We start from the raw sequence: 72089 nt of genomic DNA on the forward strand, positions 1-72089 counted from the left end.
GGTTTTATAGTGGTCATCACTTATGCTAATCATGTAATCAATCATTCTGTCAACAATCACTTCCACATTGGAGGACTTGGTCATTTTGTATAACAGTTCGAAAGTTTTCCGTTTCAGACTATCATCAGGGTCCTGCATAACATCATATTTAATCAGAATTCCAATTCAAGCATGATCATCAGGAACTATGCACAGGGATATAACTATGTAAACAGCCGAGAGCATTGTGGTTTTATGTGATAAACATAATCAGGGTACTTTCAGCGAAATCTGATAGGTTTCATACATCAATGAACAAAAATATTAGAATATACCCCTTCACAATCATGACCAGTAACAGGTTAGTAAATGTTAAATAATTATATTTATTTTTACATCATTGTGTCTTGTAATGGGTCAGTTTTTCTGTCTTTTTCTGCTGTAGCATTTTCGGCAGGTGCAACAGTCTGGTGTTATCACAGTGTACCTTTTCTTACTGTTGTTACACACACACATATATGTTAAAGATGAGTGAAAAACTCAAGTTTTTCTCTCCAAACTTCATATTTAAGTTGTTATAAGAGCAGGTTCCAATCCCACTCTGCCATTCCAGTCCCTGGCCACCATCTGCCACTGGCAAATTCTCTGGTGTACCACAGGTCAATTCACCTCATCAAACAAAACTCATTTTAGCTTGTTCCAGAAGCAAAAACTGTTTCACATTCCTTCTCTTCTCTGTTTGATAAGTGAGTCTAAGTTCCCCTTCTTCGTTGGCTTGATTTTCTCTATGCTCCAGCAACATGGCTCATTGTGGTCCTGTTTTCTCCATTTCTAGAACTTCAACCATAACCTCTAAGAAACTCTTGATGGCAAAACAATCTATCTAGGTCAACTTCAATGATCTATGGTTCCTTGCTCAGGAATATCATGTTCATTCAGAGAAAGATATTGAAGTGTTGTCAGACAGTCACCACCAGTAGAAAAAGCTTGATTTCCAAACTTTGAGCTTTGTTGTGGCAATTTGTAGGGCCCAACATTTGAGGAAACTTGAGGACTTTCAAAACAAATTACTCCTTTCGGAGAAAGGTTCGAAATATCTTTGCCAACGATATTCAACACTTATATGATTCTGCTGAAAAATTGGCATCTTTCCAGCAATTTGATCATGACAAATCTCTTTAATTGCTCAAGCTCAATCTACAGTTGAAGAATTGAAATTTCTGGAAGCAAATTTTGTAGGTGAAATGAAGAAACTTGAAAAGTTGGGCATGATGTTGGTCTTGCATGCCATGAATTCAGATTTTAATCATATTTGTCAACAAATTTTGACAGGCCATGAAATTCCTTCAAAAGAAAACTTGACAACACGTCTTTTTCGTGTTCCAACCTTGAAAAATAGTGGGAGTTCATCTAAAACTATTGAATTTTCAACAATGGTATCTACTTGGGAAAGAAGAGGTTGTGGAATTCGATGAAGACGAGGTGGCAGAACCCACTGCTCACATTGAAAAAAGGATAGGACATATTCAAGAAATATTTTATTCTTTGCACGACAATCCTAACCAGGCAGCACCTTTGTCCAAATCTGAAACATTTTTTTACGAGGAGTACCAGAAATATCTTAGAATAAAATTCAGCAACCAACATCTTTGGTGTCAAACCAAGCCCAACCATCATCAGTGTCAAGTGTCTCCACATTCTATATTTCTCAATCCGTGGGAGGGTCAAGGTTCATGGATTGTTGATTCAAAAATTTTGACCATAATTTTGGTAATAATTCCTTGTTTTCATCTATTTCTTAACCTAAATTCCCTCACCTTGTTACCCTAGCTAATAGGCCTAAAGTTTCATCTCTAGAAGTCGGTCAAGTTCCTCTTTCTCCTCAAATTTAAACTTCATTTTTTATATTCCTAATTGTCCCTAAAATTGTATCACTATAAATCACACTTGCACCTTAAATTGCTCAAAAACATAACATTTGGTTCAAAATCCTGTCATATATGAACACGGTAATAGTCGTTTGACAAGCGTAGGCATGAATGCCTTTGCTATTAGAAACCACCCCCTCTCTGAAGTCTTGTTGCTTCACCACCAAAGCTTTTTGCATGATCATTTGGGTAATCTAGATCATGTAACATCTTTCAGTTTCAGATATTTTGCAACATTAATTGATAAATATTCTCAATGCACTTGGGTATATTTAATGAAAATTTGGTCTAACCTTTTGTCTATTTTCTGTCTTTCTTCAATGAGATCAAGAACCATTTCGGAAGAATAATTGAAATTCTTAGAAGTGATAGTGTCAGAATATTTCTCTACTAAACTTTCACATTTTTATCCTCTAAAGGCATTTATTTTGCCTCAATCCACATGTTCTCACACACCAATAAAATGGAATAGCAAAAAGAATAAAGCAACATTTTGTTGAAACTACACACACCTTAATGTTTAATATAAATGTTCCAATATATCATTGGGGTGATGCAATTCTCACTACTTGTTCTCTAATAAATAGGACACACTCTTCCTCCTTAAAAATAAGTTTCCTATTCAATCATTTCTCCAATGAAGCATTGCATCATGCCTCTCCTCAGGTCTTTGGTTGCACATGTTTTGTAAATGATGACTCTTTAGTCTAGACAAACTTTTTCAAGAGCTATTAAATGTCACTTTCTTCAATATTCTAGTTCTTGAATCCATTCACACCTCTACCTCAAGGCAAGGACATGATCAACCTCATTCTCCAACTCACAATCTAGTTGAAATTGTTTCACCTCCTCTCATTACATACCAACAAAGGACATAGAAAGCTAGACCTACCTTGCCTGAAGACTCTCCTGATCCTTTTCCTTCTTTGTCAACTTCCCATACAAAAAATCCTACCTTACAAAAGGAATTTAATCTACTCAAAATTTTCATCTTATGTATAATTTTCAGTTATTATTATCTTCATCATACTTTTCTTTATTTCTTCCTTATCCTCTCTTACTATTTCAAAAATGTACATGAAGCACTTAGTCACCCTAAATGGCTGCAAGTCATGATTGTTAAAATATAGGCTCTTGAACATAGGTGAGAGTTGGGTTCCTTTTCCACCTAGGAAGAAGGTGGTTGATTGTGAATGGGTATATGCTACTTATTTCAGTCCTAACGGTGAGTTTATTGTTTTATGGCCCAATTAGTAGCAAAATCCTACACTAAGTTATATGGTCTTTGATTATGAGATACATTTTCCCCTTTAGCTAAGATTAATATTGTTCACCTCTTCCTTGATATGGTTGTTTTGACCTCTTCATCAACTAGACACTAAAAGTGTCTTTCTTCACAATGAGTTGGACAATGAGATTTAGATGGAGCAAATTCTTAAATTCATTGCTCAAGGGGAGTTTGGTTTAGTTTACAAACTTCATGATCTCTCTATAGGCTTAAACAATGAGCTTGCTTTGAAAATTTAGCCATGTTGTGTAGAATTTTGGAATGAAAGGTAGTGAAGCATGTTGCTCTATTTTTTATGGCACACTTCTCATGGAAAATGTGTTTACCTTATTGTTGATGATAAAGTCATCAAGAAATGATGCTGCTAGAATCTCCCAATTGAGACAACATTTATTCAGTCTCTCTCATACCAAATATATTTGCTATCTAAAATACTTTCTCAGGATAGAGGTGGCTCGATCCAAGGAAAACATTGAGAAAGTATGCCTTTGATATCCTAGAAAAAACAAGCTTAATGGATTGTAAGCTCATTGACAGCCCCAAGGGTCCAAATCAAAAGTTAGCAAAGCAAGGTGAGACATTCAAATCCTAAAAAGTATTGGGGAACAATTGGAAAACTCATTTGTTTTAACAATTACCAAATATTACCAACAATTACCAAACTCATTCTGTTCAACGATTAGATCATACTATTTATATGCTCCAGCTTGAGAAGTGTCAAATAAATATATAAATTTTATATTATTGTGTCTAGTAATGGACCAGTCTTTCTTTTTCTCTTCATTTTGTGGTCGTTTCATGTTAAAATTCAGATTTAAGTGTAAATACTGGGTGAGAACCTTAACAGATTTGTATGTGATATTATAGAATCATGCAAACCAGCATTGATGGGAGAAAAAGTTCAGACTTGCTTGAAGAGGAAACTCAAACTAAAACTGAATCGTGAAACCATACTTTAAAAGTCCACAGTACATGTTACTGTCTCTGTAACATCTGGTGTAACAGTGACAATAGTCTTATGGTCTAATTCATTTTTCTCGTGCACTGACAAACCTGCTACTGTCTCTATAACAACTGGTGTAACATTGACAAGCCTTATGGTCTAATTCATTTTTCTCGTGCACTGACAAACCTTAGTTTACCCTCTAGCTATAATTTGTCAGCAACTCTTCACAAGGAATTTCTACAGCATGACAATCTTAGTCAACGGTCTAGACCAGCATGAAAATAACAGAAATTCATCAACACTGATCATCATTTGGTTTGCACTTGCATACTGGATATGAAAACATGAAGTAAAACAAGCATCGAATGATCTACAACACATAAGCTAAATGATTCCAATTTTATCAAAAAACACAATAAACTCATCTTTATGAGGAACATTCCTCACCTCTAAGCAGTCAATGACGGCCAGTTGATGTTGTTCTGCAATATGTGGACTTAACTTTATCAACCGACCAAGGGCATCAATGCCCATGTACTTGAGATTATGACTGTCACTCTGCCAAAATGACAACATATACGTAACACACAGTAGTTAAAATCCACCAATACAATCACATTGCATGCAAACTTAAAACACATTGCACCAAAAATATAAAAAGCAAACCTTTAAAAATTTAGCTATCACATCCGCTGCAGCCTCTAATAACTTAGAGTTGGGATATATAGAAGCAACACAGCATATGCACTCATAGAGAACAGCATTCCCTATGTTGGTCATAGAATCACTCTTCCTAATTATATCACCAAGCACGGTGTACATGTGTCCACTAGCCTGCTTGTCACCACTTCCCAACAATGCCAGAATTTTCAGCATCTTAATCTAAACACTCAAACACAACAAGTAGCAAGTTTAAGCAAGAGGATCGAGTAAGTAACATGCAAAAACAAAATAGTCTTAAATGGATAAGTTTCTCCATAAACCTATCTTCCTAGTTTAGTTTAATTTTAAGGTCAAAATTAATCATTTTTAGTTTCTTGTTTTTTCTTCTCGGGGGAGAAAATTATCCAAAAGTTAGCTAGAATTTAACCTGAATGAAGGGTGCAGGCATTTGGTGATAATCATAAGTCTTGGGCAACCGGTGTTCTGCGACCTGTTTAAGAATGTTGACGAAACTAACGACGAGATCCTTGTAAGAATTAGCATCGTCGGAGACGAGATTAAAGAGAGGGCAAAGAGAAGCGCCCATGACTCCAGGATCGTTATCGCACAAGCGCTTGCGAAAATTGGACAACAGGTGGGAGACGGAGGAGGGAGATTTCTGGTAGAAGCGATGGAGCGCCATAACGGCCTTCTTCCGGACGGCGTCCTTGGAGTGGTTAAGGAGGTCGACGACGCGGGGGAGGACGGCGGGGATGGTCTCCTCGTTGATGAGGCGGCAGACGGCGTTAAGGGCGGCGCAGACGACGAGGTAGTTATCGGAGGCGAGATCCTTCTGGATGGTGTTAACGATGAGGATGATGAGGTCGTGATCGTCGCTGAGGAAGAGCGTGACGGCGAGGTAGCCGGTGCGCTTGAGGAGGAGAGCGTCGTCGTGTGTCATCTTGACGGCGTGAATGTAGCCGAAGGAGGCGTCGTGGCCTAGCATCTCGACGTAGAGGAGGCGGATGATGTACTCCTTCATCTTGCGCTTGGGCGTGTCGGCGTCGTTGATGCGTCGCTTAAGGGTTTCGATCTCGCGGAGGACGATGCGGTCCTCCTCGGCCTTGGATCGGGCCTCGCCGATGGACTTGATGAGGTCCAGAAACTCCTTCGACTGCCCGTGCGACCCCATTGCAAGTTCTCTACCAAGCGTCTTCAGCTGCTCCATCTGAGAATTATAAACCAAGAAGAAGAGAGATTCAAGAATAAGAAGAAGAAGAAGACGACGAGTGGAAACACACACGGCGTCGATAGGAGCAACCCGGTGTCCAAGAAGGAGAGACTAATTTGCTGCACACTCTTGTCCGTTTCGCTCAATATTACCACGGGTGGGTCCCCACTCATCACGGGTCGGGTCGGATCACATCCACCTTGCCTTCTACTGTACTCATTCGCGGCGTCGCTCAAGCGTATGATTATTTTTTTGGGATTTAACCATGTTTTTTTCTAACACAGGTTCTTTTGTTTTTACCGTCTAAAATTATAAGAAAAAATATTCTCTCTACTCCACGTGATATATTTTTTTATATAAATAGAATTATAAATTATCTATATAATCATTTATTTAAATTGTGTATTCTTATTATCATATTTTTTTACTTACAGGAATTGAAGAGTATTAAAAAATTATAATGTATATATATATATATATATATATATATTACTCAACTAATCTCTTAAAATTTTTATCATTATATATTTATCAGGAACATAATTATCTATAAGATATTTGGATAAAAGTATTGAATAAAAGATAAAAAAAAAAAAATATATATATATATATATATTCAAATTATTTAAATTTGAAATATTAAAAAACTTCTTTCAAATTTAAATTGATATTATATATATAGATATTTAAGTCTCTTTTTGCTTTAATAAATTATGTTTTTTGGTAAATTATATTTTCTCAAATTCATAGTATAAAACAAATTGGAAGGTGAAAGTTTTTAAATTTTTAAATTTGTTATCTTAGTTTTATATTGTTGGTGATTGAGTGAATTACGTCACTCGATATTGGTAGTGATCGGATGAAATAAAATTAATGTATTAAAATAAGATAAAAAAATATACTACAAATAAGATAACACCCAATAAATATTATAATGTCTTTTTAGTAAACACAATCCATATATCGTTCATTCTAATATAAAGTAATTAATTGATTAAAAAAAACGAAACAAGAACTATTAAGAAGGAACAATAATTGTTCAAATTGTAGTAAATGTTATTTAAATTTTATTAAGTAAATTTTTTTATTAGTTTGTGTTCTTAAATATAAGTAACTTAGCTTTATTAATATTTTGTGACTACTAGAGTTTTGGTGATTGAAAATTGTATGAATAAAACTTATTAAATGTGTTCTAGCAATTTTGTTACACTCCTCTAATAGTGAATAGTGAAGGCTAATATTATTTGTTTATGGTTTATTCTTGAGTATAGAAATTAAAGTGAGACTACTAATATACAGAGATTATGTTAATAAATGAAGAGGTGAGTTAATTGTTTAATTATATATGTAGCATTTGCCAGGGTAATTTAAAATACAATTTTGTAACTTTTTTCAGCCTAGACAAATGTGTTAAAAACGTGTTGATAAATCAATTTGAATTGAAATAAGGTTGTACTTATTTGATATAAAATTTATAGGAAAATATGTATCTAAGATAAATTATAAACACACTTAATAAAGCATATATGACACTTACATTTATCATTTTCAATCATTTATTAAAAAAAAAAAATTGTTTACCTATTTAAATCTAAGATATTAATTCACATTAACAAGGTATATGTAGATTTAAAAAGTCTTCAATAGTTTCAGAAGTGTAGAGTATTTAAGGTAAATGGGATTGAATAACTAGTAAAATTCCAAATGTTTGATTCCAAATTCCAACAATAATGTAATATCTATTATGCTCATCATATATATCATTTATTAATCATATAATATTTCGTACTTAATTTCAGCTTACTTTTGCTTTTATGAATCACATGACAGAGGTCTATTTTAATTACATAATAAACATAAGTCTAAATTAGAAACATTTATCATCTTAAGAAATTAATTATATCTTAAAAAATTAAGTAATTACACTTTATTTCTAAAAGCAACACTATTATAATTAAAAAATATAAATAAAATATTTGATTAATTGTATCAATAATTTTAATGTAAATGTTTTTTTCTCAGCAACCAAATTTAATGTATATTGTTATTAATTACATTATATATTATTTTATGTTTTAAAATAATTAATTAAATTTGTACAATTATAATTAATATATATATAATATACTAAAAGGAAATTATTATTTAAATTACCACTTTATTACAAGAAAAAAGTAAAATCAAACTTTCCTTAAAAAAAAGCAAAATTATTACTTAAATAACTACTTTAATATTAAAAAAAGTCAAAACTGTAAATCGGGGGAGAAGTTCTTTCCAATTACTATTTATTCAAATTCATAGTTTTTTTAATAACAATTTCCAAAAAAAATTGTTAAAAAAGACCCATTTTCGGGAAAAATAAGCCTAAAGAGACTGCTTTTTAGGACAAAACCTGAGTTCAAATATTGTGTGTTCATATTAAATTTATTCGGACTCAAAAAATCATATAGAATAAATTTAATAATAATAAATATTTATAAAAAAATAAGTGCAGCTTCTAATTTTGTGACTGCAAAATTTCCAGTTTTGTTCATCCTAAAAAATTACAATCTTGCTTTCGGTAGAGACAGAGTTAATTAATGAGACTTTACCATTAAGGTATAATTTTATAAGTCAAATGAATAAAATTTTAAAAAATTATTAAAATGGGTAAATTGTGAAAGTTTAGTTAAAATTTGATTGTATTAAAATCGTGTATAATTTTAATTCAAATACAAATTATTTATTTTGATAATTTTTAAAAATTTATCTATTTTAATAATTAATAAGTGATATTACATTTTTACCTTTATTAAGGAAATTTTAATTAATTCCGATGAATAGTGAGTGGAGCTGAAAAAAAGGTACACCAAGAAAAAGATGGTACCTAAAAAATCTAATACCAAAACATGCACGAGTTTCACGAGGGATACCAACCACTCACCTCCTCCTAAACCACACATTCATAGTTAATTTATTTACTATTAATGTGAATATTTACATTGTTAATATATAATTATTGAATTGTTTCACACATAATTTAATAGCAATATAATAAGTTAACATAATTTAACATTTGGTATGCTTACTGGTTTAGGCATTACATCACCTTAGTACTTGTTTAGTTTTTCTCTAATGCTGACTTTGATTAAAGTGATTTACTATTTACGAAGATGAAAAGAATTCACTGATATGTTGAGAAATGCAAATATTACATGTGTTAATTGTTCATATAATATTATTTATACTTTTATTTTTTTATTTAGTTTTTTTTTTCTATCTAGTAAGTTTTTGTTTTTATTTTCTAATCTAACACATTTTAAAGATAAAATAATAATAATAAATTAAAAAAATTAATAATTTAATTTTGAATGCATTAAATAAATAAATTTTTTTAATGTTTAAAATAGTTATTAATGAATAAATAAATGAGTTTTTACAAAGTAAAAATAAAAAAGTAATAAATTAAAAATGTTTAGTTTTAAAAAAATAAGAATAAAGAAAATAAAAAATTAAACCCTACACCAACATAAAAGTTGAATCTATAAACATAAATTAATATTTATTTTTATTATTATTTATGATGTAATTATGTTAATTTCAAGTAAAAAAATACATGACATAATTATAAAAAAACCAAAGTCAACTAATATTAATTAGTAGTGGACACACAAATAATATTGAAGTGTCTATCCTAAATGCAAAATCCTAAAAAAAACTAATGCAAATGCTACCCTTAATGCTTAAAAATAAGTAGAAGAAAAATGTAAAAATAAATAAATATAGAAAATAAAACAACAAAAATAAAAATAAAAACAGAAACATAAATAAATAAAGAATGATAGAAAAAATAATAATAACTAAAAACATAAAAGATATAAAATAAAGGCAAAACAAAATAAGATAGAGATAAAAGATATAAAAACAAATTAAAAACAAATCTAAAAAAGATAAAGATAAGAGATATAAGGCGATACTAAAAAATATGTCACACCAACATCTTTGATTTCTTTCTTTCCTTTTGTATTACACACCCAACATTTTGTTTGTTGTCAACAAATGAATTCATTATATGTCATTGTTCACTATGATGGGTAAATGAAAGAATGTCTCGTTGAAGGATGTACATTCAATTATATGACACCAAAAGTTGTTGCTATCAAAAGGAAAATAACTTACAAAGAATGAAAGAAGTCATTCTCGAAAAACTGCATAGAGAAGCAGAAGAAAGGGTCGCAACAATTCACTTTTGCTACCCGACTAGACTTTGTGGAGGGGTAAATCATTACACCACCATCGAGATGACCAAGGATTATGATGTTGAGGCGTTCTCTGACATCTACGACTTCATTCAACTACTATATTTACTAATCAATAAAAATGTTTATAGTGTTGTATAAATGAGATGTTTTTAGTAATTTTAGTTTATTTAATCACCACTATATTGACTGCTCAATTTTTATTTGATATGCATGTGAATTCTTAAAATAAGTTTTCAAAAAAGATAAATTCAGTGTATACATTAAAAAAAATCATTCAAATATAAAAGCACAATTTCGTGAGTTAGTTTGTAATAAAAAACTAAAAAAAATTAATAAAATCGCCTATTATACTCAAATATAATGTTATGTATTTAAAGTTAATTAATAACAGAATATTTCTTAAAAGTTATTTTAAAGATTGGTTGGGTATTATATAATATTAGTGCGAAAACACATACGTTTACGCACTATCCGCATTTTTTATTTTTATCATTTATATATATATATATATATATTTAATATTAAAATTTAATTAAATAAATATTAATTTATCTAAGTGATATATTATGAAAAATATAACCAACATAATAGTTATATATGGTAAATTTATAAATATCATGCAATTTTGTATATATGGTAAATTTACAAATGTCTACAATTTACATAGTAGTTAACCATTTGGTGTCTTAACAAGATTAGTAATAAAATATAAACTTTATATATATATATATATATATATATATTATAAAGAGGAAAACAGTAATTTACAATGTCATGGTTTTGTCGTAATAAATTTTAAGACACCAAAAAAATTGATATTGAATATGTCTTTCCTTTTTCCTGTCGTTTAGAAGAAGTGAAGTATTTGTATTCAATAGTCATTATTCATCTTCTATTTGCAATATTGTCTCTAAGTCTGTCTTTCACGTTCTAGTGTTACTCTTTTGTCACTTATATTTTCATTTTATTATATAATCTATTAAAATCTAGAAAAAACAATAAACATTGGAAAAATTATTTAAAAAAATTCTAAAATATAAATATTATTAATGAGAGTTGTAAAGTAAAAGTAAAAAAAAAAAAGATGCAAAACAATTATTAGTGTATAATATTACAATGTCATGGTTTTTCTGTAATAAATTTTAAAACACCAAATAAAGATTGATATTCAATATGTCTTTCATTTTTCCTGTCAAAAGAAAGTATTTGTTCAATAGTCATTTTTCATCTTCTATTTGCAAGATAGTTCCTTTCATTGTCATACCAGTCATTAAGCATAATTAGCTTGAAAAAGTAAGGCACGAGTAACATTTAAAAGGTGTTGGTGTTTACGTTCAACAATACCATTTTGTTGAGGTATTTTAACACAAGTAGTTTGATGTGTTATGCCTTTAGAAGCGAAGAAAACATGCATATTAAATTCTGGTACATTATCGGTACGAATGACTTTTATTTTCTTATGAAATTGAGTTTCCACATAATGAGTAAAGTTTATGATATGACTACGAACTTCAGATTTATCACGAAGCATGATAACCCATGTATAGCGTGAAAAATCATTTACAACAGTCAAGAAGTATTTAAAACCTTGCATAGAAGTAATGGAACAAGGACCCCATATATTAAAATGTACAATGTCAAAGACAACAGCAGTAGCAGTAATGCTCAAAGAAAAAGGCAGTTTCTTTTGTTTGGCACGATTACAAGTATCACACAAATCAAGTTTGCCAACAATAATGAAGGGATATTGAGCACTCAATACAGTTAATCTTTCATGAGAAGGATGACCCATTCTATAGTGCCACAAATGTTTATCCTTAATATTACAATTAATAGAAGGAATATTAATATGTGGTGTGGTGTGTGATGGTACATAAAAAGAATTAAAAAGGTACAGTCCAACAATGGCCTTAACTATACCAATCTTCTCGTGTGACCGATTGTCCTGTATTATGTAGTGAGTATAATTAAAAGTTAAGGTGCATTTAAGTTGTAAAGACAGTTTAGAGGCTGAAATAAAGTTCAATTTAAATTGTGGAACATATAGCACATCAAGAAGATAAAATTTATCAGAAAATTTTACTAATCCAGAATAATGTGCAAAAAAATTTTGACCATTAGGGAGATTAATTAGAACAGGAGTAATTTCTGTGTAGTGTGTAAAAGCATAAAGATTGGTGCAAACATGATCAGTGGCACCCAACCTGGTTAATTTGCGCCTGAGCATAAGTGGCAGGAGTGATATTCTGACGCAGGAGATCACTCAAGAATTGGTATTCTTGAGAAATAAGTTGAAAATCTTTAATATCCTGTTCTTTAGAAGTATCATCAACAGAAAGATCATCAGTAGTAATCAAATTATGAATCTGTGTAGGTCGAACAAAATTCTAGGTTTTATATCCAGGGGGAAAACATGTTTCTTGTAGCATGTGTCAATGGTGTGGCCAGTTTTATTACAGTAGGTGCAAATTTTTCTACCAGATTGGTTTCTATTGTTTCTAGTGTCTGTAGTAGGAAACCCGACTTTCCTAAAGCAAAAGTCTCATTATGGCCCAGCTTACCACAAAAACCACACAACAAAGGATTGGATGAAGCAGTGTGACTAGCATTAGTACTATGTATAGGCAGAACAACAAATAATTGACGTTCTTGTTGGACAACTAGAGAATTTTTTTTTGGAATGGGAGGTATAGGATCCAGCAGCAAAACACGTGAACGAATGTTATTGTATTGATCATTTAAACCCCTAAAGAATTGCATAGCACGGTCTTCACATTTTCTTTGGTTTATCACAGTTTGAACAGAACATGAACACTTAACATAATAGGTGCAGAGAGGGTTAGGGCGAAAATTTTCTAACTCATCCCAAATGATACGTAGTTTGGTAAAGTAGTTAGTGACAGAAAGATCACTTTTAATTAAAGAGGCAACTTCTAATTATAAATCAGAAATACGGGATAAATCACCCTGAGAATAACGAGTTTTCAAATCGTTCCAAATTTCAACAGCAACATCCATCCAGATTATACTCTGCCTAATTGGGAGTGAAACATAATGAACTAATTAGGAAACCACCATGTTATTGCAACGTGACCACGCAAAAAAAAAATTGGGTCATCTTTCGAAGGACAAGAGTGATCACCGAGGATGAACTCAACCTTGTTCTTGGCGCTTAGAGCGGTAATTATCGAGCGACTCCAAGAATGATAGTTGGTGGAGTCAAGAACTGGCAAGACCAGAGAGGTTGCGGGATTTTCACTTGGGTGCAGATACAAGAAATTGTTCGTCGGTTGTTCCGATTGAATCGGCGGTGTAACCACCTCGTCAGCCATTGATTTGCGCAAGAAAAAGGGAAAATCAAAACGCTTAAGAATAACAGGAAAATAATTGATAAAAGAAATAAAAAAAAATGGAAAACGTGAGATAAAACGAAAGAGAAAAGGGAGAGAACAGAGTAGCGCAACAGAGATCTTCTATGATACCATATTGAAGGTGCAAAGCAGAAAAACATAAGTAAAGAACAGTGTGTGAAAGATTTGCTAGTGGCAAATGTTGAATCAAGTGGTGTTCAAGCTTCGAAGAATCCAAACCCTTTGAAGGATGATGAAGGCTGGTTGTGCTTGTTGTTGTTGAGTTGTCCTTTAGATAGGATATGGGGTAGATTTAATGTGTAATCCACTCCTGATTGAATCCAAAGCATAAACACTCTCAATCCTTTTAAAAGAAAAGTGTTTTTCAAGCTAAGTGAAAAACAACTTGTTGTTTTGTCGAAACAACTGATTGTTTTATACTTAGATGTTTTTAGAAAAGGTTGAAAGTTGTTTTTATGGTTGACTTGCTGTCGAAACCAAAACAACCGATTGATTCGAGGAAACAACCGATTTTTTTGCTTTGGTACCATAACAGAAAAATGGTTTGTGCTTTGACTGAGCATTAAATAATTTTCCAACTGCTTACGCTCTAGTTTTTAATGCTTTGACCAATCTTTAAATGCAATTAATAGTTTGTTAAGATTTGATAACAAACAACATCTTTGATATATACAGAAAAACAGATTTGAGTTTTTCACTAATTTTGAGTTTTTGAAAGGTTGAGATTTCTTAGAGATTGAGATTGATCAAAGAGTGTGAGCTAGAATTTTCTCTTATATTGATTTCAGATTTGTTCTGTAAACAAGTGTAATCCTTGTATCTGTTGAAAGAAACCTTGCGTGTTTGTTGAAAAGTGATGTGTGTTCTTGAGGGGATCAAGATCAGCATTCTTAGTGTTGGTGTGTTGACCAAGAAGAATGTGTGTCTTGAGGGGATCAAGGTCACTTCTTTGGTTGTGGTGTAAGTGATTTAGGTTTGATTGCTTAATGGAATTCCTCAGTGGTTTCTGAGAAGACTGGATGTAGCTCTGGGTTTAGAGTGAACCAGTATAAATCTCTGTGTGCATTTTCTCTATCCCTTAACTCCTTAAATTCAGTTTTTATATTTGTAAACTGGTATAAACAACCGATTGTTTCTGCAAAACAACCGATTGTTTTTCTGGTGCTGTGCTTTTTGCTTTGTGTTTTGAAAAACTGATTTCTTAATCAAGATATTCTCGAAGTAATTTCATTCAAGGCTTAAAAGTTTTCGAAAAACATCTTTACACCATTCACCCCCCCCCCTTCTAGTTTAAAGCCATACATTCTAACAATTGGCATCAAGAGCTTGGTTCTTGAAATTTATTCATGTTGATCCAAAAAAAAAAATTCTATGGCTGGAAAACAATCTTTTGAGGAAAGTGCTTCAATCTACAAACCACCTTTATTCTGTGGATTAAATTACAAGTATTGGGAGGCCAGAATGAAAATCTTTGTGAAATCTATTGATCAAGGAATTTGGGATTCAATTGAGAATGGTCCTTACATTCCAAAGTTTAAAAAGAATGGTTCTTTCATTACAAAACCTTGGTCTCAATGGACCAATGATGAATGTAAAATGACCAAGCTTGATTTTACTGCTCAAAACATAATAGCTTTTGCACTAGATACTAATGAGTTTTTCAGGGTATCAAAATGCAAAACTGCTAAAGAGATGTGGGACACACTCAAGGCTGCTCATGGAAACAATGAACCAAAGGAGGCAAGGTCAAAGAGTCAAGCAAGAAGGAAAAGAAGGCAAAACAAGAAAAGCCTCAACCTCTGCTTCATGGCCAGAAAAGAAGATGACTCAAGTAGTGTAAGTTCATCTAACTCCTCAAACTCTGAAAATTATGGTCAATTGCTTCAAGCCTTTCAAGAAACGCATGAAGAAGCCAACTGATTGGCCCTCTTGAACAATCGGTTAAAGGGAATGAATAACTAGCTTGAAAACAGAGTCAAATCACTGGAAAAGGAATTAGAAAATTCAAAAACAGATTTTGAAAACCTTGAAATTGTTTATAAAAACTCCTCTTGCAAGTGTGATACTCTTGTGATGGAAACCAAGTAGAGGATGCTCAAGCCCATGAAGCCCAAGCCCAACAAGAGGCCCAAGCCCAACGAATCACTAGGAGCATGGCAAGAGCTTTGGGACAAGAGTATCAAAAGATGGCTCTTCTTATTTCTTTTATAGAGTAGGGGTGCGGATGTAATAAATAGGTGTGTAAGTAGTAAGGGATGCTAGGGGGAGTGTAGATAGGAGTTAGGAGGTGCCAAACTAGGAAGGAAAGTCACACTTCCTTCATGCACTAGTTGGCGCCGAATTTGAGTGTCATTAGGGGCACATTTGGCTTTACATTTCAGCACCTTATAGACTATAAATAAAGGTGCTGCCCTTGTACAAATCAGATTTGGAAATTAGAAGTAGAGAGACTATACTCAAATTTAGAGAGAAATTGTGAGTCTTGTTGTCTTCTTCTTCCTTTGCCTTATATTGTGTGCCAATGGTGAGCTTCAAGTGGCGGCAACCTTTCACTTATCTTGGAACAAGGCTCCAAGTGGCGTGACTGCATTTTCCAAGTCTCAAATCCAGCAAGCTTCACTCCATAAGTGTTCTTTCTTTCATTCCTTTCAATTTCATTCGGTAGTTTCTAAATGTTTAGTGTTTCCATTCGTTTTCACCGATTAAATTTGTGTTTCCTAGCTTAGTTTTCCAATTTTGTTCAGTGCAGTAGTATTCTTTTCAATTTCTGTTCGATTTCCATTTGTTGTTCTTCAATTCTTGTTGCTTGATTCGATTTGACAATATATGGACTTCCATATGAGCTTTGGTTTGGTGTAAAGTCTTGGTGAGTTCTTGAATTAGAACATTGATCCAATTCTAAGTAAAGTGTCATTTCATGACCAACTCAAGTTGCTCCTAAGAATGTCAAAGAATCATGTATTCTTGTTATTGCATTCACATCATGTGGTATCTAGAGTCTAGGCTTGTTTTGCTTAAATTTTGAGTTGTATTGCACTTTACCTTCAAGAGCTCTTTAATTTAAGTTGTTTACCATTCTGTTTTAGGATTTATTTTGAGTTTCCTTGCTGTTTTTTTCTTTGTTACACCAAGTGTTTGTGAAAAGGATTTACCGATTGTTACATGCTTCTATTGCATGAAAAGAGGCCATTCTGTGAGGTTCTGTAAAATCAGAAAATATGTTGTTTTTAGGGGCTTTATGAAGTGGATTCCTAAGTGCAGTAAAGGTTCAATTGATGAATGTAAACCAAATGGACCCACATTCATAAGGGGACCAAATCTTTGTACTTGAAAATCTTCTTTGTAGGAAAACTTAAAGGAGAGCAAGTAACAATGGTACTTGGACAGTGGATGCTCCAAGCATATGACAGGGGACAAATCAAAGTTCCTGAATATCTTCTTTAGGCAAGAAGGGCATGTCACCTATGGGGACAACAACAAGGGAAGGATTCTTGGGAGAGGATCCATAGGAGACAAAGACATCTTGGTCATCCATGATGTGCTCTATGTAGAAGGGCTAAAGCACAATTTGCTGAGCATTAGCCAACTGTGTGACAAGGGATATCAGGTGATGTTCAAGACAAGCACATGTGAAATCTGTCTACCCAACATCAAAGAGGTAATGTTGGTAGGTAAGAGAATCAATAATGTGTATCTTCTAGATATCTCTTCACCATGTTTAATTGGTTGTCTTCTATCAAAGCAAGATGAATCTTAGCTTTGGCATAGAAGAATTGTTCATATTCACATGAATCACTTGAACAAGTTAATTTCAAGGGATCTTGTGATTAGGCTACCAAAGCTCAAGTTTGAGAGGGATGACATTTGTGAAGCTTGCCAAAAAGGGAAACAAGTGAAAACTCTTTTAAAATAAAAAAGGTTGTTTCTTCTTTAAAACCCCTTGAGCTTCTTCACATGGATCTCTTTGGACCCTCAAGAACTATGAGCCTTGGTGGAAATTACTATGCTCTTGTTATTGTTGATGACTTTTCTAGGTACACCTGGACGCTTTTCTTGGAATCAAAGAGTGATGCCTTTTCTACATTCAAGAAGTTAGCAAGAAGGTTGCAAAATACAAAGAACAACAACATAGACTCTATTAGAAGTGATCATGGAGGAGAATTCCAAAATGAGAAGTTCAACAAGTTTTGTGAAAAGATGGGGATTCTGCACAACTTCTCTGCTCCAAGAACTCCACAACAAAATGGTGTGGTAGAGAGGAAGAACAGGTCTCTTGAAGAGCTAGCAAGGACAATGCTTAGTGAATCATCTCTTCCTAAGTACTTTTGGGCGGATGCATTGAGCACTTTTTGTTATGTGATGAATAGAGTGCTTATTAGGCTTATTCTGAAGAAGACTCCATATGAACTCTTCAATGGAAGGAAGCCTAACATCAATCATCTCAGAGTCTTTGGCTGCAGTTGTTTCGTTCTCAACAATGGAAAGGAAAGCTTAGGGATGTTTGATGAGAAAGCTGATCTTGGCATCTTCATAGGGTATTCTCTCACAAGTCATGCATACAAAATCTACAACAAGAGGTTGATGATTGTAGAAGAGTCAGTTCACGTTGTCTTTGATGAGGTAGATCGCAGAAACATCCAAATCCCGAAGACCAGTGCTGAAGAGGATGAACAGTGCATCAGTTTGGAGAAGCTGGAAATCTGTGCAGAAAAACAACCGGTTGATTCGCAGAAACAACCGATTGAAATTCTGCAACAGAGTGAGCTGCCCAAAGAGTGGAGGATTCCTAGAGATCTGTCAGTGGAAAACATCATAGAGCAGATAAAGGAAGGTGTCTCCACACGTAGCTCCATCTCAAACTTCTGCAGGCACACAACTTTCGTCTCACAAATTGAACCGAAGTCAATTGATGAAGCTCTCAAGGATGAAAAGTGGGTTGAAGCTATGCATGAAGAGTTGAATCAGTTTGCAAGGAATAAGGTGTTGGGTCTATTAGTGTCTAAGTTCAAGAGGGGAGGGGTGAATTGAGCTTATAAAATTTCCGCAAGAACACACAATTTTCAGTATAACAGAGACAAAAAGAACAGATTGATTTTACATGAAACAGATTGATTCTTCATAGCAGTTTAGCACAATTTGACTTTGTTTAAATTAAAATTGTAATCAACAAAGAGTTATAACAGAATCAGATTTTATGAGTATGAAGAATACAGCTATGCCAAGAAATCAATCAACTTCATTCAACACAAGGTTTTAATGAGAATGAATCTTTCTCAGGTTTTAATGAATAGACAATTTGTTTTCAAATCAATTAAACAGCATATACAACTGCCTTGTTTGAGATTAGAAAGCTTTAACAAATCAGGAAGAACAGTTCTTATTTAAACCCAGAATTAACAGATTCAATTTCAAAAGAATAGATTTAGTTCTTGACAGAATTAAGCAAAATCAGAAATGAGTGCAGGGATGAGAAGAAAAAGTACACAAGTTTTTATACTGGTTCACTCATACAGAGCTACGTCTAGTCTCACCTTACCCCAAGGTGGAATCCACTAAAAACAGTACCAATTACTTACAAACTCATCAGTTCTTGAACACTACAAGAACAACACCAACAATGCTGATAAACCCTATTTCAGCACACCTTGCACTCCAAGAAACCCTATCAAGGAGTGACTAACACTTACACCTTTACAAAACAGAATAAAGGAAAGATTACACCTGAAAAGAAGATGCAAGAACTCAAAACCAGTAGTTCAGTTTGCTGCAGAACTGCACCAGCACCTTCACCAAGATCAAAAGTTTCCTAGAACAAGCACACTTGAAAATCTCTTTGGAAAACCTTTCAAAAATCTTTCAATCCTTCTTCTCACATGGAAATTGTTTGATCTCTGTCAAAAACGTGATTGCTCAGCACTTTTTCATGTGAGAGAGACTTTTCTTTATATAGAAAATAGTTTCTAACCTCTTTTCAAAAAATAGTTGAAAAGCAGTTATGAAAACAACAGATTCATTTTTTTGAACTCAACAGATTTATTTTGTGAAAACCGCCAACTCAGCTAACTGAAATAACTGTCTGAGTTGTACCTTTGGTGCCCTAACTAACTTGTGAAAAACCTTTCAACTGACCAAAGAGCAAACCGATTCTTTCACAGTGAAACAGATTAAAATATAGCAGACAGGCCAGCTCAGCTTTAACTGAAATAACTAACTAAGCTTTACCTGTGGTACCCTAACAGAATTTTAGAAAAGCCCTTTTAACAGAGAAGAAATAAACCGATTCTTTCTCCACAAAACAGATTTATTTTTGTACTGATTTAAATCTTTTAAGAGAACTTTTTAAAAGCTTTTCAAAAACCATTTAACCACATCATGTGCTTGATCTAGACTTGGTTAGGCATCTAGGATAGGTTATACAGCAAAAGGCAACCTTACACAATTACAAGCCTAATTACAAACGAATCTAAAACCTATTACAATCTTCAAAGCATACAAGCTATTTTCTTCATCAAACACACATCAAGCCTTGGTAGGGAAGAAGCTTCCTCCAGCTTCAACATAAGGTATGGTTTCTTGTCCCTAGAACAGTTGAGATGGACATCATAGGTTTGAAGTGGGTGTTCAGAAACAAGTTGGATGAAGATGGCGTGATCACAAGGAACAAAGCAAGGCTAGTTGCCAAGGGCTACAATCAAGAGGAGGGCATAGATTATGGTGAAACCTTTGCCCCTGTTGCAAGGTTGGAGGCTGTGAGGCTGCTGCTGGCTTTTTCTTGTATGAGTGGTTTCAAACTCTTCCAAATGGATGTCAAGAGTGCCTTCTTGAATGGCTACATCAATGAGGAAGTGTATGTGGATCAACCACCGGACTTTGAATATCATCAACATCTCAACCATGTCTTCATGTTGAAGAAGGCTTTGTATGGACTGAAGCAAGCTCCAAGGCAGTGGTATGAGAGGCTTAGCAACTTTCTGCTATCTCATGGTTATGAAAGGGGAATGGTAGACAAGACTCTCTTCATCAAAAAGTAAATTCAGAAATAATTCTTGTGCAAATCTATGTTGATGACATCATCTTTGGTGCTACACAAGATAGTTTGTGTGAAGAATTTGTGGTTGCAATGAAAGGTGAGTTTGAAATGTCTATGATGAGAGAATTGTCTTTCTTTCTTGGATTGCAGGTTAAGCAAACAAAGGATGAGTCTTTCTATGTCAATCAAAGTATAGATTCTCAAGAAATTTGAAATGGAGAGTTGCAAAGAAGCAAGCACTCCAATGCCATCAAGCTGCTACATGGATGTTGATGCTGCTGGAAAGGGTGTAGATCAAACCAAATACAGAGGATTGATTGGCTCTTTGCTACATCTAACAGCTAGTAGGCCGGACATCATGTTTGTGGTGTGTCTATGTGCAAGATATCATGCAAATCCTAAAGAGTCACACTTCAAAGCTGCAAAAAGAATTATGAAATATCTAAAAGGAACATCATCTATTGGGTTATGGTAACCTTCTCACTCTCCAATTCATTTAATTGGTTATTCAGATTCTAACTTTGCAGGTTGCAAGCTAGATAGGAAGAGTACAAGTGGCACTTGTCACCTTCTTAGCTCAAGCCTAATCTCATGACATAGCAAGAAGCAAGCATGTGTTGCTCTCTCTACTGCTGAGGCTGAGTATATAGCTGTTGGAAGCTGTTGTGCATAGTTTCTGTGGCTCAAACAACAACTTGCAGACTTTGGATTACAAATCAACAAAGTTCATTTGATGTGTGATAACACAAGTGCCATCAATCTTACCAAAAATCAGATTCAGCACTCAAGGACCAAACATATTGAGATAAGACATCATTTCATCAGGGATCATGTAAACAATGGGAACTGTGAAGTGAAGTTTGTGGAGACCAAACTGCAGTTAGCTGATATCTTCATTAAACCACTACCAAAAGAGAGGTTCTTCTTTTTAAGAAATGAGTTAGGTATCATTAATCTAAATAATCTCTCCTAAATCTGTTTTAAATACACGTTAAAGTCTATTTGTGAAAACAAATAGGGGGAGAATTAATTGGTTCTTGTATATCTTTATCTGAAACTGTGTAATCTATTAAAATCTCTTATATAAAATTGTTTTTTATTGCTGCTGATAGAAATAACCGATTGTTTCGAGTAAACAACCGATTGTTTATCAGGATTTATGCTTTCAATATGTGAAAATCTAACCTGCTGTTGTAAGAAGCATTGGATGGTATATATGCTATTTTTGCAGGTACTGCTTCAGATTCAATCAGATTAAACACAAACACCAGGGATTTGTCTTCATCAAATGGGGGGAGATTGTTGAATCAAGTGGTGTTCAAGCTTTGAAGAATCCAAACCCTTTGAAGGATGATGAAGGCTGGTTGTGCTTGTTGTTGCTGAGTTGTCCTTTAGATAGGATCTGGGGTAGATTTAATGTGTAATCCACTCTTGATTGAATCCAAAGCATAAGCACTCTCAATCCTTTTAAAAGAAAAGTGTTTTTCAAGCTAAGTGAAAAACAACTTGTTGGTTTGTCGAAACAACCGATTGTTTTATACTTAGGTGTTTTTAGAAAAGGTTGAAAATTGTTTTTATGGTTGACTTGCTGTCAAAACCAAAACAACCAATTGATTCGAGGAAACAACCGATTGTTTGTTTTGGTACCATAACAAAAAAATGGTTTGTGCTTTGACTGGGCATTAAATGATTTTCCAACTGCTTACGCTATAGTTTTTAATGCTTTGAACAATATTTAAATGTAATTAATAGTTTGTTAAGATTTGATAACAAACAACATCTTTGATATATACAGAAAAACAAATTTTATTTTTTCACTAATTTTGAGTTTTTGAAAAGTTGAGATTGCTTAGAGATTGAGATTGATCAAAGAGTGTGAGCTAGGATTTTCTCTTGTATTGATTTCAGATTTGTTCTGTAAACAAGTGTAATCCTTGTATCTGTTGAAAGAAACCTTGTGTGTTTGTTGAGAAGTGTTGTGTGTTCTTGAGGGGATCAAGATCAGCATTCTTAGTGTTGGTGTGTTGACCAAGAGGAATGTGTGTCTTGAGGGGATCAAGGTCACTTCTTTAGTTGTGGTGTAAGTGATCTAGGTTTGATTGCTTAGTGGAATTCCTCAGTGGTTTCTGAGAAGACTGGATGTAGCTCTGGGTTTAGAGTGAACCAGTATAAATCTCTGTGTGCATTTTCTCTATCCCTTAACTCCTTAAATTCAGTTTTATATTTGTAAACTGGTATAAACAACTGATTGTTTATGCGAAAAAACCGATTGTTTTTGCGAAACAACCGATTGTTTTTCTGGTGCTGTGCTTTTTGTTTTGTGTTTTGAAAAACTTATTTCTTAATCAAGATATTCTCTAAGTAATTTTATTCGAGGCTTAAAAGTTTTCAAAAAACGTAAAAAACTTATCTTATTATTTAGCAAAAACTACAGTACATATATAGAAAAAGAAGAGCCTAATAGTAGAAGCAACATACAAAATGGGTCAAACCCAATAATAAAAGAAAAGGTCATTAACAATTGGACAGCTTCTTCTTGCACCTCCATGACTTCTTCTCCCACCCCCATACTAAAAGCACATTTACTAATATACTCTTCAGTAAAAATATTAAAAAAATAAAATAATATTTTAATCTACTTTTAACATTTAACCTAAACTTCAATTTCACCTTCACCGTGCCTTTTCTTCTGTTTCCCTTCCAGCGGTGCCGCACCACCCCCTCCCATTCCAAGGTTTTTCTTTCTCTTCATCTCCCAAATTTCTCTAAACCCCACATTCTCTATCACTCACACATCCACAAGTGCCCTCTTCACAGGTTAGTAAGTTTAATTTTATTGATTTTGCATTGCTTTTGAAACCTGCGTTTGTGCTGCTGTGTAATCCGGTACTCACTGTGTAATTCGTTTGTGCTGCTGTGTAATCCGGTACTCACTGTGTAATCCATTTGAAACCTGCGTTTTTTCATAATAGGCATCAGATTATGTAATCCGGTACAGTTGAAAATGTAAAGTAATATCGGATTACGTAATCTAGTTTAGGTTATTTAAGTAATTCCGGATTACGTAATCTGGTTTAGGTATTTAAGTAATTCCAGATTACGTAATCCGATTTAGGTTTACAACATGTTCCGAATTACATATTTCAGTATGTACATTGTGTACTTAGTGTTTCAGATTATGTAATCCGGTAGTGTTCTTACAAAGTAGCGATTTTTGTGTTTTTGCATTTTTGTTATGTATCGAGTTTCCAACCCACTTGGGTAAAAACTTTTTTTAAATTTTATATTATGTACACAAATTCATGATTATATTATTTATTATTTGTAAATAATTGAAATTCAAATTGTGTTGTGGATAGATATGGCTAAAACTAGAGGTGGTGGATCTTAGGATCATGATCGCAGAAGACCGACGACATCCGTCCGTAGAAGAGACCGAGGTGGTGTCGAGGAAAGGATTGGTGATGATGTTCATATTGATAATAACAATGAACAAGGATTACAAAATGATGACCAAGTAGACCAGGGAGAAGGGTTTCCTGGAGGACCTTATGATATGTCTTTACTGGTAAATTTTGTTGATCATGTTGTTGTTAAGCTTTGGGAGGGTGAGGTAAAAATGAAAAAAACCTTCAATTAAATTGTCTTTATTAATTATTGTTTAAATTTGTTTAATTATATTTAATATATACAAATTTTATATTAGGATCAGGGAGGACTTAAATTGGTATCCTACGGTAGGAAATTACGTAAATTTGGGATGCCTCATGCTAATATTGATCTACTTGTACAAAATTCTGGATTGTTTAGTTTGTGCAATATAAGTTATAAAGTGGGTGACAAGGGATCGATTTCAGCCTTTGCCGAAAGGTGGCATAGGGAGACAAACTCCTTCCACCTTCTCGTAGGTGAGATGACCATCACACTTGATGATGTGTCATCTCTTTTACACCTCCCCATTTTGGGTCAATTCCCAACATATGTGCCCTTAGAGTACAACGGAGCTGCAAAAATTTTAGTTGAGTTACTAGGGGTGGATGAGGCTCAGGGAAAGGCTGAGATGAGGCAGTGTCGAAGCGTCCACGTACGATTGAGTTGGCTTCGAGATATATAGGAGGAATGTTGCGCTCAGGAGGCTTGGGAGTGTGCTGCCATGGCTTACTTGTTGCATATGCTTGGATGCACTATTTTTGCAGATAAAAGTGTCACCTCTGTATCTATATCGTACTTATTGTTATTTAGCAATCTACATGTGTCATGGATAGGCATGGGGAGCAGCAACACTTACATATCTATATGAGCAGTTGGGGGATGCATCTTATTTTAACACGAAGCAGTTGGCCAGTTATGCGACACCGGTTCAGGTATGAAACCATACAAATAATTAGCAATCACATGTTACATTCCATAATGTTTTGTATTAAATCTTTTATAATTAATATGATTGAATTACGTAGGCATGGATTTATGAGCACTTATCGGGCATGGGAAGAAGGGATATTAATCTCTCATATGACGAGGTACACCCGCGGGCAACACGGTATATTGTTGCTCATCAGATTTCCACGGTTGGTGATGTGCGGGTGCAATTGGATGGGGTCACACACGATGACATCATCTGGACTCCGTATGAGGACCATAGATTGAGCAGACCATTTGAGACCATTTATTTATTCTCGAGTCACTTGCGATTGGGCAGCTTATCACAGAGACATATGCTCGAGCGTGTCTTGCGCCAATTTGGGTATGAGCAGAGCATTCCACCATCACTGATGGCGGCTGAGGCTCCTGGTGCACATGTCATTGATCAAAGGTGGTTGCAGTTTGATCACCACGTGGTGACAAGTTTGAGAGTTGCTTCTAGTCCATCTGCATGTGTTCCTGAGTACATGTCTTGGTTTAGGACGGTATCACACCCATACATTCGCAAAGGTGAACTTGGAGATCGACCCAGTGTTGTACCACGTCGTCGCCTTCATAGTCCAAATGCTGAGCAGGCAGGTCATTCGTCTCAAGATGAGTGTGCATAGGCGGTAAGTTTTTTTATTTTTAAGTGATTAAACAATATATTTGACAAGTTTAATTTATTTTGAAATTGGTGCAGGGTATATTTAGGCGCATTGTCAGTATCCTCCAGCGCATGATTGATTGTCGTCGGGTTAGTGAAGGCACTGACGCATATGAGAGTACGAAGGCAGCGCTGCAGTTAGCCCAGAGCGTGACAGATGACGGAGCAGTCTACACAATACGATCACGTAATGTTTGTGGACGTCGTTGATATTTTTTTTATTACATGATTGTAATAATAGTAACTTTGTATGTGTACAATATTTTAATTAATTTATGTTATAGTGTTTGTTATTTTATTTTTATCTAACATAAATGCGAATAAATTATGAATCGGAATTGAAGTAATAAATTATGAATCATAACTTAAGTAATAAATTATGCATCAGAAACCCACATAATAAATTATGTTTACATCAATCGTCTCCAAGGTTCACATATGTCGGGCTAATACTGATTAATTGGGTAAAAGATTGCATCCGAGCAATGTAATATGATGACCATAACCTTGCCTCTGGGTAACAATGTGTACACATAATGTTGTCATGTCCGGATAGGCAATTTCACGCAACTTGTTTTTAATTGTCACTTTGCCACAAATATCAACCTCGTCGAACCGGGATAGAATCACATCCCATTCTTGTTGAATTGACAACCAACATTATGAATCACATTCAGATAAACCTGAAAAACTCAGTCTCGTCCACATAACATGAACTTTATTAAGTGGAATGACACTCATAGCATACCTGGCTCACTGACAAGCACATGGTAATACGTGAGTCTGTCTAAGTACACATCCACATCGTTCACTATCAAACCCCACATCAATGACCCGATCAAACTCTTCAGCAATGAGAATCAAAACATGTTTAGATATAGAGCCAACCAACATTTTATACAATTGCACATTGAATGTATGTCCTATCACATGTAGACTCATTTGAAAGGATGCCTTGATCTCATTATGTTGAAGTATAATAACATGCTTGACAACATCCCAACACGAGCATAGGCCTCCCATGCTATTTTGTAATATTCGTTTCAAAGACCAATGAGTTGATTCAACCCTGTATAAGTATAAAACATAATAAAACAACTACACGTTATACACGTTCTAAACAAAGTAAAGGCATTGATATACATGTTTGATGTTGTATTTCCCAAATGCATTAACAAATTTGTCCAACACTTGACAAACTTTTCTTTGTGTGGAATAATCCAGGTGTTCTTCACATATTCAAAAAGTAATGGCCACAGTGAACAAATAGTTTCAAAAATTTTCACAAACTCATCAAATTTAGCAATCTCTGTACAGTCAATGATAGTCTTCCATGAATCCATTACAACTTCCCAAGCCTCGACATAATCTACCAGCATTTTATACTTTGCTTTAACTTTCTTATTGATGTGAAAGCGACAAAGAAGATTTCTTGTTTTAGGAAACACAATATTGATGGCATTCATCAAAGCAAGATCTTTATCACAAACAATGACTTCAGGCCCCACATGCGATGTCAAAAGTGACCCTCTAAATTTTTGTAGTGCCCATATGAAGTTCTTTTCTTTCTTGCTAGATAAGAATGCAAAACCAGCAGAAAAAGACAAACTTGTACAAGTTACGCCAACAATCTCAAGCAAAGGCAGTCGATATTTGTTTGTTTTGTAAGTTGTATCCATTAAGAATACAATGTTAAATGCATTCAAGAGTTTCACAACATCAGAATGAGTCCAAAAAATATCACTAACAATATTGGAAGACTCATGACACGTACTTCAGTGAAGATAGTTGTCACGGTCTAGCAACATCATTAACTGTTGTAATTCAGTTCTTGGTCCTCTAAATGATCTCTTGTACGAGTATCTTGCATTGTAAACTTGCTTTATTGTTGTCATATTATCCTCATTATTCTCCTTCAAAGTACGTAGAATGTTACCTGGCTTAACCATGTTTTTAGTCATATCAACAAGCATTGAATGTTCATTCGTTTTTAATCTGCTTGCATATGGATGACCAACTAATGTATCATACAAATCATGATTATGAGTACCACATATTACCTTAAGTACCCAACCTTGACCCTTTCCAACAGGTTTACCTCGTAATTTAAAGGGACATTGACATTTTCGAGTACCAATTACACTAACCTCCAAACCATCCTTGTACTTTCTATAACTACCCCCCTTTCACAGCCTAATAATACATATGTCTTTCTCCCTTGCTTTCCATTTGCTATGTCAGACCTAATAATGTCAATAACAAAACCAAGTCTATAACCAACCCTACGGACCCATTCAAGTAAGTCTTCTCGCGAAGGAAACACCTACACAAAGTTATTCTAACAATATTACAAAATCACTTCTTCAAATTATAATGCAATAAACATGAATGAAATGAATTTTTATTCACCTCATCTGTTGTAAAATGGATATCATAGTCCCCTTCAAACAATTCATGTTGATGCACATAATTTATTAATTCTTCCATACTTACACCTTCATTCATAAAACATAAATTTTCATTTTATTATAATTTTCATAAATTCACATAAGTATGCAAAACAAAAATAGCATTCACTTTCGAAGATTTTGTAATTGACAACTTCAACATGACTTCCGGATTGTATAATCCATAAGTCAAATTTTAACAACATAATGAATTCCGTATTATGTAATCCGTAAGTCATTTTAGAACTTTAAAGTGACTTCTAGATTGTGTAATCCATAAGACAAAATTTTCACAGCAAAATGACTTCCGAATTATGTAATCCGTAAGTCATGTTTGATGTTCCAAATGTCTTCCGAATTGCGTAATGCGTAAGTGAAATTCATATAGCAAAATGAGTATCGGATTACGTAATACGTAAGGCATATTGAAAGTTCTAAAATCACTTTCGGATTGCGTAATTCATAGTTCATTTGGTACCGGATTACACAATCCGGAAGTATGACTTTGGCAGGTTCTAATCCAGTATGCATAGGAGTTATCTGATCTGGAACACTTTACTTAGGCACCGGATTGTGTGATCCGTTGATCCTCCGGATTAACTAATCCGAAAATAATTATTTAAGGCAAAAGAATGAGAATGAGAACTTACCAGAGTATGAGAAAAACGACCTCACCAACAGTGACAATGCCAACACCACCTACCACCGTTGCTACCTACCACCGTGCACCACCTCAACCACCTTCTCAATCCAACACCACTTCAAATACCACCACCACTCGAACTCGAGCATTGCACCTCATCACCACACGAAGTAACTTCTTTTTTTTCACTCGCAGACAAACAACATTTTCATTTTTATCTTTTTACTGAAGGATAATTTTGGTATTTTAAAACTTTATGGAGGTGTCCGAAGAAATCATGGAGGTGCAGGAAGAAAGAAGCTCTCTAACAATTGTCATACCCGTCATTAAGCATTGGGCATGTGGAATGAAAACACATAGCTACAATGAAAGGACTAAAAGCCTATGTAGATAATTTTTTCTTTAAACACTTGTAAAAGCAAAAGAGAAAGAGAAAAAGAAAACTAAATTTAACTTATATATTAATTGATTTATAGAAACTTTCTTATATTAGTTCCTTTAAAAGCTGATTTTCATAACTTATTTACATAAACTAATTTCGGCTAATTTAAGCTTATGGAGTTTTTTTTTTCTTTTTCTAATTATTCTTTTGCTATTGCTTCAAGACAATTTTATCCAAACCAATATAAACAAGACAAACTTCAAAAAAAAAAAAAAGTTAACAAATTATTAAAATACAATAAAACAACAAGATTTCTTCGCAACACTTAACCTTAAATCTTGCAAGAACATTTTGAATGCATGATTTTTTTTAAATATCTAAATTTAATTTGCTTTTGTGATTATATTTGTTGTATAAAACATTGAGATAGAAATTTTATTTATAAAGCATTTGAAATGGTGATACCTCATTAAATGACAAAGATGTCTCGATTCACAGAATTTTACAGAATTGAAATAACAAAAACAAAATTCAGTTTATGTCCATTGGATCATATTCACACTTACAAACTCTATTTGACCCACACTTTCTAATACTGCAATAAAATACATAATACACATACGTTTACAGAATCTTCGCCCGAGTCTTCAAAGTCTTTCTTGATTCCGAAAAAAAGTTTAAGATAAAAAATGAAATTTGTAAACTCTCCCCTCAATTGCGTTTTCATAATTTGTTAAACTGTATTTTTTTTTAATCTTATATATATGTTCATCACACAATGACTTATACATAATTTTTTTTTATCATGACTTATATAGATAAGTGTTTTTTTTATATGAGTACAACTAAATATTAACTTTAGGTTTAAAAGAGAATGATAATAATTATGATATAAATTATATAAATACAGAAAAAATAGGAATTTTTTTCATGCTTGAAAGAGAATGATAATAATTATGATATCAATGATATAAATACATCATAATCATACTAGACACATAAAAAATAGGCAAATTTTTCATGCTTATCTTCTTTTTCTAATCTTCCTCCACTTTCTACCTTTCATTTCTACTTCCATAATAATTTTGTAAAATCGGTTTTAATTTTTTCAAATTTTTATATTTTAAATTATCTTAAATAAAGTATAATTTTACATTTCACCCTCATATTTTTTATGTTAATCTTATAAATCTATATATATTTCAATAATATTTCATTTATTTTGAGTTGTAAACTTACTTTTTTTTATTTTTGATATTTACATTTATATTTTCTATTCAATTTATAACTAATTCTTATTAAAAAAATAATTGAATTTAAAAGTGCAAAACACACCTTATTATATAAATAATGTTATATGACAACAACATAATCACTCAAAAAAAATCTTTGTATCGTTGTTTTTTTTACACGGTTCTACTACGCATACAATCAAAAAAAAAAAAAAAGTATACGAAATCTCCTACCAGAGAAATAAGGGCCATTTTATGGGAGGAGAACTATGAATCTGAACTGTATTATATGATGAGTCATAAAAAAAATGGTTTGATTGAGGTTATATTTTGTATGAGAGACATGATTTATTATGACTCATCAGGATATAATTTATTATTTCTTAACACACATAGTCAAAATAATGTTTGTTAAAATTATTGGATTTAATCTTAATATATTTTTGTCATTATAAAATTATTTTATTAATTACATATCAAATTTTATAATCTCATAGAAGTAAAACAAATATTTGAAATTAAGTTATAATATTACTTGTATAAAAAAGTTACATTTTTTTTCTCTACTTCATTATATATATATATATATATACAGATTTTGAATAAATAATTAAATTAAATATTTAATTTTTATCATTTAGTGACAGCAGTTATAACATTTATAAATTAGTAATTTGAAGGTAAGATAAATATGAAGTGTGAAAGTATGATGAGCATTAATAATAATAGAGGATATCCACTTTCCTCGTAGCTGTGACTTCAAACGCATAAATTTTCATCAACGCTGAAATTGCATAAGCCTTCACAAAAGCAATAAATTAGTTGGAATTTGAAAACTTTCGAGCTGACAAATGGAAATTAGAGCAGGACATAGGTTGAATACAATAGAACTAAGTATAATAGAATAGTTCGATGACCATATAAACTAATGCTAGAAACATGAGCAGGAATACCCATGCTGCAATCATGGCACCCGTAGCAACAGCAAAAGCCACTTTTGTGGAAGGGACACCAGAATGGAATTGCAATTGCAGATTCGGGGTGTGATGAGTATTTTGAAATTTCAAGAAATTTGGAATGCTTAAAATTTGCATTGTTTATTATTTCACTTTTCTTTATTTTTAAAGGATTTATGATTAATCAATTCAATTTCTTAAAAGTTAGATTCTTATTTCGCATATAAAAAGGTTCAATTTGGTCCCAACAGCGTTAACAATTGATCACGTGGCGCACACACTATACACGTGGGATGTCTTTCTTGTCTTTTTTTCTTTTTTTTTTCAAAAGGAGAAAACTGGAAGACTCAAAACGCACAAAAAAGAGAAAAAAAGTTAAACTCAATAGCAAGAATGCGTTAGATTAATTAGATTATTTTATGTTTTATGAACAAGCCCAAAGTACAACGCATGAAGTCACTTAACCCTAACAAATTATGTTAAATAGGGGGCTATGGACACAACCCTAGTGTGCCAGGTTGGGAGGAAAACACCATTGAGTGAATTGTAACCAATCGGGAATGGAAGATGCTAGAAGTATGAGTGACTAATGCTACTCTTTGGGATTGAGAGTATTTTGTTCAAACTCTTATGTATTGAGGTGATATTTAACTATGATATAATATTATGTTATTGATTGATTATTGGTATTGTTGTTTTGATTTTAAATATTTGTGACATGTTTGAGGATCTTAAATCTTACTGAAAAGTTTTTTAGGGTTCTGACCTAAACAACAATACTTAACATATTTGAGTGTTAGAAATAGAGTTGAAATGTTAATTGTTATTAATGTCTGAGCTTGGTCATTGTTGGAGATCCCACATCGACTAGAGATTATAGTCTTTCATAATATATAAATGGGTGCAAACCTCACCTCATTGAGCCGGTTTTATAGGGTTGAGTTAAGCTTAAAGCCCACTTCTTAACACGGTATCAGAGCCATTTCGAGCCTATCCTAGCGAGTATTTGTTGGGTTTATCAGGCCACCCGCTATCGGGCCGTTATCGGACCACCCATAACATATATCTCCACGCACGAGTTAGTAGCCTCGGCGTGAGGGGGTGTGTTGGAGATCCCACATCGACTAGAGATTAGAGCCTTTCATAGTATATAAATGGGTGCAAACCTCACCTCAATGAGCCGGTTTTATGGGGTTGAGTTAGGCTTAAAGCCCACTTCTTAACATGGTATCAGAGCCAATTCATAGGCAACAACTCTAGCTTTGTGGCGCTCAACAGTGCCATCAGAATGGTATTTGATTTTATATACCCATTTACAACCAATAGTTTTCTTTCCTAGAGGGAGAGGGGTAAGTTGCCAAGTATTGTTAGCAGCAAGAGCTTGAAGCTCATCTTGCATGGCAGATTGCCAAGAAGCATGTTTGGAGGCTTCGTTATATGTTTGAGGTTCAGGATGAGAATTGATAGAGGAAATAACATTTCTAAAATTGGAAGATAAGGAATTGTAAGACAAGTAATTATGAATAGGATATTTACTACTTATAGTGTGGAAATCTGCATGATAGGCAGGTTTTCGGTGAGGACGAGTTGATCTTCTTGAAAATTGGGGTGAGATGCAGGCGGTGATAATTCTGATGGAGGTGCAATGTTGGATGCAGGAGTAGAGGCACTATTTGTTGGAAGATCATAGGATAATGAGGCTGGTGGAGGGACAGTATTGGGTGCAGGAGTAGAGGCACATGGCTCGACAGGAGGTGCAGTATCAGAAAAAAAATCAAAAGCAGAATTATATGCATTAGAAATAGGGAGAGATAAAATGTTAGGGTCCTTAGGCAAACCACTGTCCAATTTATATGGAAAGTGGTTTTCATGAAAGATTACATGTCTTGATATCTCTATGCTATGAAACTTTAAATTTAAGATAATATAACCTTTTGTATTTTGCGGGAAGCCAAGAAAAATACCTTTGATAGATCTATCATCTAATTTTTTCCTATGTGCAGTAATGGTACTAGCATAACAGAGACAACCAAACACTTTTAGAAATGAAATGTCATTTGGTTTTCCAAGCAACTTTTCATGAGGAGTGATGTTATTAAGTAATGGAGTAGGAATAACATTTATTAAGAAAACAACATGATTTACAGCAAATTCCCAAAAAATAGGAGGAAGATTTGCTTGAAAAAGTAAAGCCCGAGTTACATTTAGTATGTATTGATGTTTACGTTCTACAATGCCATTTTGTTGTGGTGTTTCAACACAAGATTTTTTATGTATAATTCCCTTTGAAGCATAAAAATTTGACATAGCAAACTCAACACCATTGTCAGTAAATCGTTTTGATATTAGTTTTGAAATGATTTTGAACGAAAACAGTGAAGTTAATGATGTGCTGACGCACTTCAGATTTGTTATGCAGTAGAATAACCCAAGTATAACGCGAGTAATAATCAACAATAGTCAAGAAATAACGAAAACCTTGCATAGAAATTATGGAACATGGTCCCCAAATATCAAAGTGTACAAGATCAAAAATAGCAGAGGTAACAGTATTACTTAAAGTGAAAGGAAGTTTTCTCTATTTTGCACGACTACAAGTGTCATATACATGATGAGTATCAACAGTAATAAAAGAGTATTGTTTGTTTAAGACATGTAATCTTTCATGTGAAGGGTGTCCTAGTCTATAATGCCATAGTGTTTTGTCTGTGATATTACAATTAATAAAAGGAGCAAAACAATGCGGTTTAGAACGACTAGAAGCAGGCAAGGTAGTGACAAGGTACCAGCCAGCGGTGGCTTTAACTGTACCAATCCTCTCTTGGGTGAGATTGTCTTGTATAATGCAGTGGGTTGAAGTGAAAGTTAAAGTGCATTTAAGTTGGTAAGGAATTGGCACTGTTGTGATGTAAGTTGAATCCCCTTTACATCCTGTTCTTTAGGAAAAAGCTCGGAAAAAGTGTCAGTAGTAATCATATTATTGGTTTGGGATGTCCAATTGGTGAATTTGTAGCCAGGAGGGAACCCATGCTTTTTATAACAGATGTCGACAGTGTGGTCAAGACGATTACAAAAAGTGCAGACTTTTCTAGTAAAAGAAAACTTTGAGGTTTTAACATTACCAGAAGGAAAACTCACTTTGCGAAAACAAACAGCCTCAGTATGACCATATTTACCACAAAAATTGCATGTAATAGTGTGACTACTATTAAGACTATGAAGACTAGGGTTTTCATTAAACATTGCCTAAAAGATTTTTAAAACCAATCAAGATTTTGAAAGAGAACAGAAAAAAATAACCAAGAACAACAAAGAGGGAAATAAAAATTAGAGAGAAGCGCAGCAGAACTCTTCATTCGAAGAGCTCTGATACCATATTACAGTAAATGAAGATGAATATTCCTTGTCTGATGTGATGCTTTAATGTAGCGTACGTAATCGCACGTAATCGTAATGAAGAAAGATAGGTTTTGATGAACCCTAATTGTAGAGAAAAATAAATATAAAAGAAACTTTTATTCACTTGTATATTAGAGAGTAAAATACATGATGTATATATAAGAAAAAGATTGAGACCTAGCTGAAATAGAAAAGGAAAGTTGGGCCAAACAAACAAAGCCCAATAATTTAAAATAGAAAATTAAATATATTAACAATCTTAAGTTGCTCTTATAGCCATAAATACTATTTTTTATTCATTTAGATATGTTGACTTTGTATACCATTCCGCTGTAAATATATAAGGATCTTATATTATAAATCTATTATGATCTGGATCATAATATGGTAAAGTAGCCCCGGTTGGGGAACTACTCCTTTGATGGGTGTTGCAATGGCTCTATTTGCGATATCTTTATCTATTATTTTGGAGATTTATAATTCGTCCATTTTATTGGAAGAAATTTCTATGAATTAGATATGATATTTAGGGAACATTTTTAAGAATTTTATATGTGAAAAATCAATATAAATGACTTTTATATGGACATCAATTTCAATCAAAGAACATAATGTTAACATATGCTAATCAAAATACATAAGAGGGACATGCTAATCAAAATACATAAGAGTGAGACAGATGAAACTCAATCCCTATTTTTCCAATTGAAGCAATTATTCTTTGAATTTTTTTCTTGCTAATTCTTGTCATTATAACAATCTTCAAACCAACTTTTTATTGTTTTGTTTTATACTTGAAAATTCATTGTTCCATTTTTACTTTTGACAACGCGGCGCACTTGTCATAGAAAGTCATCATAACTCAACAAGTGTCGGAAGGATACCAAAAGTTTTTCGACGATCAAGTTAGTACCGGGTCTTAGATAGTTAAATGCAATAAATACTTAATAGATGCGTAACTTATAATGATATTGATCAACCTATTTATAAGGATGGGTTGAGCCCTTATGCTTGTGGGTCTACAATTTTGCTTTTAAACCTCCTTTAATTTTGTTATTAGGGTGTTAGAATGAGTTTTTGTCAATATAGTTGTTCATGACTTAGGGATCTGAGTCCATGTAGTAGAGTAAGAATGATAAGATACTAATTATCATTATTATCTTAATGCATCTCTTTTTACTTACCTTTTTTTTTCACAAAAAATACTTTTGAATATTTTCTATTTTGTATTAAATGATGAGATTTCATATTACACAAGTGTGTTTATATATACATATTATTTGAATATGTTTTTATTTTTTTCTCTACCATTATCGTTACCTTTTATTTATTTATTTTGCACTAATAAAAACCTTAATTTGAGATGGAAACTCCATGTTTCTTTTCCTCCTTTTATTAAGAGGGTCATTATTCCTTATCAGTTGTAAATATTCAATACAACGAGAGATTGTATTTTAATTGAAAATGTGAAATTTATCTTGAAGCTTAGGTAGAATAAGTTATATAGTTCCAAAATCCCATATTCAATCTTGACTTTCAAAACCAATAATAATCCGAGTTCAACGAAGTAGTATTCCACTGTAAAAATTAAAAGAATGATTGAGGAAATTTCAATTTACTTATCCATCGACATTAAACTTGTTCTTAATACTTTAATTTTTCTGTTCATAAATATGGAATAGATATATCATAAGATATTCCAATAACAAAACAAGATTTTTTTTTATTATGTGTTATTATAAAACACTTTATTTATAACCATTAATGGAGACTATATTGTAAAAAAAAATTTCACATAATATATCGTAGTTGAAAGCTATCTTATACAAACACTCACTCACACAAATACGAAAATGATATAAAATTACAAATAATCTTTACAATATAGGACATGAAATACAAATCTATATATTATATAATTATAAATTATATAAATTAACAATAAAAAAATTATGTATACAAGTATGTTTTAGTGTTTTTTAAAGCAAGATTTTTTCCTGGAGATTAAAAAAATTTATTCCTTATTTTTATAATCATAATAAAAATTTATATAATAAATTTAAGTTTTTAAAAAATTAATATATATTTTTTTTAAAAATGATATTTAAATTATGTTAGAATTGTCATAAATCAAATAAATATTTTTTTAAATTAAATATTTCAAGGATATGTGTACTGTTGATATTGGATATGATATTTGTATGCAATAAATAATTTAAGAGGAGGGTGGAGGCCGATAGGTTGAAAGCGTTAGTTTGTAATTGTTTTGTCCGTTCAGTGAGTGTTTGTCGATCCATATTATAACTTTTTCACAAACGCAACATCCGCGCGAGGCAAACACGAAGCAAGATACAACCATTTAAACCGATACAGAGAGAGGGAGAAAGAGAAACCCTAATGTTAGAAGCGTAACACCGAGCAAAAATTTCCTTCACTTTCCTTCATTTTACCTTCATTGTTATTTTCTTTCTCTCCACACTGATCGCCAACCAGCTTCCGCTTCCGCACCCGTGCCACGCTACATGGCGACTGAATTTGGCGCCAACGGTCCTTCAACTCCTGCGTCCAATTCCGCGGAGTCCTTCATTGGCTGCTTCATAAGCTTGATTTCGAAGTGCGAGATTCGCTACGAGGGCGTTCTCTATTTCCTTAACGTCCAGGATTCCACCATCGGCTTGAAGAACGGTACGTGAGCCGTTACGTAACGTTGAGTTTCGTTACATTGCGCCGAAATCACCGGTATATTATGTTTTGTGATTCTCGAAGATGCAACGGTGCTTTGTTTGAGAAATTTCGATTTTCGGAGCTTCGTTTTCTGGCGCTGGATTTGATAGGATGCCGAATGGTTCATTGGTGATTTGATTTCACAAGTTAACGCGTGCTTGATGAAGGAACTTTAGCTTTATTCAACAGCAAGATAATGTGGATGGAAACGAGGATTTAGAAAAATGGATTGCAACCACGAGTTTGGCCACAACTTCAATGTTTTTAGATGTCTTGAACTGTCATTGTGGCGGCATTATATCAGGGAATTTGATGAAACCGTGACCATAATTTAAAACATTAGTGACACTATTTGGAATTACTTATAATTTTGGTTAGGTTAATAGTACTGGCTTTATGCCAAAAGTGCTGGAGGTGGATGGATGGACATTGCAGACTTAATAGGTTGATGATGACACGATTTTGTCATCCTTTTTAGTACGCAATTTTGGATTTGGAGTTACTGCCATTTCCCAAGCTCCTAGGGCTGAAGTGTACAACAGAATCATATTAACCATAGTTCTTCCTTTTGACAGTTTGGCCTGGGTCTTAATTCTGTGACATTTTAGACTGATGATATTCATCAATTTGTTGTTACACTCTACACCTTTTTCCGCAGGCTATATGCTAGAATGCCCACATCTATTTGTTTCGTAAACCTAGAAGGACATGGGCCTACGTTTATTTCTTTACATAGTGGAAAACATGGTCTCCTGTTTTTGATGAATAGCACCTTTTCAAGTTCTCTCGTTCGTCTGGTGATTAAAATTTTGCCTAAATCTTTTGTGAACCCCAACCCGCCCAATCATGAACAAAAATACCATATTCCTAATCATCCTAAGCGATGCATGTACATTGCCTAATGGACAATAAGACATTTGTATATATAGGTGGCCTTTTTTTTAAAATGAAATAACTGTGGCAGAGTTATGAGCTATTGAAAATTTGATAGTACGTTTTAATTTAATCGGCATTAATGCAAGTTAGGTTATATGATTATCCTTGTCTGCGTTTTGTTGTTTGAAATATACATGCATAAGCATTATTTGTGCATGGAATTAAAGTTGATATTAGATATTCAGTTAATTAGTTTCCAAAAGATGAACTTCATTATGTGGCTACCCAAGTCCTCTAGTCCCATTCTTCTAAAATTGTATTTCTTTATTGTGAAAGTTTCTTGTTAACATGGAAATTCTTCTGATACGATATTGCAGTTAGATCTTATGGAACGGAGGGGAGAAGAAAAGATGGCACACAAGTTCCTCCAAGCGATAAGGTTTATGAGTACATTCTTTTCCGAGGAAGTGACATTAAGGTAATTATATCATTATCGTTTAACTGATATAGCATGTAAATGTTGTTGTGATCTGGTATGTTTTCATTAAAGCTGTGAAGTATCTCACCCCACCTAGCAGAATAAGGCCTGGTTAGTGTTGTTGTATAGCTGTTATATATATTGGTTTCAGGGTTCTAATGCATCTGTATGGTTTATGAACGATTTGTGATTAACTTTTCATCATCAACTAGTTTTCATTAAACAAATCTTTCATATAATAAAAGACATTTCTACTGATGTGCTTTGTTTTCATTTACAATATTGCTCAAACTCATGTTTGGTGAAATTGATGAATTTTGGAGGCTTGTGAAATAGTAATATTTCTTTTCTACTAATTCTCCTTTAGTTTGATCATGTTTTTGGTCAGTGGTGACCGGTATGCCGTCTAGTAAAACCCTCACCAACAAGATTGTTTTTGTTTTTGTTTTTTTTTTCTCGTTTGTTCTCATTAAATCGCACCTGCCTGGTTTCATAATAATGGCTTATCTGGCATCTTTGCTCCTCATTAGTTGTGAGCGGTCCTTATGGAGCAAAATTCTGAGAAATTAAGAATTGACAAATCTGATCTGAAAGTATAGAACAGAACAACTAAAAGTAGAGCATAATTGAATGCAGTCCACAAAAGAGTAATCTGAAGCTGTTGACTTATTTCTCTAAATAATGTAATTGTAGGGTGCATATATATTTGTGAACCCCTTTCAATTGCAGTTAAACAACCATTTGATCACAAGAGCTTTCTGGTATGCACGCCTAATATACTTATTTAAGCTGTGCATGTTCCTATGAATTTTGCCCTTTCAGAATTTGCAGATCAAGTCACCCTCCACATCTACTAAACCAGAAGAGCAGGTTTTTAGTGATGCAGCTATTATTCAGGTACCTGTATTAAAGGACAGCTCGAAAATAATTTGTATTCTGAAATCATACACTTTTCAATGACATTATTGTTTCTTTTAAATTATTTGTCTTTCTTCTTTCAGTCACAATGTTCTGGGTCCCCAAGTTCTCCTGTGGCCTCAGTTGGTGGTAGAAATTTGACAGAATCAATTCCAAGGCAAGATACCCCTGCTATATCTAGTAAACCCTTTCCTGTTGGGTTGCCTTCTTATCAACCTGTAACTGACCTGGGACCTTCAAATTCATCTGCTGCTACTCAAGTTGCTAGTCATCCATCTTTTTCTTCAGCAATGTATTGGCAAGGGCCTAGTGATATATCTAGCTGTGGTTCTCATTCCCTGCTACAATCTAGTTCCCTTTACTCCCAATCAATGACAGCATCCGAAGTTGTGCAGAATCAGATGAAAAATGCAGAAACTCAGTTACCTACAAAAGGGGGATGGACAGGTTTTTCAGAGTGTGGTTTACCTGTATCTTCTGCCATGACTTCTTCTCTTGCTAATCTGACTCATTCACATTCTCTTACCTCTTTAAAAAATTCTGATTCTCTTGATGTTCCATCTCTTTTGTCTACTAAGATACCCATGCCATATTCTGCATCCATGACTTTTGATGGATCAAACATGCCTCAGTTTTCTTCACCTTTTCAAGACATTTGTCCTGACGCAAGGCCAATTCATCCTCGACATTCTACCCCTTCATTTGTAGATTCTACTTCCCGTCCCTTGCCAAAAGCACCATCTTTGTTAACTCCAGATCAATTTGCGAATCCTAGAGAACAGTTATTATCTACTGCACATAATTTGAACCCAAATCAGAAGGGTATGGATTCTCTGACTCTAACATCCTTTGGTTCCTCGGCTTTAATGCCTTTTCCAGCATCTCAGGCACCACTTCTTCCACTGCCTACTTCAGTGCAAAAGGTTAGAAAATTTACTCATACATTCTTTATGGGAGTGGTGCAGGTTGGGTAAGGAAAGACAGGATATTTTTGTATGGCTTCTATTGTTGGTCTCTTTTTTAAATCACAATTGCATACAAACTGTTGTATATAATGAATAGTTTCTTAATACCAACTGGAGTATAAAAAATAGTTTAAAATTTATGAGGAATGGCTCAACCTTACATTGTTTTGTGTTCACTTGTTGTTTGGACTTTGTATTTCTTAAAAAGTGAACAGTTTAATTAAATCTCACAAAGCTGACTTGTAATGTGAGGTTTGTACTCACTTATATATTATAATTTGAACATATCTCTAATCGATATGCGATCTCCAACACATTCTCTCATGTCAAAGATTGAACATCCTGAGCATGAGAATAAATATTTGTGGGTAGTTTGATGACAACCTAGCATGTGGCATGATAGGCCTAAGAAATCTTGCTAGGATAGGCTTAGATACCACTTGTTAGATTCTTCAAGAGGAAACACTGGGTGGATTCAACATAAATGGGTTATGAATAAACCCATAAGAGACCATGACATAAGCTTCAATCAAAACCTCAAGGCAATGATTTGCAACATTTTCTTTATATATTGCTCCTCTCTTCCTCATTGTTGCACTCCCCCTTGAGTCGAAGATTTTCTTAACTACTTGTACCTTAGTGGTGACCCCTACTTGCATTGCTGTTTTACCACCACAAAACAAACTTACCTAACCTCGTCAAGAAGACTTTCAATACAAACAAATCCACAAACCTAGGATTTCACCCGCTCTATATTGTATTTGCGGAGAAAATGGTGGTCACTACATACTTTGTTTGAGGCGGCACCAGAACAATAAACATGAACTTGGGAGAAAGGTTTGCCACAAAAAAACCCTTTGTGGAGACAGTGAGTTTATTGGGCCAACACAATTTTTTAATATACTTTGATACTATCTTAAAAAGTGAAATTTAAATATAACTTAACTTTATAAAATGGATTTAAAATGTGAAATTTGAACCTACTTATATACTATAATTTGACTATATCTCTAGGTGATGTAAGATTTTCAACTATATTGAATTAAGATCTTATAGGTTGTGGATAAGGATTGTAATAGATAAGGATATTCTTACCTTAAACCTGCAATTCTGAATTTGAGGGATAGGAAAAATGGATATTTGATGAGGAGATTATTAAAATTTCATGTCCTGCTGATAATCCAAATTAACAGACTAACCTAACTTGGTCTATTGGTTGCTCCTGTAAATTTTTACTAAAATCTATTGTTTGTTCAGTCACTTATCGGGTTGTAAGTGAACATGGAATTGCTTAAAGTTACCAATCGCATTGTTCTCAAGCGAAGTGTTTAAATTTGAGCATAGTCCAATTGATTTGTGAATGTAGAGAAAATATTTCTTGTTTTCTAACCGCATATTTAAGTCTAAATTTTGTGGTTGCATGCATCGTAGTCTATTGGGCTTTTGCATATTTTAATTTCTTAGTAGGAGAAAAAGCACTGCTTACTTTGGTATTGAATACTATTCATTTCATCATTTTTTGACCTACGTTGGGTATATTTTACTTTGCAATTAGAAAGTTGATGTTAAGTAACCAATTTGGATGAATCTCACTACTTGAATAACTTATAAAGTGTGGCTTTGTGCCTGAGGTTCCCACCATTGTGGAGTCTGAGGGTCAAATGTACATGGCCTCTTATCTTGTGAGCAGAGGCAGTTTCCACTACTAGAAGCATCTAACTACCAGATCACATGCTAGCAAATTATGGCAGATAACTAATATATTTAAATATTATAAATTATCCAACTATAAGATTGCTGCCTTGAGAACTGTAGGTTACAGAGGGTATATCTGCATATATTTACCCTCTCCATATCCACTAAGTGGTCATGCGTTAGCTCTCTTTTTAGGATAGTTATATATATATATATACATATATCTATATCTATATATATATATATATATATATATATTATATACATGTAAATCACGTGTTGTTGATTTTTGCAGCCTCAATACACAGCTCCACAATTCACTGAAGAGTTTGATTTTGAGGCCATGAATGAAAAGTTCAGAAAGGATGAAGTATGGGGCTCTCTTGGAAAGGCAACCACAAATATAGAGGGAGTACAGGATAATACTTCTCTCAATTTGGGTGACAGGGAATATTATGGGATGGTACCAAACCATAAGGTAGGACTCAGAATGTTTTCCTTTGATAAGAATAAGAATTTCTTTCCCTTTTGAAATGGATGGAGTAAACACGGAAGTTGTAGAGCATGTGGTTTTTTGGCATACCGTAAAGCAAATTTTGTTTGAGCTTGAACAAATCTTTTATTCTTGCCTTTCCTTGCAGTCAGCATACAAGAAAGATGACTTTTTTGACACAATTTCATGTAACTCTTTGACCCGTGGATCAAGGAACGGACAAAATCGTTTCTCTGAGAGAATGAAACAGGATACCGAGGTCAGAAACACATTAAGAACTGTAATTTCTGGATATGAAATTATCCGTAAACTACAATGTAATTTTGATGTATTGTTTATCCATTTCTTTTTCAGACATTTGGCAATTTCCAGCAGAGGCATAATTTCAGTTATGGTGCTGGACGGGGTGAGAATTTCAGGGGCTCATATAATTGGGGAGGAAGGGGTTATGGCTATGGTGGGAGAGGGCGTGGTCCAAACTTTCCTCTTTAGTGGTATCAGGATTTTCTGTTCATCTCCTGTTTTCCAAAGCTCCCCGCCAATTTTGCCTATGTTTGCTGTGTGATCTTTGTCTTTATGTTAATGATGTTAACATGCTTTTGGAACTTTCACAGATGGAGGTTATTGGAATATCAAACCTAGAAATGACCGCCATTTTCATATTTTTTGCTCATGAGATGGCGTTTGACGTTTCAAAAGTAATTGCTGTCCATAATTCTATATACCAATCAGTAGCCAGAGGAACTCTTACTCTTACAGTGAATCATTTTTCTCTCCCTTGCCCCTCTATTAAAAATTAACATCTTTTGGGGCATACATAGTCGTTGTTAGCGAGTCCTAGTGACTTTTATGGATGATAAGCTTTATGCTAATGATAACTTTTAAAATGCTGATAAATCTTTTTTACATTACGATATATATATTATATCCCATGGTGATATTGCTTTTGTAATAATATGGGAATCACAAGAAGACGTTTTATGAAGTTAATTTGTTTTCTAGCGAGTAGTGGCTGGACCATCTTTCTATGTTGCCGATATCTTTAGATGCCATTGTTTTAATCATGGATTAATGTTATTTTGTAGCATTATTATTACGTTTCTCAATCACCTGAATAGGGTTGGGTGTTGATGATGAAAATGGAGAAGGTAGGGACCAATGGAGGTGTGATCCAGGGAATGGAGAAATTACATAAATGGTGCAATTTTCATTAGTTTTTACTAAAATAAAATAAAAAATACACAATTGGGTAACTCGTGTTTGAAAAATCAATTTTCAAATGAAGTTGTACTTGTAAGTATCACTTCTGTTTTGATCATAATTCTCTCTTAAATTAGAAATCCTGCTTTCATGCACGAGTATTTGAAGCACGCTTTTTGAAGTTTTTTTTTTCCAATTAATTTTTTTTTTCACTTGTGTATAGAACTCATTCTTCAAAAAGATGATTTTTTTTTAATGAAATCGTGTTTGTAGAGATGATTTTTTTATTTTTTATGGTCGAAGTCATGCTTCTATTTTTTTGAAATTTTTTGTTTTAATTTTCTAAACAATGTTATCAATTATTTGTAATTGCATGTTTTTATTTTTTAAACAATTTTAATTATTTGTAAATGAATGTAATTTGGATAATTTATCAATGTAATGTAAACAAATATTTAGTTAATTTAATTAATTAATGAAGTTCCTTATGTTTGATAATTTATGATTGTAAATTAGTCATAGTTAAATGTGACTTTGGACAATTTAAATCAATGTCATTAAGTTATATATTACAAATAAAATAAGATGAATAGAAATTAATAAGTTCAAATATCTTTAATAAAAACAATACACAAATTTATTTATGAGAATCAATGCTATAAGGTGGTTTTCTACATTGTTTCTTGGGTCTTTTTTGTGTTCCATGTTCGGTTGATGGCTGAGATGGCGATGCAACTCGTGCTTCATCTTCATTGTCATCATGTTCGTTTTCGTCGTTCTCACTTGCATTATCAAACATTTGTGAAGACATGATTGGTAGATAACAATCCATATATGGTATTTGATTGTATGCAAATAGTGACGGAGTTGACCAAAAATTTGATTAAGATGGAAACATGATAGATATAAAAGGAACTTGTTGTTAAGATGATGGACTAGGCACTATATAAGGTTACCAATGTCTCTGAACATGAGGTGATTGGAAATTAAAACCATCAACATATTATAGTTGAAATTGTTAAGTAGTAGAAGAAGATCCAATTTGATATTGTGGTTGGGGTTGTGCTTGTTCAGGGTTGTGTGTCATATTGTTGGAAAAATAATAGTTAGTTGATTGTTATTAAGAAATATACGTTTAATAAAAATAGAAGATGAACTTACATCGTCATCTAACATCTAACATAGATGTTTGTTGAGATGTAATGTACTTGATAGTACGTTGGATAAACCATTACATATATTGTCACACAAATTGTCATTCATGTCTATCTAAGATATAAAAGACTTACAAAGTTTAATTTCATCCGGTTCAAAATGAAGATTATTGGTTAATATATACAAGTCCAAAATTCATTTATGACTCCCACATGTGTCGTAAATAGTTAGGAAGACTAATAACCACTTGAATTCATAACGAAATAGATAAATCATGTCAAAATAATAATTTGTTTTATTGTTGCAATGAAAGTCACAATCGAAAAATTTTTCCATATAGAAAATGATAAATAATTCATTCCATAATTTCTCCCTTTAATGATAACATGTAATTTAGTGACACTAATTACATTCTATTTACATAACCAATTTCATTAATTAATTCACTCAACTAAATATTTCACTGCGTTAAACTGATAAATTCTTCAAAATACCAATTGTCAAACAAAAATAATTAATTCCATTATTTAAATTTTTAGAAATTACATTCAATTAAATTAACTAAACTTTAAACAACTTATTCTAGATCTCTCTGTTTACAATTAAAATGATAAATTCTCCAAAATACCAATTACGAAATAATAAAATAATTACATTATCTATAAACTTCAAATAATTCATTACCTTAAACCCTAAATAATTAATTAATTACATTATCTATCAAATAAAAAACATAAAAAAATGAAAAAAAAAACAGTAGTCGACGAGTTCAATTAAAAATAATAGAAAAATGCCTACGCAAGCACACTTCATACAATTTTTTTTTAAAAATATCTTATTTTGAAGTACGTCTGCATACATGAGTAAAAAAATAATATAATAAAAGAAAATTTTAGAAAAATCGCTTCAAAGAACGAGGAGTATAAATGTGAAAACAAAATTACAATTGGTACATGGAAGCACAACTTTTAATTAAAAATAAAAATTATGATCAGAACATAATAATGTTTACAGACATGATTTCTTTATTTGAAAATTACTTTTACGAGAACGAATTATCCAATTGTATAATTTAAAAAAAAATATAAAGTTGGGTAAAAACTAATGAAAATTGTAGCATTCTTTAAATTTATGGAGAGAATGTGAGATGTGTGGAAATGAGTTGTTGAAATAACATTGATAATGTCATTTTGTTTGTTATGACAAGTTTGCGACAATTTTGTCTGTTCAACTTTGTTTGAAAATGAGCAACGTAGCACGTGTCTGCTTTGAATTTTGATGTTCAGTGTTCTGAAAAATCAAAACCAGTTTCAACGCTGCGGCCTCATCATCAAAAAATGTAATTCTGAAATAAAAAAGATAGACCAAGAAATTCCTTGTTCTGCACGCCCAACTATAGAATTGAGAAATGTGACTATAAACTCTTATGTGTCTCTTAAATTCTGAGTATTTGAATCATTTTGAGGGGAGTTAATAGTTCTGTTAAGATTTTAAAAAAGTCTTGGAAGAGTTAAGAAAATGTATTTAACTTGTTATTAATCTTGATTCTTAATTCATGGGAGATTATGTATTAGTTAATTTTTTAAATTTATATAAAAAGCCTTCACAATTATTTTTGGGCTATAATTGTTAATTTGTGATCTTATTATTATTTTTTTTATAAAAACTTTCATGTATCATTATATATCATTATGCAACATGACATCTCATCTAGGCTGATACCTGAAATAACAACAATCATCTGCCATCAAATATTATTAAAAAAAAAAATACAAAAATATGAGAGACTAAAACAAAACTCATATGTTAACAAAAACTATACCTAAATAAATTATACAATTTTAAGAAAAAACGAAAACCTATTATACCAATAATAATTTATTGTTAAGATTTGAATCATATATATTTGGCAAATGCACTTTATTAATTTGGACCTACATCTTTATCATTAAAATAATAAAAATACTTATGCAAAATAATAAAAATACCTTGAATGAAAGAATGATGGATAAAAAAATATTTCTGGAATTTCTTTTTCAGAATATATTTTTAGATTTAGATTTTTAGAAAACATTTATGAGTTCCAGAATTTTTTTTTCTGAAATATATTTTCAAATTTTATATTTTGAATTTGTTTTTCCATAATATATTTTTTGAATTTTGATTTTTTTTTTCCAAAACGATTGATTTTAGAATTATATTTTTTGAATTTTAGATTTTGAAATCTGAAATATAGAGAATAGAGAGCAATTTAAAAAATGATACGGTGGAAGAATTTGCATATACATTTTTTGGGGCAAAATTATCATTCCTTAGGTGGCATGCGACTTTGTTTAAAATTGATAGAACATGATGCCTACAACTGGTATAAATGGTTTAAAATTAAATAAAACGATGGCAACAACTAAGCAGATGAAAAGTATATCTAGAAAGCAATCATTAAGTATGCAGGTGGGATCCAAAATGAGTTCCTGTATGAGGCAGTTTCTACCTCGGGGAGAATGTACACAAAATATATGTCTCTTTCGTATCATGTAATTCCAAAAAACAAATGTAGTTATTCCTCGGAACATTTTACAAACAATTTTAACATTTTTTGTTGCCTCCACCATCTTTCTCTCACTTCTAAAGATCACTATTACTTTGACCCTTCTTTCTACAGTACTTGATGATCCTCAATCCATTTCATAGCTTCTTGGTTTGCACCAAAACTCCCACTCTGCATTTTACTGTATATGGTTTCCATGTACAAATTCTTTAATCCCTAGTATCACCCGTTTGTGCTGTGTATTTTGTGACCCTGATCTGCCTTATTGGTCTTCATTGTTAACAAAGCTGAACCAATTAATGATCCTACTGTAACTAAAATCAATAAGGATAAACCAGCATAAGTCCCTTTTTTGACAAGGTAGCATTCACCATTCAACCAACCTTCTCCATATGCTTGCCTTTTGCTCATGCTTGTGGCAGCAATTAATAAAATAACTGCAGTTCCAAAGCCAACCCTGCCAAACATAATCCATACCAATGCTAGACTTGTATTTGTCTTGTTTCAAAGGAAAAAAAGGTATAATTCTCAATCATTTGCTATTATTTTTTCAATACCTAATATTGAGAGTTACCATCTCTGTAGGATTCTAACAGATCTATATATCTACAAGATTCTATGTTTATAGGTTTTCTAGCTATGCAGTCTTCACACTGAAAATGATTCAACTTGCCAAGCTGTGGTCAATAATGGAAAACCACATGGCACACACAGTTTCTGAAAATGATATAGTCTTTATTTTGTTGTTGAAATCAATACAAACCTGAAGAATGAAAATTTGGTTTGACAACTAGATTGGATGGTGATGTGTCCACTTTCTATAAAGTGGTTACAACAATCAAACTTTATTTCTAGAGCAAATATGTTCATTCTAACAGGTAAATGATGACAATGCACAAGCCAATAATCAAGCAAACAAACTGTGTTGTTTCCTTAATCTATGATTGTTGAATGTGATGTGCTAACAACTAAGAACAGATATGAAAAAGATTATGAACTTACCAAGAGATCAAAAGCAGAATCCTTGCAACAATAGGTATCTTAAACCTTGCGTTTCTTTTCTCTCCCAAACAACAATTCTTGAACAATATAGAATTCCCAATGCTCTGGACCAAAGCCAAACAGACCAATGATGCAATACCCAATCCAAATGCAGGACTTGTTGGTAAATGACATAGTTTCCCATTCCATCTGAGATCCCCCTTCTACAAAACAAAGCATCAGAATTCAGAACCAATTTCAGAAAAAAAGAAGCAAAAACTCATATAACGGCACAAGGACAGGAACAGGAGCACATTACACACCTTGTTCCTCTTAATCTCAGAGACCAAGCACAAGGAGAATGAAACTAAGCCAAGAGAGAGGGAGATGATGATGAAGAAGATGAATGTGAATTTGAATTTAGAAGGACTTTCCACCATGGTGGGTTGGTTGATTCTGTGAAGACACCAGAGAAGAGAATAGGGAATAACTCTTGGAAGCTACTCAAATAGAAAGATGACTTGGTGGCTTGAATGTGTTGGTCATCCCCATCTTCTTTGAGTCGCTTCCTTTGTAGTTGTTGAGACTTCCTTCCCAATGTGTCTATCATTGTTTTGAAGGAGATACCATTCCTAACTGCATATATCCTGAATTGGGAAAAACCAGCTAAACCTTTTCCATTTGTTTTCTAGTTAGTCAACCGCTTGCTGAAATGGCTTTTTACCAGGATACAGATAGACACCAAGAATAAGCCCAAATTGGTCACATAAACTGCACAAAATTTTAATATAGCATATAAACAACAATTATCTGTCTAGAATGCTCAATTTTTTCTCAATGATGTTAAGGACTAGTAAAGAAGTTTCCTATTTTTCTCTTCTTTATCTGTATTAACAAGTATACACACATAATTGCCCTCCCTCCAAATTAAGTACTATATAATTACTTGCCACTTTCATAGGTAAGCTTCTCTTCTCTTCAATCGGTTTATGCGGTGAGGGTTCTCTTTATGCCACTTTTCATGAGAAAAGGAAAGTTTATATTCCCATTTCCCACGTTTAACCCAAATGTCAGATAGAAGTTTCTTATCTCTTTGAGGTGTTGTGTGGGGCCACATTGACATGAGTTGCAAAATTAATTAAAATTAAGGTGCTAAAGTTGTTACCTTTGGTAATTGTAATTGGCATTGATTACCCTCTCCTGTTTCAAGGCTCTTTCTTTGACGTTTCCTCAAAGATTCACTCTATTAAAGGCCTGGATTCGATTCCTGCGAAGACATGTGGGTTTGTGAGAGAAGAATCATCATCAATCAACGGTGTATTAATGTTATTCTTCACATCGTGAGCTCCGTTTAAATTCGATTTGGAATTGTTTAATTATTGAAACCCCTATTCCCAATTCAAACTGCGTGTGGATTCCAAGAGTTCAAAATTGTAGCTTTCTTCGCTTTTGGGACTTACCTTTAAAATATTAAATAAACATTGCATATGGGTGCTGGGAGAATATTAATTTGTGCCTTTTTTTCCTTCCATGTTCATCTGGGTCACGCTGTGCTTTGCTTCCTCTTGCACCTTCCCAGAAAGGAAGAAAACGAACTCAAAATGAGTTTTTTTTTTGTTTCGTGACGATTGCAAGGGTATCAAGTTATCAAATGGTACGATACTACTTTCATTCTAATTTGTAGGAGCCACATCAAATTTCAGTGATAGTGGACCCTCACCAATCTCTAATCCCATCACTCACCAAAAACAGAAAGGGATACTTTTTCTGAGTGCTGCCCAGTTAGAATTGCTTACCTTGTATGTTTCTTTATTGTGATTTTGAAGGTAAAAAATGGAGATTTGCTATTGGTTGATTGGTTGGTAATTAACGATCTTTTTTAGTTTATTTATTTTTGCAAAAGTGCTGACTCGGAGATTATAAACTTGCATATCAGAGTGTGTTTAAGGGTTTAGCATTTTATAAGTAAATTATTGAGGTTTTGGGGGTTTAGCTGTAACAACTAGAGAAGAATATCTTATCCTAGTTAGCTGCTGATATCACTTCACATCAACATTTGTTTTGGAACTTTGCCTTGTTAAATGTGACGTGCTTACATGATGCCATCTCCATTTTTTTAGTAAGGTGTCTGGCACAATGTCACTCAAGGAATAATGTCAGATTGCCATGACAGATAATAAAGAATCAGACTTCCTTCATATAAAACCAAATGAAAATGTTATGTGAAGACAACATTTGTACTAACTAGTCTAAGCAGGGAGCAAAATATTGTGCATTGTATGTTAAATGTTGAGATGATGATTGCTTTCTTTTTTATGTAATTCTCTTCCCTCTCACCAAGGAGCAGTGCTTATGCTATTTTGTGAAAGAGATGCTATTAAGGGTTTCTGATGTAGTCAATTTATGATGAGAATGTGACCCTCACTACCATGCCTTCACTTTTCTGGTTGTTGTTGGTTTTGTACTGCAATAATTCTGGATTGCTTTTAGGTATGACTGGACTATAGGATAAAATTTTGGCAAAGTGATTATATATCTTGAGGATGACAGCTCCTAGCTTCCTGCCAGTGTCTGTAAATTAAGAGTAATTATTGCGTACTCCATGTAGATAGATTACCCTTCATAACCTAAATTTTATTTTCAAGTTGTGATGGCAAAGATTCAATTTCTATGACAATGGTCATATTGTCACTTGTTCTTATATATTATATTGCTTGGAGAGTTTGTAAATATCATGCAGATTAAAGTTGGCCTCTTTTGGAGGGATTTGCTTTCTCTGTATGTGTCTTTCATGTTTTTAACAGGCTTTGAACAAAACAATTAGCTTTGCTATAAATGAATGATATGATGGACCGAGTTGTTATTGGTGTCAGAAAATTTCTGATTCCCCTTTTGTGCTGTTACACTTTTATTTGTATTTAGGAGTCAAAATATATTCAGTGTTATCTGAGGACATGAAAATCGTCTGGAACTAGGGTATTGTTACTGATTTATAGAATTGCCCTTGTAAAAGGATGTGACTCCTCTAAAGTGTGGGAACACTTTACAGGGTAAAGTAGAGTAATAACTGTTGATTTAAGATCAGCAGTTAAGATTATAGTAAAATGTATGCTCAAAATGTAAAACTAACCATGAAGTTAGAATTTCAGCCATGGCTTTTCTAACCAAATTATTTGAACAAGGTTTTTTCTGCTCAATTCTATGAATATTCAGTATCATTGGAGCTATAGAAGCAGCACTGATTTTTTTCCCCTCATTAACTTCTTTTCCTTCTGAGAACTTCTACAACAGATTGTGCTATGCAATAAGCAGTAGCTTGAACAGTGACCATTGGATTGACTCCCAAAGCTGTGGGAAAGACACTTGTATCAGCCAAATAAAGGCCTTCCATTTCCCATGTTTCTCCTGTCTGATTCACCACTGACTGCTTTGGATTAGAACCCATCCTGCAACTCCCCATCTGATGTGCTGAGCACAATGGTGTTGAAAGGTCTGCCAGTGGCCTTGAACTTTCCTCCTTAACAAATTTCTCAAATTCATGATAGCTCACCTGCTTAACATTTAAGGTCCTTCCCTTATTATGATGTGTCCCAATTTCTTCAGCTCCAGCTGCCGCCAGAATTCTCAGCACCTTTTCAATTCCTTTCTGCAAGTTCTCTTCATCTACACCTGCCAATCTATAACTGATATGCTTTGGTGATTCCACAGTCCCTGATCCTTTATCCCTTGCTAGTGCAAATATATGAGCTGTTCTAGAAAATTTTCGCATTCTATCTCTTATATCGATTCCAGAAGTCCATGGTGTGACAATTGAGAACATACCAGGATGCAATGAAGGTGTTTGGATCACTGCACCATATCCAGACTGTTCAAACTCTGCAACAACCGAGGACATTGCTGTCATTATCCCTCCTTCATAGCTCTTCTTATATGCCTCTGGCCACACCTCAGAAGCAGGTTCATCCGGGAAGTAGCCCCAAGCCATTGTCACTGGATGAAGATGTAAATGCCTCCCAATGTTCTGATTCCTTAAGCCACTTCTTTTAAGCAATGCTGGAGTGCAGAGTGCTCCACATGCTACAATTGTGACCTTGGACTCCACCACACAAATGTCTTTAATCCCTTTATATTCAAATTCAAAAGCCACTCCACGTGCAACCTTTCTATCCTTCCCTTCCTTTTTCTTGTGCAAGACTTTTATTGCCTCACAACCCGGAAGAATTGCTCCATTTCCAGATTTCACCAAGTCCACCAACCATGTTTCTAAGGTACCCTTCTTCTTCCCATCCTTACAACCCAGGCAGCACCAGCCACAGTAATGATCTGATGAAGAATTCCTAGGAATTGTATTGACAGGATACCCCATTTCTTGACACCCTTTTCTCAGGACAGCATTGTTGAATCCTTCATCTCCAATCTCAGATTGAACTCCCATCTTCTCACACACAGCATCCAAGGCTTCTCTATACAATTCACTTCCAAACAACTCTAGCCCATGTTTCTCACACCATTCCTTGCGCACATGCTGAGGGGTTTTAATGCTGGCAGACCAGTTTATCGCTGACCCTCCTCCAACGGTGGATCCTGATAGTATGAACATACCCATGTCATCACTTGCAACCAATCCACCATTGAGGTACATTTGATCCATGGTTTGTCCTTCGAGAAGGGAAAGATTGTTCCTAGCAAAATACCCTCCCTTTTCCAACACCAACACTTTGTAACCAGCTTTTGCTAGAACACCAGCTATCACTCCACCCCCAGAGCCAGAACCAACCACCACAGCATCACATTGTATCACCAAAGAAGGAGAAGACAAGTTTGCTGCAGCTTTATGCTTTCTACGAATGACAGATACGGGGAATCCAATCCGTCTTAGAGCATCTGCAGTGATGTCTCGTGGGTTATTCAGATGGACAAGACCTTTGTAGAGGGGTCCTATCACCTCTTCAACATCTTCATCTTCCTTATCCTCTTCTCCTCTCTTAGATTTTCCTTCTAAAAAGTGGTTCTTCAACTGAGCTTTGAATTCTGGATCAGGTCCACAGTATCCAATTGCTTTCCATGAAAGGTTGTCTTCTGATTCATCTAGCTGAGAGAATGTAAGTGTTATGTCAGGACGAGTACAAGGTTGCAAGTAACCAGAAAATGTTTTAAGGAAATTATATTGATACAAAAATATTTTCATGTTATATATTGGGAGAATTAATTTAAGTGTAGAAAGCATGAGTTGGTAAATAATGTGTACGTGCCTACACCAGTATAGATTCTTTGAAATGGGTTGCATAGCTAGATTGAATGATCCAATGTCTAACAAGTGAAATTTGAAAATATCTAACATGATCATGCTTTAACAAGTGAAATTTGAAAATACAATTTGAATTGTGTAATTCATAGTTGTATTTTAGATTGTATTTGAAAATATATTCTAAACTATCGAATCCATAATGCATGTTTAAATTTTTTTATTTGTGTACTATGAAATGTATTTTGCATCAGGTAATCTAGAATACATTTTTGGATTTTTTTAATATGTAATATAGAATATATTTTTCAGATTTAGATTACATAATTTAGAATATTTTTTTGAATTTTCAAAATTTATTTAAGATTGTACAATCTAAAATATAATATTGAAAACATATTTGAGATTGTACCATCCAAAATGTATTTTCAGACTGTGTAATCTTAAATACCTTCTGAATTTTATAATTTGGGATATATTTTTCTAATCCAAAATATATTTTTAGAAAATATAGAATATGTTTTTAAGTTTTATTTTTGAATTGTATAATTTAGAATAAACTTTTTAGGAATATATTTTTAAGTTTGGATTATACAATTTGAAATAGATTTGTAGATGATGCAATTTGAAATGATTAACATGTGGACAATTTAAACATTTCTATACCTATATACAAGTGTAAGAAGAAGATGCGGAGGTGGTAAAAGAAATACTCTGAATGATTTGTCTACAGCCCAAAAGAAATGAGTTGAACACAAACTCTTATGACACCTCCTCCCAGGGAGACACACACAGACAAACATTTTGGACATCAGAAAACAGGGAGTTTTTTTCCTGCACCACTACATTTTTCTTCCTGCATCCCCTACATTATTTAAAATACCGAAATTATCCTTTCACAGATTTAGGTGATTCCAGAATAGGAGTTCGGTAAGCAAAAAGTTTTTTTTCCAGAATAGGAGTTCTGTAAGCAAAGAGTGTTTCTAGAATAGGAAATCCAGAAGATAAAAATCATTATGAAATATCCTTTCCTCTGTATTGATAAATCCAGAATTAATAAAATGTGTTTCAAAAAATATGTTTTGGAAATATTTCAGAAAGAATAATCTGAAAGTTATTTTTAAAAGGGATAAAATAGTCTTCTTAAAAAATGATAGAGAAGAAATTTGTTAGGGTGCAGAAAGAAACAGTCCAGAAAATATTAGTATGTAAAATTTTGAGCCAGCTTTGTGGTCCATGCTTTGTCTCGTCTTGTTAGCAAAAAGTCGGTGAAAGGTTTGGTTATTGGACCTTACAATTTTTTAAGTGTTGTTTAATTTTTTTTGATGAACAAAAAATGCAATAAATTTCCAAATTCTTATAAAATATTTATAAGATTTTGCTATTTTATTATTTTCACGTTTAATCAAAATATATAAACTAGTTAAAGATCATGTGAAATGTAAGAATATATATAAAAACTAAATAACTTTTTAAAGAAATATGACACTTTAAAAATAAACGGAAAAGTAATAAATTTCTTGAGTAAATAGTAACTTATACGAATTACTATGACCAAATAATTATCACTGACAAAAATATCTTTATTACCAAGTCAGAAAATAAGAGTAAACATGTTTAAAATATAAGTAAAATAATAATGAAATAAGAAAACTATTGGGAAAAAAAATAGGAAGGTTTTGTTGTTTTGGTAAAACAAGTATTTGAAGATAAAGTTGAAAAGGCAGAGAGTGATCATATAAAGGAATAGATGTAACCCAAAGGAATGGTGTGACGTTGAAAGTTATCTTTGGCCCAAATTCAATTTCTTTTGTTGTGTGATACATAAATGCCCCACGACTCTTTCATTTCCACCACTAATCATAATTTCGTTTTAACATCCCATTTTTGTGGGCGAGTTCGTGGCAAGAGTAATGTGTAACTTAGTATTATTTTCTTCAAATCTTCCAATGATTTTTAATTAAGCACGTGGAAGATACAATGGTATAAATTTTAAAGAGATGGTGAACAATTACTAGAAAGTATTAAGTACCAAAACTTAACTAAGAATCTCAAATTAAAATCAATTCCGAGACTTAAGAAACAAAAGAAGTGTTACACCGACACAAATTAAACCAAATCAAAAGCAAGTATTTATAACATTTATTTCAATTGATTGTGACACAATAGTTTTTTTAAATTTATAAATACTCTTTTATAAACATTTTGTTGTACACATCATCTACTTCTATTTCAATATTAATTTAAAACACTAAAAAATTATCATTGATCGGTCCCGTTATTTAGTACACGATTTTTATAAATACATCAAAATCTGTTATTTGTATTTACGATTTTAACTTTGAAGTCATATTTATATTTTCTTAAAAAAAAACATGGTCACTGAAAAGAATAAAAATGAGTTTATTTTGTTATTATTGAATAAAAACGTGCAGGAGTTTCGTAAAGATAGTAGAAAATAGGAAACAGAAAAATGAATGGATAGCAAGTTATGAAGGTTGGAGTTATTATAAGTAATGACGCTGGAAAAGGACATAGTCCTTGTTTGGGGTCCTTTTGCAAAAGATTTTAAATGGAATGAGTTGTAAAAAAAGGTTGATTAATGCAATTCAAATGCCATAGCTACCACCTAGTCTCATGTTTCCTTTCGTTTTTTTCTGATCTATATGTTATTTCATACAAGAGACTCACGTTTTCAATAAATGTTATTGCTATGTCTAATCAATTTATATTATAAATAGTAAATAATAATAATTCAAACTAGGTCTAAGACTTTGGATCCATGTCTTAGTTCTACCTTGTTTAATACTAGAAGGTGGAAAAATATAAAGAAGTAGAAATAGAAGGATATTAGATACAAAAAGAAATACAAATTTTGTAATTTTTTTTAAAAAAATTCTTTGTCGGTTTAACTTATCATAAATATATATAATAAAAATATTCTTATACCAAAAAGATAATTTATTCTACTAAAACTTTAATTAATACCAAAAATAATTTATTCAAAAAGATAATTTATACCAAAAATACAATCGTTTTTCACATTTTGAAAATTGATTTTTTTTTAATTAAATGAATTATCTTATTTATTTATTTTTTAGCAAATACAGCGTAGTTGTTTTTAATGCGAACCAATTCCATCCAACCTCTATCTCCGAGTACACAGAGGGGCCACTTTCCTGGGACTTTCAATGCTTCTATTACCTTTCTCTATCAACTTAGTTTTATGTGAACATTATCATTATTATTATTTTTCATATTTTCCTAAATTAAACCCATTTTCATTTTTTTACTTTAATGTTTTTATTTTCAAATTAGACACGTTTATTATTTACACTGGGGAGTCAATTTGGTGCATAAAGAGAGTTTGGCGTTAACAAAAAGATAAAGTTATTTTACACTAAAAATCAATTATTTTATAATATTTTTAAAAAATAAATATTATATTATAATAAAATAATAACTTTTTCTAGTTATTAAGTAAATAAAACTAGTGTCAAACAGAAGAAGAGTTGCAAAAGATAGATTGAGAGGATCAGAACCTCACCAACCTTCTTCAACTAAATGTAATGGATTATCACATTCAAGTTTCAACCACTTCAACTTTTGTTTTGCACCATAACAGACATTTGATGACACCAAAGTCAAACCGGAAAATTAATGTTAGCTTTCATGCACTTCTTTAAAAGGTTAATTTTAAGTAACATTCTTCGACTGTTCATGATCCTATTTTTAATAAAAACATGTAACATTTATTAACCTCAATAGTAAAAAATTATATGTAGATATCAAAACAAGTTGAAAAAAAACTAACATGTTGTGTTTCTACTAGTTTAGAAATAGTACACGAACATTCTTAAAGGTTTTTTTATCACAGACTCGATTTGTAAAATGGTCCAAACCAATATATATATATACATATATATATATATATACATATATATATACATATATATATACATATATATACATATATATATACATATATATACATATATATATATACATATATATACATATATATATATATATACTTGAAAAGTTTACCTAGATATTAGGTTTTTAATAATATTTATTTTATCATATATGCTTATGTATTGTGATGCAAGAGTTAGGTTTAAATTACTTCAAATATTAAGTTTGACATATGTTTTGTGGCAAAACAGTAATCAGAAATTACAGCATAAAACAGTCTGAGAAAAAAAAAGAAGAAAAAAAGGTCGTATTCTTGGATAATTTGAAAAGTATATATTACATTGTATTGAAAATGATTTTAAAATATCACAATGATACATTTATATATTTGGACCCCTATGAACAACAATATGGTTTTTTTGGAAACGAGATGTTGGATTCAAATATAAATAAATTTATCTAATTTTACACCGACAATTAAGAATGTCAATTAAATTATTTGATTTTCCACATTTTTCTAAAATCATATTTATTTTGATGTGAAACAATAACTTATTTTGAATTTGCTTATATATTTAAGTTTTTTTAAGATCAAATCATTTAAAATTTAATTACTTATAACTTTTAAGTTTATTAGACAGGAACATCTTTTTCATTGTATATTTGAGTTTGGAATTAAAAAAGCTTGTTTTTTCTTATTACACACAGCAGTTACAAGAGAAACAGAAGATAAAGATTTGCAGAAAGAGTATATATTGAAAAAATGAATATATACCTGAGTGAAGAAGATAAGGAGAGTGAGAAGTTTGATGGTTCTGAAGAGCTGTCTTAAGTGACGAATGTAACTGAGAGACCATGATCGCATAATCTGTTGCCTTTTCTCCACAGACAAATCAGGATAGCTGTGGATGAAGGGGAATTTGGTTGAGACACACCCCATCCCACACAATATTAATGTTCCAAACCACGTTGACAACGCCCACAACACCAACTTCAGTAACCCTGTCATTGGGTGTTTCAGTTTCTCACATATCATTCCTCCAAACTGTACACAAACCAACACAAACATTTCACTATACATGATAAACTCTTTTCATACTTTCTCCTATCTTTCAAACTCACACCCCATCATCAAAACATGTTATATCTGCTGTTGCAATATGATTCAAATAACACGTGACCAAAACATCAATCAATGATTTTACATTAAGCACTCCCAATGCAGAAAAACACTGCAACATTATCGTTTTATATTTCAAATGTCATATCATATCATAATAGCAACCAAGATATAAATTCAACTCTGCCTGCATGTTTGAGGTTATAACTGCAGCTTCAAATTATGCCATAAAAACACATGTATATAAGAGAGAGATAGAGAGATTAGGGCTTTGGGATATGACAAAGAAATTTAAGGAATAAACGAAAGAGAAATTGTGAAAGGAGGCGTACAAGTTGTGGTGTGCCTGCCATGGAGGCTGAAATCCGATAGAACCTGTTGACAGATTCATCGGAAGAGTGAGGAAAGTGGTCGAGGGAAGGTAAGATAGTGTCACAGAGAGCAGAGAGGGATTTCATTTGTCTGGAAGAAAGAGAGTTGGTGGGAGGTAGTTGCTTTTTGTCTCTCTCTCCAACGCTGAGAAGAAGTCTGTGAGTGTCAATACTTCCAAGCTCTACCACAGTATGATCCTTCTTTCCATCTACTCCTATTCCAAACCTGAAGCTACCCTTTCCAGAGCTTCCATTTCTTCCTATGGTTCTCTCCTCCATTGTTATACTTTCTTTCGTCTCAACCCTTTCCGATTTATATATATAGTGCCCCATTTGGCAGATACCCATTACCCTACGTTTTTTCTCTTCAAGGAAAAAAAATAAAATGAAATATATAATTAATGAGTATTATTCCCCCACTCAAAAAGGACTCAATTAGAGAGAATATTATGAGTATTTGAGAATTTACGTTTATTCAAGTTAAATATAAATATTATATAATCAGTTATTTTATTTTCTTCTGCTCATCATCTTATAAGTGTTTTTATTATTAATAATTTTTTTTCTTCTGATAAGTTATAGGAGTCTATCATAATAGAAATTAGTTGGACTTGTTTTGTCATTCTTTATTAATCTTCTTTTATTTTTATGCTTCATTTTCTTGACGTGAGAGGTATCTTAAATATTTAAGGCTGACTAAGTATACGACTAAATACCGTAGAAAAATGATTAAATAAAAATTAATTTTAAAAACAAAAATTAATTAGTTAATATATTGATTAAATTAGATTACAAAATTTAGTAGTATGTAAAATAATTTCTATTATTAGTAAAATTTATAAACTAGTTTTTAAATTATTATTTAATTAACTGTCAAGATTTTAACTATTGAGTTAATTGATAATTAAAATTTTAGTAGTTAATTAGATATTAATTAGATGAGAGTTTTCTTCACCAGGTTGGGTTAAAATTAACATTGATGGAGCTGCTAGGGGATATCATAGTCTTGCTACTTGTGAACGTATTTTTCGTGGGAGTATGAGGGAATTTATTGAAGTGAGTTTTCTCTGCATTTCTTGAAGTTCAAACCGCTTTGGTTGCTGAGTTTTATGGGATTATACATGCTATGGAGGAAGCTCAAAAGATGGGGCTTTCCAATGTAGGGCTAGAATGTGATTATGCTTTGGTTTGTGCTACGTTTACTGTTAGGACAAATGTTGTTAGGACAAATGTTCCTTGGATGTTTCGTAATCGATGGAATACTTGTCTTAATTACTGTGGGAAAATCAGGTTTAGGGTTATTTTTCGTTAAAGGAATGCATGTGCTGATAAGTTGGCTAATTTTGGATTTATCCATAAAGAATCTTTTCATTGGTATAATAGACTATCATTTAGTCTGTTCTTATAATTCTTTATGAATAAGTATAATGTACCTATGTATCGTTTTTGTTAATATATGGGCTATCGTTTTTGTTATGCGATGACAAATGATTGTTGTTACTTGAGGTGTCAGCATAACTGAGATGTCAAGTTGCATAGTGATACCTAACATGAAAACTTTTATTTAAAAAAAAAATATTTTAGATAAATAAATTTGTAGTTTCTAAAATAGTATCTAATTTAGTTAATTTAGTTAATATGATAATTAATTACTTTTTTATCTTTAAAATTGATTTCTATTTAATGATTTTTTACATTGATATATTATGAAATTATGCTAAATCAAATCATTGTTGGTTAATTATATATATATATATATAATATACATACTAGTATCATATTTAATTTCGAAATGATTAAAATAAATAAAAAAATACATTATGAAGGTCTGAAACTTACTTAATAAGACAGGAATAAGTTTATATCAGGTTTACAATATAATTTAAAACTGATAAAATACTAAATCCCTTTTGTCTTCTTTAATAACCTATATCACATCTGATTTTTTTTGTTCTTTTGGTATTTGTTCTCCAATATTTCTTCTCTTCCCTCACACACACAAAAATAATTATACTGCAAATTGATGTATGTTCTCTTTCAGATAAGCCAAAGAGGTTTTTTTTTTTAGACATACGACACTATTGGTTATATTTATACAATAATTGAAACAGAGGTAGATTGTGTGGCACTAGAAAAATGTTTTCCAAAAAGGGAGCTATTATCATCTATTTGGGTGTAAAATATTATCAGCTCTATCTTCAAACATGAATAAAAACATCTAATTTTATACTCTAAGGATTTTAGTTAAACTCATTTAATTTATTGATTACATATACGTATATTTTAAACAATAATATTAAATGACGCTAAATTACTTCAAATTTATTTAAATATCAGTCCATTAAATATAAATATATTTTTAATATTTGAATTTAAAGAGAATATCAAGTTACTTTGGACCGACGTGTGTTTAAAATGCATTGATATCACCTTATGCACGATTTTGTTATGACTGACTTAGGTCAATGCATCAACTTGCGTTTCAGCTGCTTGTGGGGTTTTGTTTTAATAGGTTGGTATCTAACCATTATTTATTAAAAGATTTTAAAGATTAATTATTTTATATTTTAAATTAGTATTGTTCCAATTTTAAGTTCGAAATAATATCCTTCGGGTTAATTACCACATTTGAGGTATTGTCTGCTTTTGAGGTCAATGCTCTATCACGGTTTTGTCCTTATTAAAAGGCGCCTCGGTTGGTTGGAGAAAAATGAAGTATATAAACTGTCCTTAGCTTCGACTCCTAAGCAATGTGCGACTCTATTAGTTACCGGAACAAGTCTGTCTGCATTAGTCTTTTCATTACAAGAAAATCATAAAATAGAAACCAATTTTTAGAGACCAAAATAATTAGTTGCAATATTAACTAAATTATAAATCATTTTAGAAACTAAAAAGAAAATGATTTCTATATTAGTTTATATTATTGTTAAATAGTTTCTGAATTGGTATCTAATTACCAACAATAGAAACTAATTTAGAAACCAATTTTTTTTTAGTTTCTAAAATAATCTCTAATTTAGTTACTATTGTAACTAATTATTTTGGTCTCTAAAAATTGTTTTCTATTTCATGATTTTCTTGTAGTGTAGAAATAATATTTTTAAATTTAAAATATTAGTAGTTAAAATCTTAGTACAATTTTATAAAATTTTATTAATAATAGAAACTATTTTAGATACCAATAATATTTTAATTTATAAAATAGTCTTTAATTTAATTAATATAGTAAATAATTATTTTAGTCTTTAAAATTAGTTTATATTTAATATTTTTTTAGTGTTTAATTTACTTCTCATAATTTTTTCCATTTCCTATATAATATTTTTGTTTAGTCTTTCCTTTGTTTTGTTGATTAAATGTTTAAATATAAACAAGAAGATGGAAGATATATAAATGATTTTTTTTTATATTTAGAGGACCAAAATGAGTATGAAAATGACACTAATAAGAAATAAGAAAAACAAGAAAATACTAATAGAAGGAGAGGACTGGTTTACTAAATGAAAAAATTAGTATATTTAAGAAGTAAAACTATATTTTAGTGAAATAAAAATATAGTTATATATGGTTATACTTTTACTACATTATTCTATTTATGTGATTCTCAATGTACATTAGTCTGAAAAGCATAGGAGTGAATGAAATTACTTATGAGTTATAACATCCTCTTTAACTATTTTTTTCTCTGATATATTATTAACTTTGGTAATAGGCGCTGCGAAATTAATGAGACTAACATGAAAATTTTACTTAATATTATTATTCAATCGTTATACAATAAAAGTATTAAATAAAAATTAATTTTAAAAATAAAAAGTAATTAATTATTTAACTAAATTAAATATTGAAAAAATTATTAGTACTTAAAGTAAAGAAAAACGCGTGTTGTAGTCATACTTAAAGTGAGGAAAAATATAATATTTATTGGTTTCTATAAAAAAAATTAATTTTAATGATAATAATAATAATAATTATTTTAGCACTAAACCAAAAGCAAATGTATTTATTATGTGCATAAAGACAAGGTAGCAGAGTCGGAGATTTATTAAAAGCAAAAAACAAAATTAATTACGCCGTTAAGAGTTAAGTAAGATCAATTTCAATTAATGTTTAATTAGTGATATGTGCAAAGAATTTTAATTAAGCATGGAATTAATAGTCTTTATAATGGATTGATAAATTTAATTAGATTTGTTCCAACCAACTATGATCGGACCTATCAACTCACTTATAATAATCACTTAATTGTAAAAATAATATTAAATTAAGGCTTTAAATTAATTTAATTCATTATATATCATATAAAAATGTAAAAAAACTTTAAAATTGATAAAAATGTTAAAATATGAAAAATTTGAAGTTTATAATTAGTGTGGCATATTTTTTTTTTTACTTTATGTCTTACATTAAATCTTTAATATTTGTACATGAAGTCTTAATTTTTTTATTATGTTTTAATAAATATAAAAAAATTAAAATACATTTCATTATTTAAATAAAATAATTTAAATTAACAAATATGTATAATTCACATGATGAATATATAAGTTGTTGAAGATATAAGTTTTTTTTTTTACTTTATGTCTTACATTAAATCTTTAATATTTGTACATGAAGTCTTAATTTTTTTTATTATGTTTTAATAAATATAAAAAAATTAAAAATACATTTCATTATTTAAATAAAATAATTTAAATTAACAAATATGTATAATTCACCTAATATATAAGTTGTTGAAGATCTCATATAAAATAAAGATAAATCAGTATAAATAAGTACTAATCATATCTTATAAATCAATTTTGTAAGATTAAGTTAAGTTTAAAATTTATAATATTAAAATTATTTAAAATTTATCCTATTAATAATTTGTTGAGCTTATCTGTCACCTATTATCGAGACACTATCAAACTATCTATGCTTAATAAAAACAATATCAATTCATAGTATAAATAAATACAAACCTTACATTTCAAACAACTTTTATAAATAGATCTATAATCAATTTCTCATAATAAATCATACTATTTTAATTATGGGTAAGGTGAATCACGCCTAGTTTAATAGTTTTAGTGAAAATTTTCATAAGTTAAAAAAAAAAAAACTCTTTCTATTGTAATGCTATTTCTTGTTGGATGTAAAGTTTCCATTTTCGCATTTGCCATAATATTTTGTTAAGAGAAAAATGATGGTGTAAACATTAAAAGACGAAAATAAGTTAAGTTGATGAGCTTTATTTTAAATTATTGCTTAATAGAAAATTTGATTTTAAGGATGAGAGAGAAAGAAGACGTGGTGATGATAGAAACAAAATTGATAAATCTTAGTAAGAAAATAATGAAAAGAGAAAGAAAATAAAGAAACAAAGCTTTCCAAATAAATGCAACTGATAACTGTAAGTATTTACTCTCTCATCTGCCACCATTTAATTTGGCTATTCTATTTCGATTACGTTTCTTAAAAACAAATAAAATAATATTGCAAAGTGAATGATTTGAGTATCGTGTGACTTTGCCGAATTATGATTGTTATAAAATAATGATAAATTAGTTATGTTATGATATTATATACTGGTCCAGTGAGAGCATGCACGGTTGATATACGCCTAATTCATCAATCTTTTTCAATATATATCACTCATTCACTAACTTATTTAAGCTTGCATTCATGCTCCAACCAATAACCGAATTAAGATGAGGTGTCTATTCTATTTATGCACTTCCAATTCCTAATTTTCTTTGTATTATATATATATATACTCTCATCAATAGGAATTATAAGACATTGCAATTGGAAGACTTGGTTTATTACAGGTCAAGAATTTATTGATGTAAAGAATACGATAACGACAGTATAGTAGAGATTAATTTACTGCATGCCTGCATACCTATTATATATACTGCAAACGTATTATATATATACTACGTGAATACATATGCTTTCGCACAACTTTCTATCCTTATTTTTTATTTTTATTATTATTATATATATTTATATTTATTTAAATGAAATATAAATTTATGTGTATCCATATGTACGAGAGAGACAGAGAACATGACATTCATGTTGAATTTCAAGAGATTTGAGGAAGAAGAGAGAAAAAGTGAGAAAGAGTCAATGAAGAAAAAAATGTGATAAAATCTCAAAAATTCAAATTAGAAAACAACAACTGTCTGTGAAAATTGAAAAAATAAAGATATATTTTAGAAATATATATGTACTGGTAATGGTCATATGACTGATGACATGTCTCATTCCCTATCACTGGACCGACCGATGTCATGGCCCACATCAACTGGCCGACCAATGTCATGACCCACATCAATGGGGCGACCAACAATTACGCTTAAGCAGAGTCAGTGAAGTTAATCCATGATTAGGAGCTAGGTAATGCAACCCTAATCATGGTCCAACTTCCTAATCCGGTTCAATAAGGAAGGCCCATTCTACTAGTAAGGTCTGTATGACTGATGTCAGGTCTCGGGTCCCATCACTAGGCCGACCGAGACCTCACGACCCACGTCTATAAGGCTGACCGATAACATAAGTCCAATTACGCTCAAGCAAGATCAACGAAGCTAATCTATGATTAGGAGCTAGGTAATGCAATCCTAACTCCCTAATCCGACCCACTAAGGTAATATAAATAACACATTCCAAGAATCAGGGGATGATCATCAGGTACAGTGCTCTAACAACCGAATGTCGAATACCTTTACTGACTTGAGCGTCAGAGTGCCTTCTGCAGGTACCATCCGAGTCTGCATTATGAGAAGGCCGAGGAATGGAGCGAGCAAAGGAGATGAAGGAGCTTGTGGGGAGAGTAACTGATGTTTACATCGACCGACCGACCAATGAGGAGTCTCAATAGTTCTCTGGGTCCCAACCCCGTTCAAGAACAATTGGCGCTCACCGTGGGGCCAAGAGAATTATTGTGAAGGAGAGATTAGATGGTATCAACCCGAAGCATGGCAAGAACGGGTTGACCGACATCATGGTCCCATCAATGGGCCGACTGACATTCACACTGGAGATGGATGATGAATCTTGTCGACTGACACCTTGAAGACTTGGTTTGGTCTGGATGAAGCCTTAACATGCATACCTTGCCGATACCACAACAACTTGGTTCGCTTTAGATGAAGCCTTAACATGCATACCCTACCGATACCACCAAGACTTGGTTCGGTCTGGATGAAGCCTTAGTAGGCATACCCTGTCGATACCACAACAACTTGGTTCGGTCTGGATGAAGCCTTAACATGCATACCCTGGCGATACCATAACAACTTGGTTCGGTCAAAGATGGAGCCTTAACCGGCATACCCTATTGACACCTTGAAGACTTGGTTCGGTCAAGGAAGTAGCCTTAACTGACATACCCTACTGACACCCTAGAGACTTGGTCCAAGTAAACGCATCAAAACTTATCGATTATCTCGGTCGGTGGAGGCCACACCCCGGCCTCAGGATAAAAAGAAAGGGTCAAATCCCGATTGAAGGGAACAAAACTAAAAACTAGACCTCCGTGTCAAATCTCGGGAGCCCGTGTTAGAATATATGGCACTTAAATGAGGTAGGGGGTTGAATTGTTTAAGAGGGGTTTTTGAAAACTTTTTTAGGTTTAATGAAATTCTTTGCTTAAATCCAGAACAGGAATCAAGTTAGCCAAGAACTCAAGCAGTTATACAACAATACACAAAAAAACAATCGGTTGTTTCTTCGAAACAATCGGTTGTTTATATCAGTTAAGCTTAAAACATAATTTAAATGAGTTCAGGGTAAGAGAGAATCACACAAACAACTTATACTGCTTCACTCTTAAACCATGAGCTACATCCAGTCCCCAGAATACCACTGGGTAATCCACTAAGCAATCAAACCAGATTACAAAACACAAACCACCAAAGTAGTGACCTTGAACCCTTCAAGAAACACACTACCTTTGGCAAACCACACCAAGAATATTGATCTTGAACACCACACGAACACACAATACTCCTTGGCAACACAACACCATAAATATAGTAGGTTTTGAAAGGATTACACCTGATCACAGTACAATCTGAATTGAATACAATTGCAATCCTATTCCACTCTCTCTTGAAAATCCAAACTTGATGTGAATCTTGAAATCTTAAAATCAAATCTTTCAAACTGAATTTCTCAAAACTGTTTCTTACATTTTTGAAAACATAAACAAACCATTTATATTTTCCAAAGATTGGTCAAAGCAATTAATGAAGGAGCGTATTTAGTTAGAAAACATTTAAAACAGATTCACCATTCAAAACTGAATTTTGTTAGGATTTTCAAAGAAACAATCGGTTGAAACCACGAAACAAACGATTGTTTTGGCTTGACAGTTAAGTCAACCAAACCAAAACAATTTTCAACCTTTTTCAAAACTCCTAAGAGCAAAACAAGCGTTTGATTCGACAAAACAATAGGTTGTTTTTCACTTAGTTGGAAAAACACATGATTTCAAAAAGGTTTTAAATCGCATCAGTTTTAGATTCAACAAAGGAGTGGATCACATTCTATTCTACCCAAATCCCACCCAAACGTAGCAGCAACACCAGCCTTTCATCAAACACCTTGAATTTGGATTCTTCAAAGCACATGATCACTATTGATCAACAGCCCGACCGTCACATTCCTCTCAAAGACTCTTCGGATTAATCATCCTCGAGCCTAGGGGGCAGTGTACCAGTAAGGGTCGTACGACTGATGACATGTCTCAATCCCTATCACTAGACCGACCAATGTCATGACCCACATCAATGGGCCGACCGATGTCATGGCCCACATCAATGGGTCGACCTAAACCGACAGTTACGCTTAAGTAGAGTCAGTGAAGCTAATCCATGATTAGGAGCTAGGTAATGCAACCCTAATTACGGTCCAACTTCCTAATTTGGCCCAATAAGGAAGGTCCATTGTACTGGTAAGATTTGTACAACCGATGTCATGTCTCGGGTCCTATCACTGGATCGATCGAGACCTCAGGCCCACGTCTATAAGGTCGACCGACAACATAAGTCCAATTACGCTCAAGCAAGATCAGCGAAGTTAATCAATGATTAGGAGCTATGTAATGCAATCCGAATCATGGTCCAACTCCCTAATCCGACCCAATAAGGAAGGTCCACTAAGGTAATATAAATAACACACATTCCAAGAATCAGGGAATGATCATCAAGTATAGTGCTTTGACAACCGAATGTCGAATACCTTTACTGACTTGAGCGTCAGAGTGCCTTCTGGAGGTACCATTTGAGTCTGCATTACGAGAAGGTCGAGGAATGGAGCGAGCAGAGGAGAGGAATGAGCTTGTGGGAGAGTAATTGATGTTTACGCCGACTGACCGATCAAGGAGGAGTCTCAATAGTTTTTTGGGTCCCAACCCCATTCGAGAACAATATATTTTAAAAAAATTGTTATACATCCAAAACTGTTTCTCATAACTCTTTTAATATGTTTTAGAAAAATATTAGAAAATAATACAATGTCCATAAAACAACAATACAATTAAATATTGATATAAGAATAAAATAAGAAAAGAATAATTGAGAACAGTTAAAAAGAAAAATTCTCATATATATATATACTATCAAAACATTAAATACAAATTAATTTTACAGACAAATGATAATTAATTACGTTGACTAAAATTTATATTATTTTAAAATTTTTAAAAAAATGTTAATATTTAAAATAAATTTTATTATTAATAAATAATTTTTAGATTATTATCATATTTTTTTAAATTTTTTATAAGCATTATCATTTTCTAACGTTGATAAAAACATTTCATTAAAAATTGATTTCAAAATTATCTTTGAGAAATCATTATTAAAAAAACTTTTATAAATAACTATATTTACATTCATGCATGCTAATTAAGAAATGAAACTAATTTTAGAAATTTTATGATTATAGTTACAAGAAAAACTATTTTTTCTATGGATAATTATTCATATTTTTTTTATGTAAATTTTTTTATCTACTAATGATTAGTGGATAATGTTATTACTCCTAAAAAGTAAAAAAAGCAGAAAAAAGGCACATTACCTACCAATGTTAGTTGGTAGTAAAAAAAATTCTAAAATAGGTACCATACTTAATAGGTAAAATAAATAAAAAATATTATGTCTTAATTGGTGAAAACTTTAATTGCTTTCCACAATAGTAACACGATCTTCCATTCCTCTACTCAAACATTCATCTTACTTCCTAGACTTAAAACATCATCTAGCTTAGGTTTTCTTAGAAACTGGCAATGAGCATTCTCAAATCGAAATCCTAATTATGAGGACGTGAGAAATCAAAATCTAAACACTTTGAGAGTTTTGAAGTTCCTGTTCTTTCTCTACTTTGAAAATATGTTCCCAATTATTTTGATGTTCCAAAATTGTAACATAAATCTTACATCTTCTAAAATCTACACTGAAATCCACTTGGTTTCAATTTGGTTTGAAACCAAAGTCCCTAATATGGTTTTCAAAAATGAAAACCTAAATCTCAAATCCTGACTTTGACTTTGAAAATTGAGTGAAAAGCCTAATTGAGAGCTTGGTAAGTGTCAAATTTCAGTAATATTGTATATTAAAATACAAACACTTATGAATATTAATTAATAAAATAAATATAAAATAATTCGTAGTTTATGAATTTATACCTTTTTACATATTTTGTGATTTTAATTTGAATAAGAACGTTTTATTACCAAATTTATGTTAATTTCAAGATTTTAGGGAAGAATGGAGATGATTGGGAAAACATCCGAAATCTTGTTTTCTTGCTCCCCCTATTTGTAACCGCCAACATGTGTGGCTAATTATATCCTTTGGGATTGAGAGTAATATATTCAAATTCTTATGTACTAAGGTGATATCTAAATATAATATTTTGTTCTTGACTGATGATTGATATTATCATTTTGTTAGTAATGCTTGTTTGCCTTGATCTCGAAATTTAGATTTGGATGGAAAGTACTTTTAAGTTTATGACCCAAATGATAATGCTTAACATATTTAAATGCTAGGAATAAATTTGAAATGTTAATTGCTATTAACGTCTGATCTTATTGATAAGAAGTTTTATAAATATGCAAATAATCGATATTTAAGAGACATCTTAATAACTTTCTATGTGAGGAATCAATATAAATTATTTTTATACATGCATCAATATCAATCAAATGACACTATTTTCATGCTTATAAAAATACAAAAGAGTGAGAAAGATGAACCCCAATCCTTATTTTCCAAATTGAAGCAACAAACTCTTTGACTTGTTTTCTTATTAATCATTGTAATCTTAACAAACTCCAACAAACTCTATCATTTTGTTTTCTATTTAGTGAATCTTGTACTTGATTATTCAACTATTCCTTGTGGGTTCAATCTCCGTCTTTATGGACAAATTATTACTTCTGACAACACGGTGCACTTGTCGTAGAAAAGTCATCAGAGCTCTGCAAAGCAAGTGCATTGAAGCCCCATTGTCATCTAATGCTTCGAATTTCACTGTGTTAACGAATATCGAATGACTAGCTGCATCATGGTAGCCTGAACCAGTGGCGATTCCAAAGTTGACACAAGAAAGCTTCATTGATTGAGTATCCTTTCTCTTTTATTTGTTGTAGGATAATGTTAAGTAGGTTTAAGGGGTTTTACAAGATACGTTCAATGTATTTTTAAAAGTAGGTGTGTTGGTTGTTAATTTGTTTTGCTTTGTACGCCAATTCTTAAGTTGTAAGAGGATAAGATACAGATTTTTTTTTACATTAAATATAACATTTGTGGAAATTTAATTTTCTTTTTCACCTTATGTATTTAGAGGTTCGTGATTCATCATCGATAGTTGGTGATTTTGGACAAGTAAGACATTAAGTATAACTTAACCTGACCTGTTTGAACAAAGTATTCTGGATTTATGTTCATACAATTTGGTATTTTCATGTATCAATTGTTTAATGTCTAACTTGTGTGTTTGCATTAATACTTGTTTTTCATTAAACTCTTGGTCCTTTGAAGCTTTTCATTAAGGAATATGTTTATCTGACAAAATTGTCATCTTACGTAGTATCCATTCTATTTAGTGAGTGTTTGATATGAACTTGAGTATTATGGAGTGCCTAAGTGCTTAAATCTTATTATATTACATGCTTGATAAAGTATTTAAATCTTTCTTTCTCCCTATATAATAATTAGCTTTCGAACATGAGTTTGCCATGTGTTTGCATCCTTATCAATTAGTACTAAAGTTGATCGTCAATGTTTTGAAAAAAACTACTTATGAAGAGTTGTGACTAATGAAGACTTCTAACTACTGAGAAATTTAGTGAAATGCCTCCAATTGAAGTGACATAAACTAAAACTAAATTTCATTGAACAATCAACTCTTAGGGCAATGCTATTATAGAAAGTTGTAACAAAATACCCGACTTTCTATTGGTATCAGTCATCATATTGAAGAAATTATCATTGTATCATTGATTTATAACCTGTAGTGTAATGAAAGAAACTAAACTTATTATAATGACAAATGGAAACAACCATAAATTTTAAACATATGTGTTACATATGTGTTTATTTATCGGTAAAATCCATAT

At 32.3% G+C, this 72089-nt stretch overlaps 4 protein-coding genes and 1 long non-coding RNA gene across 6 annotated transcripts in view; 2 read left to right on the forward strand and 3 right to left on the reverse strand.

The window, feature by feature from the left end:
* Positions 1–6285, reverse strand: part of LOC137811096 (AP-4 complex subunit epsilon) — a 12940-nt gene extending 6655 nt beyond the window's left edge. The window contains exons 1-4 of the mRNA XM_068612683.1: positions 5232–6285; positions 4808–5023; positions 4589–4699; positions 1–132 (exon numbers count right to left, since the gene is read on the reverse strand). The exon at positions 1–132 is cut by the window's left edge and continues 66 nt beyond it. Of these exons, the coding sequence (XP_068468784.1) occupies positions 1–132; positions 4589–4699; positions 4808–5023; positions 5232–6011 (1239 nt within the window). The 5' untranslated portion in view covers positions 6012–6285. The remainder of the gene's footprint in view (positions 133–4588; positions 4700–4807; positions 5024–5231) is intronic.
* Positions 6286–37019: 30734 nt separating this feature from the next.
* On the forward strand, positions 37020–43688 carry LOC137811098 (decapping 5-like protein). Its single transcript, XM_068612686.1, has 8 exons — positions 37020–37468; positions 38761–38861; positions 39684–39758; positions 39863–40702; positions 42735–42917; positions 43081–43191; positions 43287–43426; positions 43547–43688. Exons 1-7 carry the CDS (start codon positions 37306–37308, stop codon positions 43422–43424), a joined length of 1611 nt encoding a protein of 536 aa, XP_068468787.1. The 5' UTR covers positions 37020–37305; the 3' UTR covers positions 43425–43426; positions 43547–43688.
* Positions 43689–47711: 4023 nt separating this feature from the next.
* Positions 47712–50247, reverse strand: LOC137811099 (protein MODIFYING WALL LIGNIN-1). Of its 2 annotated transcripts, XM_068612688.1 has the most exons (4): positions 49982–50247; positions 49140–49587; positions 48838–49040; positions 47712–48292 (listed from the first exon to the last, which is right to left on the reverse strand). In XM_068612688.1, the coding sequence occupies exons 2-4, from the start codon at positions 49254–49256 to the stop codon at positions 48058–48060; spliced, it is 555 nt and encodes a 184-aa protein (XP_068468789.1). In that variant the 5' UTR covers positions 49257–49587; positions 49982–50247; the 3' UTR covers positions 47712–48057. The 2 variants fall into 2 exon arrangements, with proteins under 2 accessions (XP_068468789.1, XP_068468788.1); XM_068612687.1 differs by lacking the exon at positions 49982–50247 and having other exon boundaries at positions 49140–49822.
* Positions 50248–50395: 148 nt separating this feature from the next.
* LOC137811100 (uncharacterized) lies at positions 50396–51573 on the forward strand. The gene is made up of 2 exons (XR_011081029.1): positions 50396–50470; positions 50937–51573. It is a non-coding gene; the product is annotated as an uncharacterized lncRNA (long non-coding RNA).
* A 204-nt stretch (positions 51574–51777) lies between these two features.
* Positions 51778–59767, reverse strand: LOC137811097 (long-chain-alcohol oxidase FAO4A-like). The gene is made up of 3 exons (XM_068612685.1): positions 59429–59767; positions 58752–59021; positions 51778–53908 (listed from the first exon to the last, which is right to left on the reverse strand). The coding sequence occupies exons 1-3, from the start codon at positions 59744–59746 to the stop codon at positions 52073–52075; spliced, it is 2424 nt and encodes an 807-aa protein (XP_068468786.1). The 5' UTR covers positions 59747–59767; the 3' UTR covers positions 51778–52072.
* Positions 59768–72089: the final 12322 nt, after the last annotated feature.

Source organism: Phaseolus vulgaris, chromosome 2, assembly GCF_000499845.2.
Source record: "Phaseolus vulgaris cultivar G19833 chromosome 2, P. vulgaris v2.0, whole genome shotgun sequence".
NCBI classification, from domain to species: Eukaryota; Viridiplantae; Streptophyta; class Magnoliopsida; order Fabales; family Fabaceae; genus Phaseolus; species Phaseolus vulgaris.

Bases quoted from the DNA above. Each gene is read 5' to 3' on its own strand.
- LOC137811099 (XM_068612688.1), bottom strand. From the start codon at position 49,256: ATGGTGGAAAGTCCTTCTAAATTCAAATTCACATTCATCTTCTTCATC. The intron at 49,041-49,139 runs GTGTGTAATGTG...TTTGTTTTGTAG, and splicing joins CTGAGATTAAGAGGAACAAG to AAGGGGGATCTCAGATGGAA. The intron at 48,293-48,837 runs GTAAGTTCATAA...TATGTTTGGCAG, and splicing joins ATTCTGCTTTTGATCTCTTG to GGTTGGCTTTGGAACTGCAG.
- LOC137811098 (XM_068612686.1), top strand. From the start codon at position 37,306: ATGGCGACTGAATTTGGCGCCAACGGTCCTTCAACTCCTGCGTCCAAT. The intron at 39,759-39,862 runs GTACCTGTATTA...TTCTTCTTTCAG, and splicing joins GTGATGCAGCTATTATTCAG to TCACAATGTTCTGGGTCCCC. The intron at 43,192-43,286 runs GTCAGAAACACA...TTTCTTTTTCAG, and splicing joins GAATGAAACAGGATACCGAG to ACATTTGGCAATTTCCAGCA.
- LOC137811097 (XM_068612685.1), bottom strand. From the start codon at position 59,746: ATGGAGGAGAGAACCATAGGAAGAAATGGAAGCTCTGGAAAGGGTAGC. The intron at 59,022-59,428 runs GTACGCCTCCTT...GTTTGTGTACAG, and splicing joins TGGCAGGCACACCACAACTT to TTTGGAGGAATGATATGTGA. The intron at 53,909-58,751 runs GTATATATTCAT...ACATTCTCTCAG, and splicing joins TCCTTATCTTCTTCACTCAG to CTAGATGAATCAGAAGACAA.